Source organism: Mus caroli, chromosome 4 (assembly GCF_900094665.2).
Source record: "Mus caroli chromosome 4, CAROLI_EIJ_v1.1, whole genome shotgun sequence".
In the NCBI taxonomy this organism is placed as follows: Eukaryota; Metazoa; Chordata; class Mammalia; order Rodentia; family Muridae; genus Mus; species Mus caroli.
In genome coordinates, this window is record NC_034573.1 from 65,617,166 (window position 1) to 65,689,254 (window position 72,089).

Here is a 72,089-nt window from a genome sequence, read left to right on the forward strand (position 1 = left end):
GTGTTTGTTTGTTTGTTTGTTTGTGAGTATTTGAGTGTTTTGCCCAGGTTTTTCTGTATCCACAGAGGTCAGAGAAGGGATCTCCTGGAACACAATTTATAAATGACTGTGACGCAACATGGGTGCTAAAAATCCTACCAAGATCTTCTGGAAGAACAGCAAGTGCCCTAAACCATTCAGTCACTTACTCACCCAATCAGTCTACAGTTTATAATAAATCTCACTTGCCTTAAAGGACAATAAATATGAAAATACAGGGAATCCACCACTTTCTACACACAATGACTGATCAGTTCATCCAGTATTTCTAACTACCATCTGTATACTAAGGACTACATGAAATGAGACAGAGGATCAAAGCTGTTTTACTATAGCAGTACCAACCCCAAGGGACTGCTTTTCCATTCTGATTTCCTCCTTTTGCAGCCTCCACACTTGAGGAGAACTGGCAAGCTACAATTGGCACTTGAGAATGTGTTATAAAACACTGACAAGTATTAGAGAAATGTTGGTTAATGTAAACAGGCTGTCTCAAGGAATAATGCCTGTCTTAAGAAAAGTGCCTTCCAATTAGCAGTTCTAGGAAGACACTATCTTCAAATGTCAGGGAGTGTTTCAGTAAAAGTTATTTCCCTCTGTTGGATAAAAGGGGAGTGTCCTCTTATTTACATTTTGAATTCCTGAAAATTTTTAGAAATAAATTTGCTAAAAGTTAAAGACAAGTATAGTGATTCATGTGGGCCATCCCTGCAAAAGAAAGAAAGAAAAGAAAAGGAAAAGGAAAAAAAGAAAAATTCAGATTAAAAAAAAAAAACAAAGAAAAGGAAAGAAATTATGACAGGTATACCATGTGGTTCAACTATGAGATTGTTGTATTATTAATAGAAATTAGGAGGAGTCACGCCATAGTTGTCTCATGTTACCATGGAAATCAGGCTACCCATTTCAGAATCATAAAAGAATTTAAGAACAGAACAACGATGCTAGAGAAATGACTCGGAAATTAAGCACTTGCTAATATTCCAGAAGACACAGGTCAGTGCCCAATACTAACATAGCAGGCAGCTAACAATCAAATATAATTCCATTTCCAAGAAATTCTGGCTTCTGAGGGCAACTCATGAATCTTGTGCACAGACATACAGTTGTGACAGAAGAAACACTCGCTACACAAGTGCCTGTCTGAGGCAAAGAAGGAGGCACCTTTCATGAAGAATCCAGCAGTGATGAAGACCCAACTGTGAGATATGATTGTCCTGCTTGATATAGTGCACAACATGGTGGACATGTGTAACAGCAAGGCCTTCAACAAGATGGAAATCAAGCCAGAGGTAATGAACCACTACCTAGGCAAGTTCCCGATCACCTACAAGTCCATGATGAATGACCGGCTTGCTCAGTTCTCTCACTTCATTCTCCCTACCCCCAAGAAGCCATAGTTAAGAAAGACTCATGTCTAATCCTTGGGTTAATTGATTAATTAACTAACTGAAGACCCCAGGGCAAGCAATTTGTAAATCCTGGCAGCTGCTCAGAAGTTACTCTGATGGAGAAGTTCTTCTGATGGAAAAGAAGAGAATTCATGCCATTTGAGTTAGTCCAGAATGGGGGAGAGCCATATGGCAGAGGAAAACCCATATGATAGGAAAGCTTTAGAGAAGAGTGAAGCCCCAAATGTTAGAGAAAGTATGCTTAGAAGAGAGAAAAAGAAGAAAAGAGAAATTATAGCTTCTGACTAATTTAGAAAAGCAAGCAGACTTATATAGCGATATGACTGAAGCTCTGTAAGCAATTGCACTAGTCAGAGCAGGAAGTCTGGGAAGAAAAGATACACTATCGTATTAAAGGGATAATTATTCCTTAAATCTCTTAGCATAGCTTAGGGTAGACCTGCATTTCTGAGTGGTGGTCTCTTGACTGAGTGATTGATCTGCCCAACTAGAAAAACCCTTCTTTGAAAGTTCTTTCAGAATTTTATACAATATATTTTGATTATATTCACCCTCCTCCAACTCTTCTCAGGTTCATCATTTCCTGTTCCCCCTACCCATCCAATATAAGAAAACAAAGAAACAAAAAAACAAAAAAAAAAAACCCTCCAAAACCAATTTGTGCTGCTCAAATATTCGTGAATTAGATGTGTGATCTTTTACTGAAGCATGATTTCTTTACCAAGACTATATTCTTAGTGAAAACTGTCTCTTTCTTTCCTACCAGCTAACAACTGCCAGTAGCTCCATGGCTAGTGGTGAGACTGTATGCTCAACTCTCCTCCCCATGCTGGAATTAGGTCTAGGTTGTGCTTGCCCAGGTCTTATAGATACTGCCTCAATAGTGGCAAGTATATATGGGAAGCTTCCCTACCATGTCCACAATGTTTCTCACCATATCTGGCTCTTACACTCTTTCAACCCCCTCTTCCATATGATCCCCAAAACTTTGAATGTGGTGGAGTATACTGTTATATATGTTCTGTTATATAGAAAAGGCTGAACATTCTGCAGTCTCTTAACTTACCAGTATGGGTCTCTGTGTTAATCATCTACTACAAATAGAAACTTCTTTTTATATTTTTATTACTATTCTTTAAGAATTTTTTACAGCCCAGTAGTTATTCCCCTTCTGCTTTGCCCTCTGACTGTTCCTCATCCCATACCTCTTCCCCTGAGAATAGAAACTTCTTGTGATGGGAGTTGAGAGGTACATTAATCTATGCGTGTAATGCTGACTAGTCATTAGGAGTCGGATTAATACTACATCTACTTGGAAGAATAATAGTAGTAGGTTCTTTCAAGAGCCTGTGTCCTGACTAGCCATTGCTACATAATGGCTTCAGATAAGGGTTTATCTTGTGCAGTGGCCTTTAAAACTAATGAGAAAATGTTTGTTTGATCCCCTGATGTTTGTGCCACTATTGCACTACTATGTTTCTTAGAGGCAGCAAAAAGATGGATGCTATTTTTCTGATCCATCCTATTAATCATTTTATTGAGAAGTTAAGACCATGATTATTAAGAATTATTGAACAATGTATATTTCTGTCAGGTTGTTTTGTGGTATTTTTTCAGACCTCTTTTATTCATTTATATATTTATACTGACTGACTGGCTGGCTGACTTACTTACTGTTTAAGACATGGTCTCTCTATGTAATCCTAGCTGTCTGTACTCCTCCAACCCTGGAACTCACTGTGTAGACTTGGTTGGCCTTTACTATCAGAAATCTATATGTCACCACCTCCAGAGTGCTGTGATTAAAGATGTACAACATCATTTCTCCTTCAATTATGAATGATAGTTTTTCTGGGTATATAATAGTCTGGCATCTGTGATCTTACGTAACTTATAGAACATTAGTCTAAACTCTTCTGGTTCTCATGGTCTTCTTTGCTGCTGTTGTTCTCATGGGCCTCCCTTTATATGTGAGTTGATAGTTTTCTCTTGTGGCTTTCAATATCCTTTCTTTGTTGTATACATTTAGAGTTTTGACTATTATATGGTATGAGTTTCTTTACAAATCTTGGATTTTGATAAGCATCTCTTCCCTTGTATTAAAGAAGTTTACTTTTATGGTTTTGTTGAGAATATTTTCTGTATCTTTAACCTGGAACTCTATTCCTTCTTCAATATCTATTATTCATAAGTTTGATATTTTACAGTATCCCAAGTGTTCCTGTATATTCTATTCTTGTAATCTTTTGGATTTGAGATTTTCTTTGATTGAGTGATACAATTCTCCTACCTTGGTTTCAAGACCTAATATTCTCCCTACCACTTGTTTCATTCAATCTGTGAGTATAGCTTTCCTCTGAATTCCATTTTTTCTTTTTTCAAAGATTCTACCTCTTTATGAAATTCTGTTTTCATCATTTGAAATCCTTGTCTTTATCTAAATCATCCTTTTATGACATTTTATGTCATCCTTTTATTGGAGGACATTACTATGGGAGTACTAATTTTTGGTGGAGACTTCTTGTTTTGGCTATTCATGTTTGTATATTTGTGATGGAACCTCTAGGTACCTGGAGGTAGGTCATTGGAGTTGTTTCCTGTTAAGGAAATTTTGTCTCTGATTCCTTCAATGGCTGTTTGAAGTTCTGTTTCCTATTACTCTTACTTATCCAGTTGTTGCACAAAGATACAGAATTTAAGATTCAGTCTTTGGACAATTCAGTGCTCACTGGCCATGGCTAGTACAATAATTGTTCTCCTATTGACTTCCTCCATAGATCTACTGATAGAAAAATGTGGGTATACAATACATGAACAGGTACATGTATTCACATGGAATTTTGCCCACAAGCTTGGCAGAATTTCACTTGATATTTTCAAGGTGAAAGTGACACTTGAAAAATTTGAAAACAGAACCAGCAGATATCTTTGGGCTCTGAAGTTATGTCTGTCAATGGAAAAATATCTCCACCATGAGTTGCATGTTTTCTGACAGCACTCAGTTCCTATCTTAAGTGGTAGTTCAGTCAGTATTAGAAACCACATGGAGATGATGAATTCAAGAGACTTCAAGATAGAATATTAACAGCAGCAGCAACAACAAAACAGTGAAGCAACTATTCTGAGATTTACAACTTTATGAATACTTCAGTTAAAGGGAATGTAGACAAAATTGCCTGGGAACATAGAACACATTTAAAAATTATTACCATAAAATATGAAAAACTATATTAAACATTACTTTGAAGCTAGGTGTATAGCATACACTTTTAATCCCAACACTTAAGAGGCAGAAGTAGGTGGATATCTCGGAGTTCAAGGCCAGCCTGGTCTACACAGTAAGTCCCAGGACAGACAGCTACCTAGTGAGACCCAGTGTAAAAAAAATTGTAAGACTCATAACCATGACTACCTAAACACGAGCTTGAAAGGACAATATAGACATGATGACAAGGACAAGGGACATGCCCTGGAGCTTACAGTTTCCTAAATCTGCTTGTCCAGAAAAACAGTTGATGGGTCTGGTGAAGCCATTTTCCCTACTCTCCACAATAAAAACTGTTCTCAGACTCTGAGTAGCATGTTCTCCTGTATCTGTCAGTTGCTTTTCTGCCATGTCTCAGGAGATAATAACTCTTAGATCAATCAAAGTTAGGTCTCAACAACAGCTACAACAACATCAAAGTCCATGAGGTCTCAACTCTACAAAAACAATAACAGACAAACAAGGAATGCTGGGAGCACACCAGTTGTTCATCCAGTACCCAGGGAATTGTGCATGCTGTGCCCATAGTCTACCATTGAGTTCTACGTATCCCGCTTGGAATTATACTCTGTGTTGGACAATCCCAATACTTGAGTAGTTTTTGTCAACGTGGCACAAACGGAGACATTCCTGGGAATAAGAAATACAAATTAAGGAATGCCACCATCAGATTGACCTGATATAGGTATTCTCAGGGGCATTGTCTTAATAAATGACTGATGTGGGAGGGCTAAGTCCTCTGTAGGTGATGCCACTTCTGAGCAGATAGGCTTGGGATTAGAATAAGAAAAGTAGCTGAGCAAGCCTGGGGACTTTTATGGTCTCTGCTTCAATTCCCACCTAGACTTCTCTTCACAATGGACTAAATTGTAAAATGAGCTGTACTCTTCTCTCCCTAGATTTTTTTTTTTTTTTTTGGTAAGTGTTTTATCACATCATCAGGAAAGCGAATTGGACAGTAGACTAAGATAGACAAATCAAAAGTTCAAAGTCATTTTTACTTGTGTAATTGTGTGAATTCCTGAGGATACATGAAAAAACATCTCCAGTCAGATTAGACCACCGATGATAAACTAAAGAAATGAAATCAGGGGATAGCAAGATTGTTCGGTGGGTAAAGGCACTTGCCATCAAGCCTGATGGGTTTGTTTCCCATGGCCAACAAGGTAGGGTGACGACAGATCCAATTTCTGCATGTTGTTTTCTTATCTTCATATTCATGCTTACACATAGGCATATAGACATAGATAAATGTATTAAAATTTATAAATATGAGACTTTCTTCCTCTCTTACCCTCTAACTCTCATACCCTCTCTCTCCTTTCTCCCGCCATTCCCCTCCCCACCTCTGCCTTTCTCTATCTCTACTCCCTCCCCATCCCCTAAATAAACTCTATTTCATACTAAAACATATGTAAAGTTGAAAGTGCAAATTGAATTAAGAAATAATTCTATCCAAGTCTGGTTTAGTCAGAATACTGAGCATTCAATGGAGTATGGATAAGGGGTTACTTACTGGAACATAGATGACTTAAAGAGAACTGCAACAGTAACAACTCACTGTGGCATGAGTGCTGTTCCAAGGAGCTCCCTGCAGGACTTTCTGTCAAATCCCAACTGGTTTAATAGTTTCTCAGTTAGGGATGAGCATTCAGGAGCCCCTTAACAAAAATAATCCTAGTGCATTCAACCCTGGAACCTATGAGTTCCCCAGCCATGGATCCTTGACCAGACTTATAGTATCAAGGATGTATTTCCTCCTGTGGACTGGTTGTTAAGTTCAACCAGAAGGCAATTAGTTAACTTTATATACGTTTGTGCCACAATTGCATCTATGGGCATATCTTGATAAGTAATTATTCTAGCTCAAAGGATCTGCTCCTGAGTAAGCCCAAGCCCCAGCAGTCTGCCTAACACCTGAATGGCTGGTATGAATGATAGGTAGCTGGGAGAAAGCTTCCCAGTCAGTACTAATTTGACTTCTCAATGTCTTGTGGCTAGAGTGTGTTGTGCCTTTAGCAATAAGGTCTCACTATCTCATTCTGGTGAGCAACCAATAGCAGTGGCAATAGCATATATTGATACCTTTGACCATCAACTGAAGGAGAGCCTGCACACATCTGGTGCTGTATTTTTTACTTGGCAACATATAGAACTACCTTCTGTGTGGGTTATTTCCAGATAAACTCCTTTAAATAAATATATGTATATGAACATATACATTCATAGGTATATATAAAGCTTATGAAATAGTATACTTCCATTTTAATTTTTCAAACAACCTTTGTGTTGTTCCTCTTTGGAGCTCATTTTCCACAATACCTTCCCATCCTGCTCTCTGCTTAACCTCTCTCCTCATTATTCTCCCTTCCTTCTTCATAACAACTGTATTTTATTATGTCCCATCACCTAAAAACTTTCTTCCTCCTTCCCAACAATAGCTCCTTTCTAGTTACTGGAGTTTGAATGTACTTCCAAGTTAAACTCACAAGATTGAAGAGTCAACACTAAAACCCATGTATTAGTGAAAACATGTAACATTTTATTTCTGGGTCTGGGATGCCTCACTTGGTATGTTTGCCAGTTCTAGTCATTGGCCCAGGAATTTTATTTTTCTTTATCTATCTACAATGAGAATACATTTACATTGGGCATAGATGTCATAGTATATAAATCATTACCCAGTCATCAGCTAAAGTGCATCTAGAATGTTTCCATGCCCTCCATACTGTGAATGGAGTAGCTATAAACACGGATAAACCATGGATAAACATGGGTGAGCATGTGTCTCTGTAGCTGGAAACACAGTTCTTTGGATGTATGTTCAGGAAATATATAGCTGAAACATATGGTAGGTCTATTTCTAGTTTTTTAAGGAACCACTACACTGATTTCCATAGTGCCTGTACCAGTTTACATTCCTGCCAACTGTGTATGAGGGCTCCTATTCCCCTCACCCTCACCCACATTTGTTGTTTTCCTTTCTTAATCTTAGTCATTCTGACTGAGGTAACATAAAACTCAAAGTAGTTTTTAACTTACATTTCCCTGCTGGATAAGAATGGTGAACACTTGAAATACACTTCTCATTCATTTTTATTTCTTCTGTTGAGAACTCTCTATTCTGTTCACAGCTAGCTTTTTAATTGGGTTGCTTTCGTTGTCTTTACGATCGTTAGTTCTTTGTATATTAAATGCACCCATCCTCTATGAAGTGTATAGCTACTAAAGATTTTTTTCTTTCTCATTCTGCAGGTTGTCTATTCAGTTGAATGAGAGATTGCTTTGCAGTACATCATGAACTCCTACTACTCCTTTTTAAATTTTATTTACTTTACATCCCAATCACACCTTCCTTTCCCTCCTCTCCTCCCAATCCCTTCCTCTCCCTTTTCTTCCACTAACCCTGTGTCCCTTTTCCTCAGAAAAGGGAAGTCCTCCTATAGATATCAACCTACCCTGGTATATCAAGTTGTAGTAGAGCTAGATACTTCTCCTATCATGCCTAAGGGTTTAAAGGTAGGAAACAGAGCCAGAGACAGCCTGCGCTCCAGTTATTAGGGGTCCTATGCAAAAACAAAGCTGCACATCTGTTACATATATGAAGGGGATCTAGGTCTGTCCCATGCATGCTTTTTGGTTGGTGGTTCAGACTCTCTGAGCCACTATGGGCCCAGGTTAGTTGATTCTATAGGTTTTCTTGTGGTGTCTTTACCCCCATCCCCCATGGTTCTTGCAATCTTTTGTAAGTTTCCCTGGACTCTGTCATCTGTATCTGTTTCTATCAGCTGCTGGGTAAAGTCTCTCAGAGGACAGTTATGCAGAGGTGGGTTTTTCTCTCTCATTGGTTGGGTCTCAAGTTGGGTCAGTCATTGGTTCCTACATTGATTCCTACAATTTCTGCTCCATTTTCATTCTTGCACATTTGCAAGACAAATTGTGGGGTGAAGGTTTTGTGGCTAGATTGGTATGCCCATCTCTCTCCATTGGAAGTTTTCCATGGTTACTGGAGGTGGTAGGTTCAGGTTCCATATCCCATATTGCTAGTAGTTTTGGCTAGGGTCACCCTTATAGGGTTCTGGGAGTTTCCCTTTCCTTAGGTTTCTAGTTTGTCCCAAAGATGTTCCTCATACAAATCTCAGTTCTTTCTCCCAGTTTTCTCATCATTTGTCTTCCCTGCACTTGGTCCCTCCTGTTCCCCCACACACTCCCTATCCTACCCAGTTCCCTAAATACATCCAACCCCTATGTCTAGTTTATTTCTCCTTCTCAGTGAGATTCAAGCATCCTCCCTTAGATCCTCCTTGTTACTTAGCTTCTCTGGGTCTGTGCATTGTAACATAGTTATCCTGCACTTTATGACTAATATCCACTTACAAGTGTCTTTCTGGGTCTGGGTTACCTCACTCAGGATATTTTCTAGTTCTAGTCACTTGCCTGCAAATTTCATGATGTCCTTGTTTTTAATAGCTGCCCAATATTCCACTGTAAAACTGTAGCACATTTTCTGTTTCCATTCCTCAGGTGAAGTACATCTAGGATGTGTCTAGTTTCTGGCTATTGTAAATAAAGCTATTATAAACGTAGTTGAGCAAATGTCCTTGTGGTATGGTGGAACATCTTTGACTATATATCCAGAAGTGCTATAGCTAGGTGCTGAGGTAGCACTATTTCAAGTTTTCTTAGAAACTACCAAATTGATTTCCAAAGTAGTTGTACAAGTTTGCACTCCCACCAGAAACGGAGTAGTGTTCCCCTACCCAGTGCCAGCATGAGCTATCCATTGATATTTTTCCTTCATCTTAGCTATTCTGAGTGATGTAAGATAGAATCTCAGATTTGTTTTGATTTGCATTTCCCTGATGACTAAAGATGTCGAACATTTCTTTAAGTGCTTCTTGGCCATTAGAGATTCATCTGTTGAGAATTCTCTGTTATCTCTGTACTCCATTTTAAAATTTTGGTTATTTGGTTTCTTGGTGTATAATTTATTGAGTTTTTATATGTATTTTATATATCAGCCCCCTGTCAGTTATAGGGTTGGTGGAGATCTTTTCCTATTCTGTAGGTTGCTGGTTTGTCCTATTGATGGTGTCCTTTGCCTTATAGAAGCTTCCCTGTTTCATTGTATCACATTTATTAATTATTGATCATAGTGCTTGAGCTACTGGTGTTCTGTTTGTGAGTTGTCTTCTGTGCCAATGTGTTAAATGCTATTCCCCCACTTTCTCTTATATAAGATTTAGTATATCTGGTTTTATGTTAAGGTCTTTGGTCAACTTGTGTTTGAGTTTTTATGCATGGTGATAAGTATGGATCTATTTGAATTCTTTGACATGCAGACATTGAGTTACACCAGCACCGTTTGTTGAAGACTCATTCTTTTTCCTATTGTATTGTTTTTGCTTCTTCTTCAAAAATTAACTGCCTGTAGGTGTATGGGTTTACTTTTGGGTCTTTGATTCAATTCTGGGTCTTTGATCAACCTGTCTGTTCTATGACAATACCATATGGTTCTTTTTTTACTACAGCTACATAGTACAGCTTGAGAATAGGGATGGTAATACCTCCAGAAGTTCTTTTATTATACAGGATAGCTTTAGCTACCCTGTGGTGTTCATTATTATTATTTTTTGTGTTATTTTTGTTGTTGTTATTGTATTTCCACATAAAGTTAAGTATTGTTGTTTCAAGATCTGTAAAAATTTGTGTTGGAATATTAATGGGAATTGCATTGAAGCTGATTGCTTTTGGTAAAAAGGTCATTTTAACATGATAATCTTACCATTCATGAGCTTGAGAGATTTTTCTACCTTTTGATGTCTTCTTCAATTTCTTTCTTCAAAGACTTGAAATCCTTGTCATATAGGTCTTTTCCTTGCTTGGTTAGAGTTACAGAAAGATATTTTATATTACTAGTGGCTATTGTGAAGGGTGTTACTTTCCTTATTTCTTTCTCAGCCCATTTATCATTTGTATAAAGAATGATTATGGATTTCTTCGAGTCGATTTTTTATCTAGCCACTTTGCTTAAGGGATTTATCAGTTGTATGAGTTTTCCAGTAGAGTTTTTGGGGGTCTAGTATATATATTATCTTATCATCTTCAAAGAGTGATACTTTGACTTCTTTGTTTCCAACTTGAATCCCCATGATCTCCTTTAGTTGTTTTATCGCTTCAGTTAGAACTTTTTTCCATGACCATGGCCATTGAGTAGTGAGATGTTCATTTTCCATGAATTCGTAGGCTTCTTGTGGTTTCTGCTGTTGATGATGTCCATGTTGGTCTGATAAGCTATAAGAGATTATTTTAATTTCCAATTGTTGTGGCTTGCTTTGTTACTGAGTATATGGTAAGTTTTGGAGAAGGTTCCATGAGGAACTAAGAAGAAGGGATATTCTTTTGTGTTTGGGTGAAATGTTCTGTAGATATCATTTAGCTTCATTTGAGTCAAAACCTCTGTACATACATTTCATGTGGTATGCGAATTTTTTTTCTGGTCCAATCTATTTGGTGTTTTGTAAGCTTCCTGTACATTGATAGACATCTCTTTCTTTAAGTTGCAGAAAGTTTCTTCTATGATTTTGTTGAGAATATATTCTTGGCCTTGGATCTGGGAATTTTTTCCTTCTATTCCTATTATTCTAACGTTTGGTCTATCCATGGTGTCCCAGATTTCCTGGATGTTTTATGTTAAGAACTTTTTAGATTTAATATGTTCTTTGACCAACGTATTGATTCCTTCTACTGTATCTTCTATGTCTGAGATTCTCTCTTCCACCTCTGATAGTCTGTTGGTGTTGCTTGTGTCTGTAGTTCCTGTTCTCTTCCCTAGGTTTTCCATCTCCAGGATTCCCTCAGATTATGTTTCTTTATTGTTTCTATTTCCATCTTCAGGTCTTGAACAGTTTTATTCATTTTCTTCATCTGCTTGGTTGTATTTTCTTGTATTTCTTTAATTGATTTATTCATTTCTTATTTAAGACTTTATAAAATTGGATTTAAAGTCATTTTCTTGTGCTTCAGCCTCCTTAGGCTCTTCGGGGCTTTTTATAGTAGGATAGCTGGTTTTTCTGGTGGTGCTATATTGCTCTGGCCCTTGTTGATGGTGTTCTTAAGCTGGCCTTTAGCTATCTGGTTGTCTCTAGTACCCACAGGCCACTGGAATGGAGTCTGGGTTGTGGACCAGAAAATGGAGCACTAAGGAGGTGGGTGGAGTTTATTGCTGTTGGGTGTGCTTTAGGGGTACTTAGCAAGCAGAGCATTGGGGAGGAGGGGTTTTACTGGATGTGGAAGGCATCTGGAAATGCAGGCAGCTTTGTGGGCCAAAAATGAAGTGCCAGGGTATGCCTAAGGGGAACTGGCAGGCAAGGGATCTGGGACAGAGTTTTACCTGGTTGTCTCAGATGTTTACAAGCCTGGTTGTCCCTTGTGCAGGCAATGCTCCAGGAATGAAGTCAGAGCTGGATGTCCTTGCTGCCAGTGGACCTCTGGAAAAACAGGAAAAGTCATGGGCTGAACCTAACTCCTACTTCTTGATTGTTGATTCTATTTCCTGAATGCTGAAGTCCTAGTCAAAAATTCCTTATCTAAGCCTATATTCTTATGTGTACTACTGCCTATTCATTCTTCTACAAGTCTCAAACTTCCAAAATTGATATCTTTGATTTATTTGGAATTCATTATGTGCAGGGTAAGAGGGAAGGGTCAAGTTTCAGTCTTTGAACATTTATTAAAAATGGTGTACACATTTTCATTGTGTATTTGGACATCTTTATAAAAAATCAGGTGACTGTAGGTAGATAAATCTATATCTGTATACTTAATTCTATTCCATTGATTTAAGTGACATTTTGTATCTGTTACTATGCTGCTGCTACCACTATATAACACTATTCCTGTTGTAGTATAACAGGAAATCAGGAATGATGATACCTACAGAAGTCTTTCTCTCTCTTAAAAATATTTTGTACATTTATCTATGCATATGTTTTGCATGTAAGTGCCCAATGTGAATTCAGTGCCCACAAAGGACAACGGAGAACATCAAATTCCCTGGAACTGGAATTAAAAATGACTGTGGGTAGCTATGGTTTCTTAGGAACCAAACTCAGGGGCTCTATGAGAGTAGCAAATATTCAAACACTGAACCATCTCTCCAGCTCCTCAAGCAGTGATTGTATTGTTTAGGATTGCTTTGGGTAGCCCGGGATTTTGTGTATCCATGTGAAGGTTTTTTTCCTTTCCTTTTTTTCAGTTTCTGTGACAAATTATTTTCATTGGCCTTTTTCACAAAAATAAAACTACTAATTCATGTGCATGGGAGGTCTCTATCTTCTGGTATCTTCTTCAGGTTTTTTTTTTTTTTCATTAGTGCTTTAAAGCTTTTATGACCTAAGCCTTTTCACTTTTTTGGTAGTTTCTCCTGAGGGTATTATGTATTAGATTGTTTCCCTGATTCCTTTCTCACTTTACATCCTACTCACTGTTCATGCTTCCGTTTGAACCCCATTTTTCTTTTCTTTTTTTTTTTTTTTTTTTATTTTTCAAGACAGGGTTTCTCTGTGTATCCCTGGCTGTCCTGGAACTCACACTGTAGACCAGGCTGGCCTTGAACTCAGAAATCCGCCTGCCTCTGTCTCCCAAGTGCTGGGATTAAAGGCGTGAGCCACCACGCCCGGCTTTTTCTACAGTAGCAGTAAGCACTATAAATGAATGAACTATCCCACCAGTCCTTGTGTATTAGCTTGGGTTACTATGGTTATGATGATGCTATGGGACCAAGAGCAAATTGGGAAAGAAAAGGCTTATTTGGCTTATGCTAATTGAATGATGACTAGTTCAGTAGACAGACAGAAAGTCTGCCCTTGAGTAAGTGGTGGTTGGAGTGGTTTGGAGTTTGCCAATGAGTAAAATACTGATGCAACTATGGATCTACTCAGATTAGATGCTGATACAACATGGATAATAGGGTTAACTCAATTTTGCCAAATATTTTCAGGTACTTTCTAGATCCTACCCTAAAAACACAACAGATATATTTTTCAAAGATATTCTTAACATTCAATTTCTCTGCAGAGCAATATTAACAAAATCATTAATTACTAAGGCCTAGCTCGTTAATCTATCTGATATCTCCCTCCTTGCACCAATCCCTGAATCTGGCCTGGGTCCCACCTCCAGTGCCCAGGCTTAGACTTGATACCCTTCTCTGCACCAACCACAATCTCTAGGATTCTGCTAAGACCCTACATACATGCCAAGAGATGTACATCAAACTGCAGTTCATCCAATTTCATAAAAAGTATGCAACTAGAATTAAAGACACAGGTTAACTTCAGCCCATTACAAAAAACCAAACAGAGAAATATCAGAATTAAAAATTATCATATAACAAAACACTTTGCAGATATCTACAGAATATTTTACCAAACACCAAAGAATACATGATCTACTCAGCAGCACATGGAAGCATCACTAAAATAAGCCACAACCTGAGAAACAAAGCAAATCTTTACAAATTAAGGAAGACTGGATAACTCTATATATTCTATATGACAACAATACAATAAAACCTAAAGGGAACAGCAAATGAATCTGTAGTAAGTACATAAACTCATGGAGAGTAAACTACTCATTACTGAATGATAAATGGGTCAAATAAGAAACCAAGAAAAAATTTTTTTTTAAATTTCTAGAATGAAATTAAAATGAAAATACAACCAAACAAATCCTATGTAGTACATAGTAAGTAGCCTTATTGAGGGAAATTTATACACTAAGCCTCTACATTCAACAACCAGAAAGAGCATAAGTAAATAAATACCTTAATGACACACTCAAATATTTGGAAAAACAGGAACAATCTAAACCCAAACCTAATTTACATCAAGAAATACTAAAACTCAGAGCAGAAATCCATGAAATGAAACAAAGGGGAAAACTACCAAGAATCAATGAATCTCAGGGCTGCTTCTATGGGAAGATAAACAGGATTGACACATGAGGTTCAACTAACCAAAGAAAGAAAGGGAGGACCCAAATGAACAGAATCAGAAAGAAACACGGAAACATTAGAATAGACACCGAAGAAGTTTAGAATATTCAAAGGAATTACTTAAAAAACAAAACAAAACAAAACAGTATTCCATTAAGTCAAGAATAAACATGGAAACATTACAAAACACAAAAAGAAATTCATAATATTTAAAGAGCATACTTCAAAACAGTATTCCATTAAGTCAAGAATAAACATGGAAACATTACAAAACACAAAAAGAAATTCATAGTATTTAAAGAGCATACTTCAAAACAAAACAAAACAAAACAAAACAAAACAGTATACCATTTTTTTTTTCAGCCAAATCACCAACATTAAACCATGAAGAGATCAACAAGCCAAACAAATTCATAACAAATGAGAGTGAAACACTAGTAAACCTTCCAACTAACAATAGTCCAGGGCTGGAGAGATGGTCTAGTGGTTAAGAGCACTAAATGTTCTTCCAGAAATCCTGAGTTCAATTCCCAGCAACCACACGGTGGCTCACAATCATCTGTAATGGGATCCAATGCCCTCTTCTGGTGTGTCCGAAGACAGCTACAGTTTACTCATATACATTAAATAAATAAATAAATAAATAAATCTTAAAAACAAACAACCAAACAAACAAACAAAAAGCAATCGTTCAAGCCCAGATGGACTCACAGCAGAATTCTACCAGACTTCCCTAGAAGATCTACAGCCCAGGTATGGGGCTGGAGGTAACATTCTCAACCCCTTCTATATCATATTCAAAGCACTAGCTGGATAAATGAGACAAAAAGAGAAATCAAAGAGGAATAAATAGGAAAAGTACAAATCAAACTGTTCCCATTCTCAGATGGCATGATATTATACATGAGATCCCAAAATATCAACCAGAAACCAATATAACTGGTCAATAATTTTAGTAATTTTGCTAGAAACTCAACATGAAAAAAATCCATAGCTTTTCTATGTACTGACAAAAAACATTCAGAGAAAGAGATCATGGAAACACCCCCATTCACAATAACATGAAAGAAAAGCAAATATTTAGAAATAAACCTAACTGAAGAGATGAAAGACTTGTACATTGAAAACTTTACATTGCTGTAGAAAGAAATTAAGACACTAGAAATTTGAAAGGCATTGCATACTCATGAGTTGGTAGTATTAATATTTCTCAGTCACCATTTTACCAAAGGCCATTACTGAAAAGATTCAATGCAATCCTAATGAAAGTTCCCATCTCATCCTTCACAAAATTATAAAACAACAACAACAACAAGAACAACAACAAACTATCTTAAACTATCCTAACTGCATATGGAACCAGAAAAGACTGCATATCCAAAAGAATCCTGAGCAAAAAGAACAACATAGGAGGGATGCCATCCCAGATCTCAAGATATAGAGCCATATTAGTAAAAACAAAATGGTATTGGCACAAAACAGAAATATAGCCCAATGGAACAAAATCAAATACGAAAGTGTTAGTACAGGTAATTTTATCCATCTAGTATTTGAAAAAGATGCTTAAAAACATAAGCTAGAGAAGGGAAGGTTTCTTCAACAAATGGTGTTAGGAAACTAGATGTCCATATATAGAAGCATGAACGTAGATACCTATTTATCACCTTACATAAGAACGAACTACAAAAGGATCAGTGACACAAACATGGAAGCTTAAAGACTGACGGTTAAGAGAACTGACTGCTCTTCAGAAGGTCCTGAGTTCAAATCCCAGCAACCACGTGGTGGCTCACAAACATCTGTAATGGGATCTGATGCCCTCTTCTGGAGTGTCTGAAGACAGCTATGTGTACTTACATATAATAAATAAATCTTAAAAAAAAAAAAGACTGAAAGTGCTGGAAGAAAATAGCTAGTGCTGTATCTGAAAGGACTTTCTGAATAGAAATCCATTTGCTCAGGAATTGAGTCCTGAAAGTGACAAGTTGGACCTTATCAAACTAAAAAGCTTCTGCATAGCTGAAGAAACGATGAGTTCAGTGCTAAGGAAGTCTACAGAGGAGAGAATCTGTCAGTTATACATCTGAAAGAGGATTAATGCTCAGAAAATATAGAGAACTCAAAAACAAAGAATCAAAAAACCAATGACTGATCCAAAAAAGTAGACCTGGGACCTGAACAGAGGGTTTTCAAAAGAATAGGGAAACATGACTAAGAAATATTGCAAAAAAAAAAAAAATGTTCATTATCTTCAGGAATTAGGAAAATGCGAACCAAAAGAACTTTGAAATTTCATCTTTCCCCAATCAGCATGACCAAACCCAACAAAACAACTGACCATAAATGCTGGAGAAGATGTGAGAGAAGTGGAAGTCTTATTCACTCTTGATGAGATTACAAACTATTCTAGACACTTTGGAAAGCTGCGGAGATACCTCAAAAGGCTAAACATGCCCCAGTACAGGGGAACGCCAGGGCCAAAAAGTGGGAATGGGTGGGTAGGGAAGTGGGGGGGAGGATATGGGGGACTTTTGGGATAGCATTGGAAATGTAATTGAGGAAAATACGTAATAAAAAAATTCATAAACAAAACAAAACAAAACAAAAAAAGTACACCAATGGACCTAGCTCTTACCACTACTTCCTGAAGGACTCAACAACTTAGTCTACAGATACTTTCTCAGCCATGATGGCTGTTGCTCAATTCACAATAGCTAGGAAATGGAAACAACCTACATGTCCTTCAACTGATGAATAGATCATGAAAATGTGCTACATAAACACTTGGTAATACTGTTTAGCCACAAAGAAAATAAAAACATGGATTTTGCAAGTAAATGGGTGCAACTAGAAGTGATCATATTAAATGAAGTAATTCAGAAACAGAAATAAAAAAAATTGCCTGTTTTTCTTCTCATCTGAGGTTCTGAACTCCAAATTTTCAGATTTGAGTATGCAATCTGGAATAACTGCAGAAACGAGGAAAATAAACAGGGACTGTTGCTTGGGGGAGGAAAATGGGGATAGGAGAAATAAAGAGGGGAGAGCAGGGTACATGTGATCTTAAGAGGCAAGTAGGGAAAACAGGGGACTATAAATAGGAACAGAGAAATAATTACAGAATGAAGGAGGAGGGTAAAGTAACAATACGGATATCTGAAAAAAATCATGAGGAATCACATTATTATCTATCTACCTAAAATTACATATAGTACATGTAAGTTCATATATGTATGCGTATATATACATATATATGTGTGTGTGTGTGTGTGTATGACATACATGTATTCTAAAGAAGTATAATCTTGGGGCTGGAGAGATGGCTCAGTTGTTAAGAGCACTGACTGTTCTGTTCTTCTAGAGGTCCTGAGTTGGATTCTCAACAACCACATGGTGGCTCACAACCATCTGTAATGGGATCCAGTGCCCTCTTCTGGTGTGTCTGAAGACAGCTACGGTGTACTCATATAAATGAAATAAATGAATCTTAAAAAAAAAAAAAGAAGAAGAAGTATAATCTCCAAAGTATATGATGAACAAGTAAGAAATATTTGTTTAGACATGGCCAGATTTAACTTTGAGCCAATGTTTTTCTACCAAAATGTATATTGCTACATAGAGCTAGAGGAGATCGCCCCTGGCAGAAATATCTTTGGTATGAATTCTTTGAGCACTTTTACTTTTTCAAAGCCATTCTGCTCCATGGATCTTGATGTGTTTTTTACCTTTGGTGCTGAGAATCCCAACCCCTGGGCTTTGCATGTGCCTAGACATGCACTCCAGAACACCATAGTCTCTCTACACTCTTAAAACACTTGGCAGCAACTTTTGCTTATCTCTACTGCCATGAAGCTATGGAAGTGTTGAGTCAGTGAGTTTCCTCATTTTTAACTTTAGAATAAAATTGTTTCATCACTAGAAATGTGTTTAAACCACAGACAACTGTGTCAGCATATGACATCAATTCCAGCTCCAGCAGTGCTATTGTTGAAATAGTTCCAATCTATCAGCTTCATCTCAGTTGCTGGAAGTTCCTTGTAAAGATAGTATGAGAAAGTTACTGTTCACACAGGCCGGCCAGCAGTCTTAACTGTTGAGTTTACCATTTCTCCATAGCTTAATAACCACCAATTGCTGAATACCACTTTGAAAGTTAGGGCAACAAATCTTAGGATGCAAACACAATTAGAAACTTAAATTCACAGACTCATGGGCAGAAAGCAGACTGAAACCTGAGTACACATGCTTACAAGAGTGAATGGGCGAGAAAACAATGTATAGGATTGTACATCAGAGAGTTAAGCATAGGGTGTTTTTTGTAATGAACTGTGGGGGTTATTGTTATTATTATCTTTATCCCTATTATCATCAGACAGGGTCTAACTGTATAGTTCTGGCTGGCCTGGAATTTACAATGTAGATCAATCTGCCCTTGAGCTCAAACAGATTAGTTTACCTCTATCTCCTGAATTCTGGTCTTTAAAGGCAAGTGCCCATCATATTCTGATGGGAGTAGGGGTGGGTAGAATAAGAATAAAATTTTTTCAAAAATCTTTATACAGCCCAGTGGTGATGGTGACACATACCTTGAAACTCAGCACACAAGAGGTAGAGACAGGTGGATCTCTGTGAGTTTGAGGCCAGACTGGTCTAAAGATCAAGTAAATTCCAAGGCTAAACAGAGAAACTGTAACTTGAAAACAATATAATATAATAAAATAAAATATGTATACAAGTATCAGATTTCCTTGTGGCATTTTCATATATATTCAGTTTTTCTTGACTTCCCTTCCCATTTTATTGTACCCTGTCTCCACTGTAACCTTCCTCCCACAGAATTCCTCTTCCACTGACATACCATATCATTCTATTTCTCTTCCTTTATGGACTCTTTTTCTTCTCTCACAGGCCCATTGCTCATTTCCTGGCTTCTATGTGCACATAGTTTTTTCATATATATATATGTATATATATATATATGTTAGAATCTGCGTTCCACATATGAGAGAAAATATCACTAAAATTCGTCATAGCTAGAACTCTTTATCACAGCCTGCACTTGGTAGTCAGAGAAAAACTTGAAGGACTCAGTTTTTTCCTTCTCTCTGTGCATCATGGGAATTGAAATATATTTACGTTTAATTACAAATGCCTTTACTTGCTGAAACATCTCAGTGGCCTTTTTTTTTTTTTTTAAGTTTTCTTTTCTTGATAGTCATTCTGACTGAGGTAAGACAGGATCTCAAGGTCGTTTTAACTTGCATTTCCCTGATGGTGAAGGTGGTTGAACAGAAAAGTAGTTATCTAATGAGAGCTCACAGTTGGCTCAGGCAGCAGCTGACAGCCAGCCTTTCTGTATAGCACTCCAGATAGAAAGGCCCATTGTTTTCTGCATCTGAAGTTAACACTCTTCCCTTTATTCTTTCTTCCAGGCCTTTTAGTGTTTGCTTAATCAGAATATTTTAATCTCTAATGTGGTGACTAGATGTAATTTATCACATTAAGCCTCTCCTATTTTCTTCTGCTTACATGACTAACGTTATTGTGTTTTTATTGCGCTTATACAAACAAGCCTTTCCTTTGTTCCATTGTTTCAGCAATAGGTCAAAAATCAACAAATAAAGCTTTATCTTTCCAATCCTGGACTCACCCACTTGTCATTCAGTTTGTGTAGGCTGCATGAAGAGCAGGTTTCTTTGAAAACAACAAAAGGATTGATTTCTATGGCCTAAAACCAAACAGTTGCCTTTCTGGAAAAGGTCTTGGCTACGCCTTTGTTAGAGGTGACTGGCAAAGACTCATCTCAGAAAGGAAAAAAAACCAAAAAACAAAAAACCAGTATCTGCTTCCTTGTAGGCTGAATGCTGGACTGTGTGCTTGGTACCTAAATTATACTTCTTTCAAAGCACATGACATATTTTACATGCAGAGACTCTGAGTACTGGAAGGCCAGCTTCCAAATTCTGACCTCCTGCATGACCAAACTCAAGTCTCACCTAATTTACCTTATCCTGTCAGAAAAGTCCCTTTTTAAAAACACAACATAATATATGCTTTACTCTTCATCCTATTACCATTTCCTTTCCTTTCCCTTTTAGCCTTATTTATTTGTTTTATTTTATTTTATTTTCAGTGCTGGCACATACTAGGCAAGAACTGGACTACTGAACAGCTACTTTGGAAATTAATCTGCTCCCATCCTCAAGTGTTTCTTGTTTGTTCGTAGAGACACACCCTCACTTGGTGCCGAGGTTGGCCTCTAATACACCATCTTTCTTCCTCAGTTTCCTCAGTGGTGGCATTATAAGAATGAACCATCATATAAAACTATCAAGAACCATTAAATGAAAAATACCCTCCTATAAGGCAATATTACTCAAATATTGTTAATATGCATCAGATTCTCCTGGTAAGCTTAGTGAAATAGAAAAATGCTAGACTCTACTTTGAGAGTTTAAGTTCTTGATGTCAAGCTAAAAATAAGTGTTGGAGAACTTGAATCAGTTGAAAGTTCCCAGATGATGGAGATAGTAGACGAAGGAGAACCACTGTGAGAAATGCTGATGTAAAACCTTAGCACTAGCAACTTTAAAAGCTAGAAATATTAGGATTTTTAAGGGACAGAACTAACTTGTTAAATTAATTAACTCCATTTTGAGGTTCTTTTGCACCTTCTAGGGAGAAGGCTTGCCATATGGCAACTGACTTTGTGTTTTGGTGTTCTTCTGTCGAACAAAATTGGAGTTATTATTGTAAAATAAAGAAACATAGTAAGCTTGGAAGTGGAGCAGAGTAATCTTAAAGGCATTGGGAATCTGACCTGTCAGGTGTTTCAGGGAATGTTTAAATATCTTTTGCTATTTTCCCTGCTGCAACTTTTGCAGAAGAGACCTGTCAGCTCTAGGATGGAACATGGCTTGACTTTGCACAGTAATGTGTGTTTGAACTCAACACATCCATAATCTAGCAAATTTGTACAAGAGGCCTTATCAATTTGGAGGCTCTTTTGAGCAAATTTGCCGTGTTGCACAATTATGGAGCACTGACTATGTGTCAGGAACTGTTTAGGGGATTCTCTTATGCCTTTGGGCTCTATGGAACTATTTGGAATAGAGAAACAAGAGTGGAGTTACCTAGAGTTACCTAGAGTTAAAAAAAAAAAACCTTCCCTAGTAGACAGACAGATAGGGAGAAGGGGCCATGACTAGGTAATAAAAGGGGCAAACTTCCAAGAGTATTGACATCTTCCTCACTCTCCTGATCTAAGGCAAAAGCATGACATCTTAAAGCAAAGTCCACAAAGGACAACACAAACCAGAGTCTGCTCTGTGTTGACTGACTACTTTTTATTTTGTCATTTTTGTCTTTTTGTTGTTTGCTTTGCTTTTCATTTTGTTTGTTTACACACAAATGGAAAGACAGAGATGAAATTGGGTGGGAAAGGAGTTGGGTAGGATCTGGGAGAAGTTGGGGTGGGGAGAGAGAAAGAAAAAAGAACCCAGAGGCCTGGAGGGCCATTCTGCCTGCAGTAAGATGTCCTGCTGAAGATCTGACCTGAGAAGTTCAGTGTTCATAAGGACATGTTTGCAGAAGGGTTGTGGGCTAATCAGCCACTAACCTTAAATTAGGGTAGGAAGACTTTCAAAGACTTGAAAAACAAAGTCTGGAGAAACTCTGGAGGACAAATTGAATTTTCAGGCTCTAGAATCCCCACTTTGCTTTTTAGTGGTGTGTGTGTGTGTGTGTGTGTGCCTGTAAGCATGCATCTCTTATTTCTTTAAAGCCTTTCTTTGCCAGCTGATTCTATCTTCTGGGTTGAGAATTTCTCTGCTGCTACTTGTAGTGCTCCAGATTTTCCTGCCCTTTAATTCTCCACTGGCAGAGAAAATGAACCTGATCAAATCTTTAGATGGCAACATTAAGATCTGTTGTGCTTTATATAACTATGAAAATCTTTACTAGTCTGCTCCCCTATGGCAGTTGACCAGTCTTTTATACACTTAGGATGATTTGTAAGATTTGTAAGACAGTAATGGGACCAAAATCAAGCTCTGCTCCAGGAACTCCTGAAGAGAAAATACTGATCACTTCTGTTTTGTATTTATCTTTGAACTCATTGTGTAACAATAAACACGATTGGCGTGCATTTTAAAATGTTTGAGTGTTTGTGTATGAGGGTCTTCAGGTCTTCAGGGTCATTTTCGACTACATAAGAATAGTTGCTTCTGTGTTTGCTTTTCTAAAGATAAAATCCAAGGGTTCCGGAAATTTAACTTTAGTAATAAAAAAAACCCTAGTTCCCAGGTTTTACCGCCTTCTGGTTTATCCAAACATAATTACAATGTAAATTTTAAACATACCTCTTAAAATGATTTGAGTGTGATGCTTTCAAATGCTAATTATTAAGGAAATTCTGAGTTGAAGGAAAATCTGATTACAGAATTTAGTCCAGATAACCTAAAGATAGCTAGGCCCACCATTTTATTAAGTGCAAAAAAGCCAACCAGCCAAACAAACAAACAAACAAACAAAACAAAACAAAACAAAAAAACTGAACTGATTTAGATGACAAAATGTCAAATGATATTAGTTTTAGGATTTACCTGTATAAACAGATATTTTTGAGGTGTTTCACCTAACACATACATGTGTTGAGATTGTTGAGACAGGCTAGACTTTGTTTGAAGTAGTTAATAAGAGATATTATATTTTGGTAAGACATATATATTAGTATCAAATTAAAATATAAAATATTTCATTAATGTCTTTCCCCTTGTTCTTAGTCTCCTTGATGGGGGAATTTGAAACAGGTGTCAGAAGGACTCCTAAGGACCCATCTAATATGAAAAGGGGTATGTGTGTTGTGTAATCAAAACCAACCTGTTACTGGTGCCTGTAGGCTACTACAGGTAGCCTCTATTACAATAAAACAAATTGGAAGAGAATAATTGGTAGAGGAGATAATTTTATTTGAACCTCAGTGTGGAAAAGTGAAGCAGACGCCAGATGCATTTTCCAAGGGGGAAGTGATCTCAGGCATTTTTATTGGAAAAATAGATGGGAAAAATGATCCCATGAGCAGACACGATCTTTGTTCTCCGGTGAATGTTTTGTTGAAGGGTAGAGATTTCCTCTGACTTTTCTGCTTTTCTCCCCGTTTTCCCCAGAAGTAGCAAAGCCTTGCATTCCTATGAACACACTAAAGAAAGGATGTCTGAAAAAGTTAGAGCATCAGGTGAATAAATTTTAGATTTCAAGCCAACAGTGGACAGCGAAGGGTGAAGGAGTCAATGCGCCAGTCTGGCAGGGGCTTGTCTATTTAACATAGCAGTGCCTGACTAAGGAAAGATACTTGCTGCTGGCTAAGACGTCTTTATAAATTTTAGTCAGCTCTGTTCCAATTAAAAACAATACTATACAGGGGGCTAATGCTAGATTTAGAGTCTGTGATCACTGGATTACTGAAAGCTTGCTTTTTATTTCTTGCCTTTTTAATAAAAGACCACGAGATTTCTTCTCCTTTGCCTGAGCAGTGCATCAGGTTTTCTGATTTGCTCAAAGAGTACATTTTTATTTTTTGGACGATTGAGAGCTGTCTTTTGAAAAACTTGATAGTAGACTATGCTTAATGCTAAGTATTTTTTTGTGTTTGAAATTTTACTGCTATCTTCTTCCTTCTGCAGTGACTCTGTATGTGTTATGTTCCAAGCTACAAGTAAACTATTACTAACAAAAGTATAGTTAATTGTAATCATCATATAAAATGTGGCCCCATTACTTAAGGTTTCAGAAAGCTACATGTAAAAAAACAATAGAAATCAAAGACTCACAGGCAGGCACTCAGTGCTATTTTCTTTATTATGAGGAAGATAGGGAGGGAAGGAGAAGGGAGAAAGGGAGGGGGAAGAGTTCAAATCTGACAAAATGATAACTATGGAATCAGATATTACAAACTTTATATTAAAGTCTTATCATTCTGAGATACAAGGGCACACAGTACCTCATAATTTATCTCACATTGATGTAGCTAGAATAATGTTTTTTAAGTTAAAAAAGCTTTGCCATATATTCCAGTTTCTGTGAATACTTTCTCTGTGTCTCATACTATCTAGTTTTGATGACTCTTTTCTGAGACTAGCTAATATCTAAGTATTTTGAGCTGCTCATTAGTTTTAAACTGTGACCGTTCTGTGTTTTGCTCTCATCTCAGTGTGTGTCAATGGTTTAGGGGACCCACTTTTCAATCAATTTTGTAAGTTTTTATTTTCCAATCTGTCTAAACTCATTTAGCTATTCTTACTGAAAGGGCAGTTGCTTTAACTTCACTTCCTTACCTCTTAATGTATGGTGGATGGATCTGGGATGTTCTTTTAAAAGTAAGCTGTGTGCTTTGCCTCATATTTGTCTGTTGAGGACTATACATATGCATGTTCCATAAATGGCTGTCTGCCATCTTCCAAAAGAAACTGATTTGTTCTATGTGATAAACTTAAGAGAAGACTTTAATTTATTTTGTGTTTCATATATTCTGCTGTTTGTGTTTGAGCATTTGGTTACTTATGAAATTGTAAAAAGTCAAGGTTCATTTAAGGATCAGTTTGTCACAATCCCTAAATGGTAGCAACTATTTTGAATTGATGTTCCCTGTGATACCTTATGTACCTGATTAAAAATATGTAGAGCTGACTATTGAAACTTTACACATTATGCGAAATAACCAACAAGTGCTGTTGCTCAGTACAATGTCTTTGTAGCAGCTAGATGTGGCTGAAGGAGAGACAATTACAAGGCTGCGTTTAGCCAAAGCCAGCCTGAGCAACAAGCACAGCAGGCCAGAACAAGGCTTGATTCCCTTTGAATAACCTAAGATAACTCACTGGGTGAGCAAGACAATTTGTTGAGATTGTGGATTAAGGGGAAATAACAATAAAAATCTTCCCATTGGCAAAGCTGCTCTCTTGCAAATGATGGAGTCTATTTGTTTGACCTTGCTACTCTTTTTCTATAGCTACTGGCTCCTCCAACCAATGGGCACCGGCTTAAAATGGATAGTGAAGGGCCTTCAGAGACCCTCCTACCCTCTGTCAGAAGGTTTCACTACACATGAGGTATAAAGCAATCTCCTCATATCTTAAAGACTTTCAAAAGGCATTTAAAAAGTTATTATTCTGCTTTCTATACTACTAAACCAAAAATGTTTAATTTTGTCTTAAAAGTAACTTCTATGTAGTTCTGTGTCATTATTCTACTTGTTGCTAGCTTTATGTAGAGATAACTATGTAAGCCTTTATAAGATTGGCAAGTGTTAGTTATTTTAAAATCTCTATGTGATTACATAATTTTAAAATAGTTTTACTCTTTTTGGCTGTGTTTCTGGAAAACCTTGTAGCTAATCATTGTGTTCTACTTGACAGTGTGTTTTTGACAAATCTTATATCTAAACCGCTAGTATCATACAGACAAGCAGTTTTCTGACAATGAAAGATAAACAACAATATTAGATGCTAGGGCATTATCCACAGGACAAGCAGAATGGACTTCAGGTGTACCTACCTTGGATGATTGAATATGTTTAGTCCAGGCATTGGCACTTTTGGGAGGTATGGCCTTGTTGGAGTAGGTGTGGCCTTGTTGGAGGAACTGTGTCACTGTGGTGGTGGACTTTGAGACCCTCTGTCTAGCTGCCTGGAAGTCAGTCTTCTGTTTGCCTTTGGATCAAGATGTTGAACTCTCAGGTTCTCAGACCCATGCCTACCTGTATGCTGCTATGTCTGTCTGGATGCTTCCATGCTTCCCATCATGATGATAATCCACTGAATCTCAGAACCTGTAAGCCAGCCCCAATTAAATGTTGTCCTTTATAAGAGTTGCCTTAGTCATAGTGTCTCTTCACAGCAATGGAACCTCTAACTAATATACTACCTAATAGCTACATCTATGTACATCAGTTGATTAGGCCAGGCCTAAAGGGTTTATTTTGACTAATTCCTTCACATCTGTCATTTACTATCTACCCTCCATGTGCAATTAAATCACATCAACTAGGATGAATCTTTCCCTGGCATCATAGAACAATGGAGAATAAACTACTGGGTGGTCAACCAACATTCTCTTCAGGTAACATTGTTCAGTGACAAGGGGGCAGAAGACATTGTAATAAAGTTTTTCTGGATGAGATACTCCTTGCCTCTAACCCAGTGTTTGAGAAGCTGAAACAGGAGGATTATAAATTTGAGGCCAGGATAGGCTTCCCAGTGAGACCTAGTCTCAAACCAGTGAAATGGAGTTCCTTATGCAACCTTTCTAAAAATAACTAAAAGTCAAAAGGTTATGAAAAATGTTTCTTATACACAGCTGCATGGCACTGAATTCTAACCTTTATGACTTGTATTCTATATATTGTGTTGAAGAAGTATAGAAACTTGCTAATTCTATTACTTCACTCAATGTATCTTTTAGATTATGTGTATTATCTTCTTTTCCTTACAAACCAAAGTTCTTCCACCAAAACTGGCAGACTGAACTCCCTTCTTCTTAACTGTGGGCCAAAGATGTCTTTCCAGTGCTGCTAAAACAAGTCGTTGGCTTGTATTCTGAAACCCATTGGGTGTTTATCCATGTAGTTGCTTTGGTCTACATTTATGTACATTAAATTGTTTTATTATGTTATTTTTTACTGTGTGTATATGTGTGTGTGTGTGTGTGTGTGTGTGTATTTGGGTGCATGTGTTCTCTGGCATGTGTGTGGAGGTCAGAAGATAAGTTTTTGGAGTCAGTTCTCTCCTATCATGTAGGTCCTAGAGACTAAACTCAGCCTTGGCAGCAAGTATTCTTACCTGCTAATCACCTCCACAACTACCTATGTACATTTGCTTTCAACTGAGATATTTCTCTTAGCTTTTCTTTCCATACTAAAGAAATTGAAGAATAACAATTTTTATCTTTGTTATGGGGATTCATTTTAGGCTCATGCCAAAGTAAAAGGTTAGGAGGGATTGATGTGAGCCCTGGTTCCCCTTATTCAGTTGTGAATTTTCTAAAGGATTGTCTTTGTGTTTAAATAGTCTAGGTTTATAACATTCTCCATGTTGCCCCTGCTGGCTTGCAGCTCCCTACTCTTGAAATCCACCTGCCTCTGCCTCCTGAGTTCTGAGATTAAAGACACGTACCACATCTGGCTTTGAAAGGGGCTTTCACTTTGTTTTGTGAGCATGGTTGGGCACTAATATTTCTTCAGAAATGCTTCCTTTAATGGCTTATTTACAGGACTCCAAATGAATTTATTTCACCATTCTCAAAGTCTTCCACGCTTATTTGGTTCTATATGCTGTTTCCCACATGCAAATAATACAGAAGTGTCTTTTCTACGTACATCTGATAACTGCCTCAGAAGGGAAGTGTTGAAGTAGGATTCCTGGAAAAACTGAGTCCTTTTAGTAGCTCATATTATCTTTACTGTTAAGTCAGCTTTAAAGTGTTTCATGTTGATTTTTATAACAAAGAGTTCAGTAACTAGAGGTCATTATACCTTGTCTTTATGGTGGCTTGATAGCATTTACATGGGGGAAAATATAATGCGTTTGGATTATAATTAGGATCTGGAGATACTCCAAGGTGACAGTAGCAACAATATAATAACAATAGCTAACACTGAGTGAGTGATTGTTGTTTCAAGTGTTTAATAATTGTTAGTTCATTATTGTTATTCTCTCCATCTTGCAGAAAGGAAATTTGAGGTACAGAGAATTTAAATTACTTATCCAAAGTAAGTGTTAGAGGTATATTAGTCAAACTCAAGTTCTTTGGCTTCCAGCATCTACCTTTAACCAGAAAGAGCCTGTTTCTGCCTGGAAATCCCCTAATGAGTAAAAGTCCTCCTCCCCATACATAGCAGGTTCATTGCATGTTGATACTTAGGACGAGCAGAGATGGTACCTCTTCTCCTCAGTAGGTATTTCTGCCCTCATTTGCTACCTTTCTTTCTTCTTCACTAGTTGCTTACCTTCCATGGAAAGAATGGGACAGAACGTGAGATTCAAAACAACTGAATGATTCTGTGTGTGAAAGGAAAATATGAATCACTGAGTTCTCAGAAAGCTCTTTATTGAGAATGGGAGGGTGGACAGAAATGAATAGAAACAAATGTTTCAGAGCACTGGATTTTGTTTTTGACAATTCTTAGAACACTAGGTTTGTTTCATTAGAGTAGATCTCTCCCTTGCAGTTCCCACAGATTCTATTTCAAGAGGTTCTGTGCTCATCTGTTGGCACAATGCTAGAAAATGGATGTAAATAAGAGTTCCTAGACATGACTATGGCTGTGAATTCTGGAGATTGCAACTACATTCTGATGCTTTCCACTGTAGATTGCCTTGGTTACAAATAACCTTCTAACAACTGTTCAACTTGATGGTTAGAGAGGGTCCTCCTCATGTCCAATGTACCACAAGCAGCCTAAATTATGATATTATTTTGTTGTGCCTCCTTATATTAGCTTAATAGGTATTGGTGTAATAAGAGACTACACAGTGTATTTAGGTTTGCCTACCAGTGCCATTGCAAGACATACCACCAGTGTAATAGAGAAGCTGACACAGCAGCAAGCCCTTCCTCCTTCATCTTTTACCTGGCCAGATTCTGATAAGAACTTATGTAGAGGAGTTGCATTCATTCTCTCTTTGGCTCAAGATCAAAATCTGGAAAGGTCTCACTCCATAGGAAGGACCAGACCACAGGATTTGCCAGAGAATGTCACCATCAGCTAAAGGTGAGTACATCTGGTGGTTAGCTTCTGCTCTGGCATCTCTGGGACAGCCAAAAATAAGCATTAAGCATCTGCTTTTACTTTGCTTAGATTTAAGCTTTGTTCCTGAAGTGTCAAGATGGCAGTTAGCTTGCCACATTGAAATGGACCAGAAAGTGAAAGGCAGAAGCAGTGCGATACTCTTTTATTTTGAAATAGTCTAATAACAATAACAATAATGACATTAACTATATTTTTGCATTTATTTATTTTATTTTTACTTAGTGTGTTGCCTGCATGTATGCACATGCACCATGAATGTGCCTCAGGTTCATTGTGGCCAGAAAAAGGCATTAGATATGTTGGAAGTGGAGTTATAAGTGATTGTGAACTCCTATGTGGCTCCTGGTGGAAACTGGACCTAGGTCCTATGCAAGAGCAGCAGGTATTCTTGACCACTAAGTCATCTTTCCAGTCCCTGACTTCTTTTTTTTTAAGATTTATTTGCATTACTATGAATTTTGTATACAGACATTATCTCTGTGTTGGTGTGTGTAAATGAGTATGGTGCTCATGACAGCATCAGATTCCCTAGAGCTGTAGTTATCACTGTCTGATCAAAGGTGTGTAGGTGCTTAGGACCAAACATGGGTCCTACACAAGAGCAGTATGCACTTAACTACTGAGCCATTCTATCCTGGTCCCCTGCTCTGATTTCTTTCTTTCATTTTATTTATTTATTTATTTATTTATTTATTTATTTATTTATTTATGTGTGTGTGTGTGTGTGTATCTGTGGTTTTGTGTGAATACTTGTCAGATGTCTTGAGAGTACCTAATGAGGTAAGAGAAAGACAACAAATCTCCTTTAGTTGGAATTACAGGAGGCTTTGGACCATATGACATGGATGCTGGGAACTGAACTTGGGTCCTCTGAAATAGAAACTAGTGTATTTAACTACTGAGACATCTCTTGAGCGCTTATCTCAAAAGTTGTTGAGTATAAGCTTAATGAGCTTCTGTGATACCTTGGAATGTAATGCAAAGAACCATGCAGAAGATAGAGGCCTGGCTTGTAAAGTTCAAAAGGGATGTTTGAAAAATACTTAAAGACTTTATTAATGAAGCTCATGTGATATTTTAAATCAGTAATCTGTGGTGTCTGGAACTCTGGAACTAAAGAGTCAACTGCAGCACCCCTAAAGTGAAATCATTATTGGGACAATTGATGCTGGACAGCTGAATTTGAGAAATGAACAGTGACCAAGAGTCCAGAATCACTGAGATTAAAAACTTCTGGGGATGTTTCTTCAGGTTCAGAACACAGAAACTTGTCCTCAAGGAGCCAAGACTAAATTTTATGCTGGCTCCTGAACTCAGTAATGTGTAAGAGTCTCCAATGAGGTATTGGTTTTGAAGGCATAAAAGGGTCATGGACAACAGCTAAAGTTTGGCATAGTGAGAGGTGAAGAGACACTGTTCATAAAAGTACAGCCTTAATTGCAGTGGAGACCTCTGTATTGAAGGGGTCATGGGGGAAAGCTGAAGTTTGGCACCATGTGGAAATTCCCGAAAAAAGGCTAGGATGGCTTTGGTGAAGGTGCAGCCTGTAGAGATGCCAGTGTATTGGAGATTCTAGGACTGTTAGATGACAAGTAGTACAAAACAGGTATGTACTGGAGCTGGCCTAAACCTACCAGAGGAGTGCCTGTGCTATGGGTGACAGATATGGAGATTGGGAGCTGCCTAGGCCCTTTGAAGCCTAGAAGATCATAAGTCCTAGAGATCTGACTCTGAGCTTTATAGTATTGGACTTTGATTTAAATGTGACTGTATCCTGGCTCTTCTTTCTTCAAATAAAAAGTATGTAACTTATTTTTTAATAAGAATCCACAGTTAATAGACTTTGGATTTTTAAAGTCCATTTGGATTTTTAGAAAGAAGTTGGATATTTTAAAGAGACTGAACTCCTAAAGATTGTGGGACTTTTAAAGTTTTACTATGTTTTGATTGTGATATTGATATTATTATGAGATACAGAAGATAAAAATGAAAGTACAACTTATCATTGAATATTAATGTATTGATATTTCAAGTTGACAAGGCGTCAGTTGTCATGGTTGATTTTTCAACTTGATACAAACCAGGATTATCTTAGAAGAGGAGAATGAACTGAGAAAATGGCCTCCACCAGATGCAAGTCTATAGGGCACTTCCTGGATTAATGATTAAGGAAGGCCCAGCTAGCTGACTATGGTTTGTGCTACTCCTGCGCAGGCTATATAAGAAAGCAAACTGAGCGAGCCATGCACAACAAGTCAGAAAGCAGCTTTCCTCCATAGTCTCTGCTTCAGTTCCTACCTCAGGTTTCTACCTTTAGTTTCTATCCTAACTTTTTATCTAACTCCCCTTAGTGATGAACTGTGATTGGGACATCTCAGCCAAATAAACCCTTCCCCCCAAGTTGTGTTTGATTATAGTGGTTTTTGCACAGTACTACAAAGCAAAGTAGAACATGGATTATTCCCTGAGTCAGTAATGAAAAGTCTTATTCTTTCTGATTAGCTTTGCCTTGAAATCTGTTTGTTAGAACAGCCATCCTTATTAAACTAAGGGCATGTAATGTCAGGAGCTGTGTATTATGTGGGTCATATATGAGACTGTGAAGGTAAGAAGGAAGGAAGGAAGGAGAGAGGGAGACAAGAGGGAGGGACTGAGAAAAGGAGGGAGGGAAGGAAATATGTTAACAGAGCGAAGAGGTCCATGAGGAAGTCAGAGTAAAAGATGGCAAGGAAAAGAAGACATTGGAGTTGAGTAATGACTGCAATTCTGTTAGTTTCCTGACTTATGCCTGTTCAACCTGTTAGGATTTCCTCTGGTTCTTGGGCTCCATTGGCTACCCTTAAACCTTGGCAGTCTAACTTTTGTTTCCATTTTGATAATGTTAGTTTAATGATCTTCTCTTATTCTCTATATGCTATGTAACAAATCAACCAAAATTGAGTGGCTTAAAACAAGAATGGCAGTTACCAAAGTGCAGATCTGTAACCACCATGAACAACTGGTGTCTACTCGATTTGGTTTCTTATGCAACAGCTTGAAGATGGGGTATGGATTAAAGAAACCATCTGAAATCTTACTCACGAATGTCTGCTTCTTAGGTGTATTAGTTAGAGTTTCTATTACTGTGATAAAATAAGAATGACCAAAAGCAAACTGGGAAGAAAGAGGTTGATTTGGCTTTTACTTCCACACCACAGTCCATTATCCAAAGAATTCAAGGCAGAAAGTCAAGGCAGGAACTTGGAGTCAGAAACTGAAGATGAGACCATGAAGCAGTACTTTTTATTGACTTATTCCTTGTAGGTATCTCACTTTATTTCTTATATACAACAGGACCACCTGTCCAAAGGTGGCACTGCTTCCAGTGAGCTGGACCCTCTCACATCAATTATTAATCACAAAAATACTCTATTGAGTAGCCTGTAGGCCAATGGCCGCATTTTTCTCATTTAAGAATATCATCTCTCAGTTATGTCTAGATCTGTGTAAAGTTGAAAAGGCCAACCAATACACTACAACTCTAGGGGCTGGAATACAGGGGAATAGCTACATGAGAATTTCTTGAGCATTCTTTGTTCTCTGCTTTATGGTGGCTCCAGGGTAAAGGAACCATCAAAGAGAGTCAGAGAGCTCCAAAGGCTCAGGTCCCATGGAGATGGGTAAGGCAGAAGCCTTATTGCCCTTAGGGTACTAGTCTTGGGATGTGTCTAACTGTCATTTGCATTTTATCATATTAATGGAATTTTATGAATTATGGAATTGACCTAGGTTCAAGGAGACCCCATTTCTCTGTGAAAAGTGTCAACATCACATTATAAGGCTATGTGGCTAGAATAGATATTAGGTGATCATATTTAGAAGCTATAATTGCTCATACTTATTAACAAAAGAACCTTAATCACCATGTGATTATTTTTCCAGAAAATTATTAATGTCATACAAAATACATCACTGCTCTGATATTTATGTTATGGAGTATTCACTAGAGAAAACTGCTGATTAATGGCTTTAAGACAATAGAAAGTCTTTATTAGCTGGCCAGCCACTATACTGGACACTCAGGATCCCAACATAGTCCAGAGCCCTTCTTAGGGTTAGCTAAAAATCAACAAGGTTAGTACACTTAGAGATGTTCACAGAACCACATATTTTGATAGACTAGGTCCGTGTTTTTATTTTACCATGTTGTCTACATGCTGAGTTTTACAGGCTGATTAGTACTTCCATCATAGAGTAGTAGTGCTAAGGTCTGGGACCCTGCTACAATTTATTTTCTCTTCTTATTCCAAACAGAACAACAGACCACCACACTTATTTGTAATTAATCTCATTGAGTTCAAATTAACAAGCAGCCTATTTATTTATTTATTTATTTATTTATTTATTTATTTATTTATTTATTATATTTGTATTATATTTGTATGGGCATTTTGCCTTTATGTATGTCTATGTGCTGTATGCGTGCCTGCTACACTTTGAGGCTGGAAGTGATCATTGGTCCTCTGGAACTGGAGTGATAGACAGTTGTGAACCACTATGTAGGTGCTGAGGATCAAATCCTATTCCTCTGGAAGAGCAGTGATCTTAACTGCTTAGCCAGTTGCCCAGCAGCCTAGAAAGCAATATTTTTAAGATGACTGGTCACCTTGGCTGAGAAATAGTACTGTATTTATTTTACCCAACAATTTGGTGTGAACCAAATTCAATTCCATACTGTTACTACTAAAGCATTGTTCAAATGTCATGTGTAAGCACGTCCTTTCTTGCCTGGTAAATGAGATTTTACTTTCTTCTAGACTGTTCTCATCCCCTTAATAAATAATCTAGATTTTTTTCAGGGACTCAAATATTCCAAAGCTATGAAGCAGGCACAGCTGAGAGATTGATCAACTCCTTTAACCCCAAGGTGCTATTTAAACTGTTATTGCTTCAGAGTCAATAATAGAAGTCTAACCTTATTGATGACTATTCTCTTGGTTGTTTGGAGACAGTGGAAAGAAGGAGAGGAAGAGATGATGAGCTAGGACAGGCAGAAGGTGGAGCGACTATTTCTACAGACTTAAAAGAAAGGGCATTAGTCTTCTTTTTTCTTCAACTGGATAGTAACTTCTTAACTTACTACAATTAAACCTAGAAACCATTGTCAGTAGCTGCAGTAGCCTTTCTCTCATTGCTTCAAGCTAAATCTAAGTATGTGTTCCCAGAGCCTCTCCTAACATTCTTAAAATTTCTAGATTCTCTCTCTCTCTCTCTCTCTCTCTCTCTCTCTCTCTCTCTCTCTCCTGTCCTCCCTCCCTTTCTCTTCCCCTCTTCCACCCTCCTCTCCTTCTTTACCCTTCCCTTCCCTTCCCTTCCCTTCCCTTCCCTTCCCTTCCCTTCCCTTCCCTTCCCTTCCCTTCCCTTCCCTTCCCTTCCCTTCCCTTCCCTTCCCTTCCCTTCCCATTCCTTTCCTTTTTTTTTCTTTTTTAAAGCAGGTTAGATCATCATGGGAACTCATGAGGACACCTGACGGGAATGCAATGCTGTGCACTGACCCATCTGCTTCCCAGACAAGAGGGAATTATTATAGCACAATTAACACAATTTTCTATGAAGGTTGATAATATAGAGGCAATATTTTGTTGATGTTGTTTGATTTTTTTTTGTTTTTGAGACATTTCTCACTATGTAGTCCTTGCTAGTCTGGAAGTTAATCTGTAGATCAGGATGGTTTTGAACTCATAAACATCTACCTGCCTCTCGTGAATGCTAGGATCAAAAGCATGTGCACTATGCCTAGCAAGAAAATATAGATATTTCAAAAAATGTTAAAATAGCAATGAATGATGTTTAAGTCCTTAGCATATATGGCCTTATTCTTTTCCAAATTGTAAACTTATGGCATAATTTTATAAACACAAGAGACATAAGGATATAGATCAGTGGTAGAGCACCTTGCCTAGCATTTGAGAGGACCTAGGTTCATTTCCAATCACCACAAAATCCCAAAACAAAAAACCCAATCACAAACAAACAAAACCTCTTAAGCACTTAAAAATGGTGATTAAATTCTAGAGTAAATCAGCAGCTAAGTTAACATTATAACCTACAGTAATTACTGGAGCTATGGAATTCTTGTTAGTACTGACAGAAGACAGATTCTTTCTGTACTATACAGCAGCGTTTTTATGACTATTAATAGTAATGTGAATCTCACATCTGACTATTGAAATACATCCATTTTAATTATGTTGATAACTACAAGTTTCCATTTTGAAATTGTTTGAGACAGTCTCACTCTGTAGCTCAGGTTGGTTTTGAACTTGTGTAAATCTTTCTGACTCAAGTCTCCCGAGTGCTGAGACTATAGGTGTACAGTACCACACTTTGCCAAACTGTATTCTTCTTTATTGTTGAGACATGGTCTCACTTTTAGCAGACTGACCTAAAACTATGTATCCAGGCTGGTCCCACACTCAGAACGACCCTCTTTCTCAGTCTCCCACATGTTGAAATATGCTACCCTGTCTAGTTCAAATTCCCATTATTAAATGATTAATAATAGTTTTGCTCGTGACTCTAATTCTTGTGTTTAGTCTTTGCTCCTAAGTACAGGGTAAAACAATATCATACTCAGAGGAAGATTTTCAAATTTGCATGTAGTTTGTATAAGATGTACAAATTACTAGTAATAAGCCACAAAGATTTAGCAATGTATCAGGAATAACTTCTACCCTGCATTATCCTGCAAATGTACCTGCATTAGACAATGAAAACAAGGCATTCTTTGCCTTAGATTTTGTTTGCTTTCATAATATATGTTATCAAAAGCAAGTTAGAGGAGCAAGATCTTATTTTCACTAAGAATTCTGCATTGGCCCATTATTATGGGATTCAAATAGCAGCAACTCAAAGAAGCTAGTGATGTCCACAGTCAGAAGTAGGAAGAGTTAGTTTGGATTGCATGATCAATAAGGCATGTTATGTCCTTACCATAAACTTTTAGAAAGAATCCTTTATTTACCATATTATGCCCATGTATAATTGGTTGGCATATGAATGAAATCAAATACATTATGGGAAAGGTCATGTGCAGTAGAAATGAGGTTGTCAGGTTACAATCTGACAAGCAGAATATGGGTTAGGGCTAGATGGCTCAGGGGAGCAAGGGCAAGTCCAAAATCTTGAGTTAAACACCTGGAACCTACATGGAAGAAACCTCTTGACTCCTGAAAATTGTCCTCTGATGACCACAAACATGGTGGAGTATGGATGTATGCAACACACACACACACACACACACACACACACACACACACACACACACACACACACACAGACACACACATATAAGTAGGTAAATAAATAAATAAAAATTTTCCCCTATAGATCTAACAAAAATAAACCCCAGGCTATAACCTGGGGCCATTGAGCGCTGTCACTCTTAACAGTAAATCTGCCCTGTTCTATGGCTTTGCTTTAAATAAGGTCTTCTTGCTATTTTGTCTCCAGTATATATTTTTATTTCATTCTTGAGTAAGACACCAAGAAGCTGGATAGCAGCCCAGCCCAAGAACACCAGTAACAGAAATAGCTTTAAAATAGCACATATAGCTTGGATTGTGTTCAGTTAGTGGTATTGTGGTAAATGTTTAGCAGTTTGATCTCCAGTGGAAGAAAATCCCAATTTGCTGTAGCATAAATATTTCTACCATGGCCAACTTCAAATATGGTGTCAAAGAATGAAGAATTGGGAGATTTGTATAGCTGGCTTGTGGAATATGTGAATCAGTGCTGCACATCACTATTTAGAAATTTTAGAAAAGTTGGATGATACTTGTATAAATCTTTATATAATACTAGAGGAAGCAAGGCATTTCATTGCTAAGGCATAAATTCATGGTATCATGATGATACAAATCCACAATAGCATATCTGCTCTGCTGTGAACTCATAACAAGGGAATGGATGTCTGGAACTGCATACTAGGTATTAAATATTTCCAACTCTGTTTCACTCCATTGACTAAATGGAGATTAAAATGGAAATACAAGATGGTGGCACCTGTATCCATGCGGCTCCATAAACACCTATGTAGATACTAATACTGATTTATCTATACTGTAGGCATATCATGGTTCATGCAGCTTTTGTTAATAAACCATTTTAATCTATTTTCTGTTGCTAAAACAAAATATTAGAAGATGGGCACTTTGTATAGGAGATTGTAATTCTGAGGCTCAAGGCAAGATGTCAACATGTGCACAGTTCTGGTGAGGATCTCATGATAAATGGCAGGATATGGTTGATAACATGAAGAGGGGAACATATTCGTATGGGAGAGGCAATGCAGGGAGGTGCCAGGCACTTTGGTAACAGTCACCAGGAAACTAGCTGGAGATCTTTGTGAACTATATAAACCTCTTCTGAAGCAGCAATTCAAATTACTTAATTTCCTTGTTCAGCACCCCCAGCCTAAAGGGTAAGGGTCCTCTCTCTCAATATCACACCTCTGGGACCAAGACTCCAACATACAAGCCTTTGGGAAGATGTGCTCATATCACATCCAAGCCATAATACTGTTCAAAAAGAGAAGCTTAAAGCAATTCATTGTTATCTTCACGAATCCCTGATAGTCTGGGTTCTTCTGAAATGTTCGGCTGCTCTCAGGGTCTTCCACATTATTGTAATCAAACTATGCTTCTGCTTGTTGAACTGAGAAAGCTTGACTGAGATTGAACAAAACATGGCTTATTATTCATATCCAGTGTCTCTATAGAGGCTTTTCCACATGGAATTTCATTTTCTAGCCATCTTCATATGGCCTCTCTTTGCAGCAGGCTGGTCAAACCTTTTATACATACGTAGTTTACAATACAATATCAGAAATGATCAGAATTCTTTAAGTCTCAGACTGGGAAAAGCCACATTGTCACTTTGGCCATGATAGTGAAAATAAGCCACAGGGTTAATGCAGAGGCAGAGTTAAAAGTACTTATGTACCAGGAGGTCCATAGTGTTTTCTTTGGATTAAAGAGTTAATGTGTTCTCATGGAAAAGCCCTTAGTGTAATCTGACTGATCCAGAAATGTATTTAGTCATCTAGATAAACCACATATTTCTAAAGAAAAGAAACAAACAATGAATCAACAAAACCACATAGTCTCGTGAAGAGTCTGGTGGCTCTCCAGACATGCTACTTTCCAAAGAAGCCTCAAAGATCCAGGCTGCTTGTCATTGGAAAACCATCTTAGAATTGTGACTTCTTGCTTATAGGTGATGCCAAAGGAGAGAGAATAGAGAATTCATAGCTCTTAGCTGCATTTTATCCAGGGCTAATCATAGTCTCCAGTCATAGAACTAAGCAAAATGGAAAAGTTTGGGGACCATATGGCTTCCCAGTGATCAGTACATATTTCTCTAAAGTTATATGCGATTCTTGACTGCAACTATGATTTGTATCTGACATGTCTTTTCAGGATGTGTGTGTTAGAAGTTTGTTCCCCAGATATCAGTCTTGCTAATATGTGGTAGAGGATCTATAAAGTAGGGCCTACTGCCAGAAAATTATATCACCGAGGACATGCCCTTAAAGAAGATATTGGGATCCTACCCCTACCCTTGCCAGAGGCTGTGAGTTGAGCATCTTTGTACTTCCAAGAACTCTCATGCTACCTCACCACAGGCAAAAAATACAGAGATGAATGACCGTGAACTAACACATCTGAAATTGTGAGTCAAAATACATTGATTCTTCTTTTCAATTGGCTTTACCAGATATTTTCTCACAACAGTACAATGTTGACCCTCCTGGAGTCTCTATTGCACCATAACATTCACCTTCCTCTCTGCCCCCATGTCAAGAGCATCAGTTAGATCTCCTCCAATCTTTCACCCTACTCATTCTACCCATCTTCAGCAGGCATACTCAAAGAACCCATCAACCTAACAGAGAAGCAGGCAAGCAAGCTAAGAAGGTAGATGAGCCTCAGATCTTTATTCTCCCTCCTATCCTCCAATCTTTAGTTTCATACCCAGCTCCATAGAAGACTACCTACTGTGGCCTCTCTGTATTCTCTTTCCTCCTTCCCTGGAGACTAATCAGATCCTGGTGGAACGTCCTGCTTTTCTTCATTCTATGATTCCCCCTAAAACCCTGAGACCAGCCCAATTCTTAAGTCTCTGCTCCCAATACTTAGAAACACATTTAACATAGAAACCCCAGTGGCTATAACTAGCAGGATCCTAGAAAAATGTCCTACCAAGCAACACAGAGCAGCCATACTCTCCTAAGAACCAGAGAGGGCATCAGAAACCAAGGAAAAAAAAACACCCACCCAAAACAGGGAAGAATAGAGATCAGCACTGAGAATTAGAATAATCATGATCCCAGATGACTTGATACCAGCATAAAAATACAATCAATAATAGCTAAAACAATATGTCTCCACTAGAGTTCAGCAACCTTACAACAATAAACCCTGAATATTGGAAAATAGCTGAAGTATAAGTTATAGACCTTAAAATAGCCTTCAAGAACATTATAGAGGTCTTTAAAGAGGAAATGAATGAAATCACATTAAAAAAAATCAATGAAAACTCAAGAAGTGGATGTTTGTAAATTAATTAAACAGGAAATGAGTAAATCATGAAAGTGGAAATAGACTCAGTAGAGAACACACAAAGTGAAGTAAATCTGGAAAAAAAAAGGATCTCAGTCGAGAACCTCAGAGGTAAACCTCAACAACAAAATATAAGAGATGGAAGAAAGAACCTCAGATATTATAGAATAAATGAGTAACTTGGCCAAAGAAAATTCTATCTATATGTCTGTCTGTCTGTCTGTCTAATCTATCTATCTATCTATCTATCTATCTATCTATCTATCTATCTATCTATCTACCTATCTTCAGGGGCTAGAGGGACAGTGCTGAAGCAGAGAGTTGTGGCAGCTGACAGTGGTGTGCACATTGTTTGGGGCTGGTGTAGCAACAATCCACCAAGGGAACTTGGGAGCTCTGGCCCTGCTGAAGAGTTGGTGAGCAGAGAGTAGCCAGGCAGGACTGCACCACAGCAGAGTTACTGGCAGTAGCACAGGAAGTCTGCCTGTCCTTTTAAAATATTTCCCACAACAGACATATCAGAATAAATTATTTCTCAATAAGGGCTTGGACAGATGTTATACAATTCGGAAGACTATAGATGCCAGCCCAGACTACTATACTGAGCAAAATGTTGAATCATTGTAGATAAAAAAATGATATTCTATGATAAAATCAAATTTAAGTAACACCTGTCTAGGAATCTAGGCCTATAGAAGAAAGCTTCCATTTAAAGAGGTTAACCTACCCAAGAAAACAAAAGGAATAAATAATCTCAGACCAGAAAATAAAAACAAGGGACACACACACACCCAATACTACCATCAAAATAGTATACTAACAGTACCACAACAAAGTAGCATGAATCAAAATACTCTGCTCATTGATATCTCTCAACATCAATAGTCTTGATTCTCAAGTAAAAAGATGTAAACTAACAGAATATATGTGAAAACAGGATGCATTCTTTTGCTGCATATTTTGCTGAAACATGCTTTAACATCAAGGTAAAAGGATGAAAAGTATTCCAAGCAAATGGACCCAAGAAACAAGCTGCTCTAGTCACTTTAATATTTGTCAAAATCAACTTCAAACTAAAACTAACCAGAAGAATTATCTATATAGGGAATGAAACTATATACTCATCAAAAGAAAAATCTACTAAGAGGACATTTCCATTCTTCACATATATGCTCCAGGCAAAGGCACTGAAGATTACAAAAGAAATACTAGTACAGCTTGAATCACATATTGGCATTGATAGTGGGAGATGTCAGTACCCCATTCTTAACAATAGAGAGGTTATTAAGACAAAAACCAAACCGAGAAATGCTAAAGCTAACTGACATAATGCAAATGATGCCTTTACAGTAATTTATAGAGCATTTCATCCAAACACAGAATATAGTTTCTTCTTAGAACCTCATGAATCCTTCTTCAAAATTTTGAAGAAAGTATTGGTAACATACTCAGAGAAATGAAGATCAAGAGGCTACAAGTTTGAAAGGAAGCAGTCAGAATTTATTGGCAGATAATATGATTCTGTACATAAGTGTGACCGAAAAAACTCCATTGAGAACCTTATAGTTAATCAATATTTTCAGTAAAGTAGCAAGTTGTAAAATTAATATACAAAAATCTGTAACCTTCCTATATATAAATGACAAATCGATTGAGAAAGCAATCAGGGAAACAAGTCCTTTCATGATAGCCTCAAAAATATAAAATATCTTGGGGCAATTCTAACCAAGTGAGTGAAGTACTTGTATAATAAGACCTTTAGAACTTTGAGGAAATAAATTGAAGAAGATATCAGAAGATGGAAGGGTAGTACATATTCATGGATGGGTAGGATTAATATGCTAAAAATGGCCACCCTACCAGAAGCAATGTACAGATTCAATGTATTCCCCCATCAAAATTTCAAGATAGTGCTTTGTAGATCTTGAAAGTACAGTTTTCATCTTTATATGAACACACACACACACACACACACACACACACACACATACACACACACACCAGGATAGCTAAACTAACCCTGAATAATAAAAGAATTGCTGGAGGTCTCACCAATTCCAATTTCAAATTGTACTACAGAGCTGTAGTAATAAAAAAAAATGTGTGATATTGGCAGAAAGAGAGACATGTTGATCATTAGAATCAAATTGAACCCCCTGAACTACATCCACACACCTATAGACACCTGATATTTGATAAAGGTATTAGAAACACGTACTGGAAAAAAAACACATCTCTAATAAATGGTGCTTCCCAAAGTGGAAGGCTGCATGTAGAAGAATAAGGATCTGAATAGACTCATCCCGATCACCTTGCACAAAACTCAACTGCAAATAGATAAAAAGACCTCAACATAAAGCCAGATACATGAATCTAAGAGGAGCGAGAATGGTGAATAGCTTTAAATGTTCTGCCAGAAGATAGACTTTTGGAAGAGAAGACCATGAGCACAGGCACTCAGATCAACAAACGATAAATGGGACCTTCTAAAACGGAAAAGCTTCTTTATGGCAAAGGACACTGCCATTTGGACAAAACAACAGCCTAGAGAATGGGAAAAGATTTTTACTAACTACCTCTGATAGAGGGCTAATATCCAAAATAAATGAACTCAGGAAACTAGATGCCGATAAAAAAATCATCTCTTTACAGTTTGTACTAATTAGTTTATCATGTCATGTAATTTACTCCTTTTTATGGTAAACGGTGCATATTTATTCATTTTTTTAAAATGTGGGAATCACTTTTTGAAATTGATTTCTATGTTGTTTCAGGTAAAACAATAAGATTTTTCAAAGTTAATGTGCTTAAATATGTTACCACATTTCCTTAACTCCAACTGAAACTTAAAAACAAACCAAAAAAAAAACAAACAAAACCCAAAAAAATCCTGTTTTTAACAACCAATCACTGTTAATAATTCCCAACAACTACATATATAACAGTCAAACATACAGTGTTCAATGGCTTTGAAGTTCAACAATCAAAGCATTTATGTATGGGTTTGAATTTTCTCTATGCTAGTTGTATGACCTTAGACAAGTTTTTCCTTCCCCCACACCCTTCCATGTACCTTATTCTATGCTTTTTAAAATTCATGGCTCTTTTTAATTGTTAGTCTATCTGTGTATGTATATATGTATGTATGTATGTATCTATCTATCCATCTATGTATCTATGTATCTATGTATGTATGTATGTATCTATTTATCTATCTATCTATCTACAGATCTATATTTCTAAATTGTCTGTAAGATGTTATTTGTATGTTTTTCAGGATGGCCATTTGGTGAGAATTTGTCTGAAGAAGACTATTTCTCCTGCTCTCAGCTTTCCTCAGTTACTTGTCCACCTTGTTCTAGAATTGGGGCCTCTAGAGTTTGCTGCTTCAACATTAGCATGTCTATTGGTATTGTCTTTCTCTAGGTCATGTTTAGGAAGACATGTTGGTGAGGCTTTTGTAGAATGTTAGCTTCCCTTACATTCTAGGAGACACAATATCACAGCAAACTTTCTGTTTCTGTGGATCTTTCTGGTCTGTCTTCCACAATGATCCTTGAGCCCCAGGTGTGGGAACTGTGTTATAAACAGATATCTAGACTGGGATCCACAACTCTGAATTTTGATTATCTGTAATTTTTTTTTTGTAATGGAAGTGTTTTGTCTTTTTTCCCTTAAATTTAAGGGTGTGTGTGTGTGTGTGTGTGTGTGTGTTGCATTTACAAGTTGATCCATTTGTGTGTGAGCAGTGACTAGCATTTTATATCAGTTTTTTTCTTTTAATCTCTTTATACCTTACATTTTTGAGAACAGTCTCTTAGTGAACCTGAGGCTTGCCATTTTGGCTATACTAGCCATCTAGACAGCTACTGAGCAATCTTATTTCCATGACCTCCCTCCATTACCGGAATTACAGGCAAGTGCTGATATCATCTGTCTTTTTAAATGTTGACACTGGAGATCTAAACAAGGTTCTCACCTTTGCACAGTTAACATGTTACCTACTGAGATACCTCTTTGTCTTTTGTGTATGTGTGTAGAGATGCCTGGTGTATGAGCACTGTGCATTCTTGGTGGCAGAGAAAGGTATTGGGTGTCTTCTTCTATTACTTTCTATCTCATTTCTTTGAGGCATATTCTCTCTTGAATGTGCAGCTCATGTTTTTCTGGATATTCTGACAGTCAGAATGCTCCAGTGATTTTGCTTCTACTTGTCACAGAGCCAGGCTTGCAGATGTTTGGGAGACTACATCTAGTTTGTGCTAAAATGCAAATCCGGGTCCTTATGACACATAGCAAGTGATTTTAATTATGAACCATTTATCCAATCTTTGCATAGTTCCTTAGTCAACATGCTCCATATTAAACCTCTAGAACTTGTTATCTGTAATGGAAAGTTTCTTTGGTCAACAACTTTTGCAGTCAACAAAATTACAAAATGGAGTTCTCTGGTTAACTTTTGGGTAATTTGACATAAGTTAGACTGCTCTGGAAAGAGGTGCCTCAGTTGATAAATTCTTACATCAGTTGCTTCTAGGTAAGTCTGTTGGGGCATTCTTTGATGTGAGAGAGCCCAGCCCACTGGGAGATGGTACTAACTTTTGTCTCATGATCCTGAGAAGTATAAGAAAAGTAGTGGAACACAAGCCTAGATTGCAAGTCAGTAAATAGCATTCTTCCATGGCTTCTGGTTCAATTCCTGCCTCTAGGTTCCTGCCTGAGTTTTGCCCTGACTCCCCTTCTTGATGGACCACAAGCTCTAAGCTGTCATGAACCAATTCCTCACAAGGTTTCTTTTGCTCATGGTACTTATCAAAGCAATAGAGCCTACGATGAGGAGGAGTATCTTGGTTTTGGCCTATAAAAGGGTGGAAGCTAATCTTTAGAATAGAAAAGGATAGTTGAATGAAGCAAGAAAAAAAACCAGAGAAGTATTTCTGCAACTTAAGATACTGATCCACCTTTGAAGGAGAAATTGAGATGCAACATATTATAAATGTTATAGAGGCACGCTTGACACAAGTAGAGATAATGACGTAAGTGCCCAGCGTAAGAAAGAATGAGGAGAAAAAAGAAGATATCTTAAATCAGCCAAGTTCTTTCCTTGCATGACTAGAGAACTTTACATAACAAGGAATTAGAAAGAGCACTGTTTTCTCTAAACAGGTCACATATTCAAAGCATGCATAATTCATAGCTCTTTCAGCTGTATGGTATAACCTCTGAACACAGGTGTGGACAATAGCTGCAGCTTAGGGATCCATTATGGGGCTGACAATTTTGCAGCCACTGAAATTTTCTATTCTGCTTTACTTGTTCAATCATAAGCACATAAAGTTTCACTCCATTTAATATACTCTTAAATTTTCTGGGTTGTTTATAACATCTCAGAAAATAATATCTAAAATAAATACTAGAGAACATAGATATGTGGTATTTTATGGATAGATTTCATATCTCCAACATCTTTTTTCAAAATACCTCATGGTTACTTTTGCTTGTGTTGAAGGGCAGCTTAGATGACCTTGTTATGAGGTCACCTATTCAGTGAGATAGGAATCATAATAAAAATTAATTGAAACATAGAATTTATGATAAAATAAATAATACATATAGGATTGCATTAATACATATAAAAATTAAATGATGTGGAGAAGTTTGTTTCCTTACTGCCTTAGTCCCATGTTTTATGAAGAATTAAGTATTTTTAGTTTATTATTTTGTTATAAACAAGATTTCTGTCTTTCAAAAGTTATAAAAAAGTTATCTGCTTCCTATAATTGTACAATTTCAACTGGGCCTGGCAGCATAGAACTTTAACTATAGTTATTCAGAATGCTTATTCACTTAACAACAATAATTTTAAAAATTAAAATCACAATGTAAAATTCATTTGAGTCACTTCTAGGTTTAAATTAAACAACTTCATGATTCACAAGCCACTACTAATAATGGCAGGTGCGAGTAAAACCCTGCTATAACTCTCGAAGTGAATCTCCAAACTCAAATCCATAAAATGTAGATCTTACAGCACAAAGTTAATTAAATTACCATGGTGATCTTACTGTCCGAGGACAGAAGAAAGCCAGTTACCAAACTCTCAAAGCCAAGGCAGGCTCATGTGATTACCTACCAAAGTGGCATTTCCTGTAGCGGCATCAACTGAACCCAGAGTCTTGAGTATATGACACAAGTGCTTTCCCACTAAAAATATCCCCAGCCTCCTTTAGAGTTTATTTTAAGACAAATTCTTATTAAGTTGTCCAGGCTGACCTTAAACTTAACATTCTGAACAACAGTAACAAAACAAAACAACAACAACAAAAAACGATGATAGCTAGAACAATCTGGAATTAAACTCACTGGCTGAAGGTATCACCATTCCATATTTCTTTGGGGCCAGTAGACCTATGTCACCAGATAAAAACTGGGAAGGTTGAGTGGATTCAGAAACCCCAGTAATTCTTGTATCTGAGAATCCTAGGTGTTTCATCTACTCCCTACCTGGTCCCTGACCATGACACCTCACACGAGGATAATGACTACTAGTCATGTACAGAGCCCAAAGTTCTCCATGCTAACGAGGTATCTAGATGGGTTGGCTCTGAGGGTTTAGCAAATAAGCTTCCCTTCCCAGACATTTCTTCCTGTAAAGGGTATTTAACCTCTGGTCTACCCTGAGAAAGTTGTATGTATCTACTCTTTACTAAGAATAGACAATTTGGACAAGCAAGGACTTCTCTCTCATCAAGAATCCAAGAACTGCTGTGAGGGGAAGCCTTTGTCATAGAGTGCCTTGCTGCCTAAGTTTTCTACAGAAGACCCCTCTGCAGTCTGGACAAGACACACACTCCTGAGGTAAGAAGCCATATTCCCTCCCCCATGGCCCTGGGCTCTGGACCCCTCATTCTCAACTCCTCCCAGTTCCCAGTGGCCTCTGGGTGTCTAGGAATTTGGGACACCTCCTGCCCTGGGCTCATTGCCAGCCCATGGGCTCCCTCGTTCTGAACTCCTCCCAGTTCCCAGCAGGCTGGGGCCAACATCTTAGGCTACTTTCATAGCCTAGTGCTTATGTGTTTAGTCTGCCCAAGCGGTGTTCACATACCCCAGTGGCAAGGCAGAACGTGGAGCCACAGCTTTCAAGTTTTATTACAGAGCTATAGTAATAAAATCATCAGGATGCTAGCATAAAGCAGGCACATTGAACAATATAATTGAATTGAAGGCCTAGACACAAATATTATGGACACTTGATCTTTAACAAAGAAGCTAAAAATACATGCTGGAAAAAAGACAGCTTCTTCAACAAATGGCACTATTTAAACTACATGGCTGCATTTAGGAGAATTCAAATTTATCCATATGTTTCATTCTGCATGAAATTCAACTCATAATGGATCACAGACCTCAACATAAGAACACATACTCTGAATCTGATAAGCGAAAGTAGGGAATAAGCTTGAAGTTATTGGCACAGTAATGGAATCTCTGAATAGGACACCAAAAGCACAGGCACTAAGACCAACAATTAGTAAGTGGAGTCTCACAAGGCTGAAGATCTTCTATAGAGCAAAATCACTACCTTTCTTGCAAATCCACTGCCCACAGAAAGGTAAAAGGTGTTTACTATACATCTAATAAAGGGCTAGTCTCTAAAACAATCTGAACCACAAACCAAAAAGAATAAATGCAGACCATTGGAAGTTACTCTGCACACAAGCAGAAGAGAAAATTATTAACCCAATTACAACTCTGTCTGAAATTTATGTTGGTGAAATAGTGATACAAGCCCTGTAGAAGTAACCATTCTCTGTTAGGATTTAAGTTCCATTCCTTGAAATAGAACCCATAACTGACACTGTTCCATTGGCCATAGTCCTAAGACTAGATAGATCATGGTTCTAGGAGAAACTCAAATACTCTTGTAACTTCAATTTTTCTAACCTTATTTTTAATGATGTTTTTTAAACACTTTAACCTTCCTCTATCATACTGTCCACCAGAGGTAGCTGAAAAGAAAGGATACAGGGGAAGTGGACCTGTTTAGAAAGTTTCTTTGGAACAAGTTTCTCCTGTCTGTGTTGTCTGGAGATCAACAAACAGTCCAGTTCACAGGTTAGCAGTGGCAGTTCGATCTACTTCCAAACAGTTCAAAGATGCATCAGCAGTCCAGTTCAGTAGAGTCGGATAGCAAACAGGAATCAGTATCAGTGACACGACCAAGAAGAGACAGCCAGACCTTAGCCTTGGTACAAGTCAGCAGGAGGGGCCAGCTGGAACACCAGGAAAAGTTCTAAGTTGTGCCTCTTTCAGGTAAATGAAGATCAACAAAGACAGGAGACCTACAGTGTTGCACAGCTAGCTGTATGAGCAAGCTAAGCTCTCTCTCCATCACTCTGTGGAGTCCTATTTATACCCTCCAAATATCACATGTCTTTCAGGTGCCTTGCCTCATCATGGTTCTTGCCTCAGCACATATCCAATCAGCCCAAGTCCAAGGAAGTAGCAAGAAACTGCAGCACACCACCAGAACATTTTTGGTGTGTTTCTCTCTTTGGAGTCCCAGCGAATGCAGTTCAACTACGCAATGTAAGGCAGCCCAATACACATGTGTTGTTAGCAATGAATCCTTCATCGTGTGTCTTTTACATGCTTGCTTTAGCAGAATATCCTCTTTCTGTTGTCTGCTTCACCAAAACGTTCCTTTAGGAGTCTGCCTTAGTTTTTTACACTAGTGTCCACTTTAATGAAAAATTCCTTCACATGTTTGACCCAGCAAAACACCATTCAACAGACTTTCCAAGTAACCCTTAAGTTTCTATTTCATATTCATGTCCTACTAAATGACATACAGTAATAAAATGACTCCTAGAAACATTCTACTGTACTCATAGATCAATGTGTCACATCATCAGAGAAGCTTCCTCTTGCTACTAACCCAAAGACTCATAACTTGAAAATGTGCAGATTGTGAAAGACCTTGGGAAACTTCGTCCTAAATGAGATGTCTTCATCAAACCCCTACCCTCAGGGATTGGCAGTCTAAGTGAAAGAGGAGGCAGAAATATTGTAAATCCCAGAGGGGATGGATGACTCCAAAGTCACAGCATCTTTAAAATGTAACAGCATAGAAGCAGAGGAACTCATAGAGACTGCTGTTGCATACATATATGGCCTGCACATGTTCAAGTCAAATGGAATCCAAGCATGAGGAAGAGGAAGTAAATAAGACTTCTACCCCTTACCAAGAAATTATCTGCAACTGTCATCTGATGTGAAAGGAAGAACTAGTTTTCTCCAATAGAGTGTTGTTGAGTATATTAGCCTATTTCAGGGTAGGCCCCATGCCTAGGAGTAGTTGGCCATTAACAAACAAACTCAGCTAATTGTTTTTCTTGAATTACTAAAAAGTTAACAAGAGAAGAATATGCCCCCTCTTTCTTTCATATCTAAGAGAGAAACTTTTTTTTAAAAAGGACCACTTAAACTTTGTCACCTCTTCAATGTTTAATAGCAAAGGAAATCTTGTTTTAAAATTCATGACAGTGTCTGACATCTCTGCCATGTTGGGGAAACATTTCAGACTGTCTTTGTATCTTATATTGCCCAGTGATTCATTTTCTCATTCTTGTGACTGCAAGAGTATTGACATCAGCATTACTCTGACCATTAATGAAATATGATAGCAATAACCAAGACACACAGGTCTAGCCTCCTGGGGGCTTTATCTTCTCATTCAGTGTTTGCATTTGTAAGTCAGCACCTGTGTGAACTATATCCTAAATATGCTTTAGTCTCCTGTAATCATAATGGTTATGGCCATTTGAAGAGGCTGTTATAATACACACTCAATTCAAAAACTAAATAGAAGTAGGACTGTGTTCTTTCCAGTTCAATATAGTGCTTCATGGGCAAGTATTCCCTTTCATGTAAAAAATTATGCAATTACTTTCTACTTTCTTTCGTTATTCATATTTCATTGTCTGTATCTTTCCTTCTGTGTCCTGATTTAATAATCCAGAGTCCAAATTTATTCAATTTTTTTATATTTGACCCAATTATATTTCAGTAATTTTCCCAGAGCAGGGATCTGATTGTGGGTAATTGTATTGAGTGTGTCCACACTGGCATGTGCCATGGCAGGCAAGTACAGGTCAAAGGACAATTTTGTGGAGCTGCTTTTTTCTATCCTCCTTTATACTGTGAGGAAATCAAACTTAGGCAGCCAGGCTTGTGTGACAGGCTTTTTCCCCAATGAACCACACTGCTAGCCCTTTAGTTTCTTAATGTGTTTGTGATCTTATCAAACCGTGTAATCCCTGTCCAAACTTAGACTCAAAAAAACTCCTGCCCCAGTCTTGCAGTGATAGAAATAAGGCTATTCAATTGCAGATATGACTATGAAAATGAAAAATTTTACGTGAAAACTTTTCTGTTTATTTAATTGCGAGATAGGTTTTACTGTGTGATCTAAGCTGGCTTCCTAGGAGGTAGGATTACAGGCATGAGTCATCATGTGTTGTTTAAAGTAAAAGCTTTACATTGTTGCTAATCGGCTCAGTAGTTCATACTATATTCACTTTTATAGAGATGAGGAATAGTGGCTTCAGGAATAATCTTGTCTCTGCTTCAGTTCCCACAACTGTTGAGTGTTCTCTGCAAGATTATATTAGTGGCCATAGATAATCTCACGTACATTGCAGTTTAAAATATAGAATTAAGAAGAAAATAGCTAATTCTCATGGCTCTCCACTTTTCAACACTCTTCCCAACTCATTTCTGCCATTGGCTCCACATTTTGAAAGCTATGTCCAGAACATTTATTTATAAGACTTTTCAAAGTATGACATATTATGTCTCCCCAAATTTACTCCGCAAAATTATTGTTGTGGATGACCAAGTTGAGTTGTTTTTAGTTTCTTAATATTACAAGTAATAATGGAAATAATAAAGAGCAGTTCTGTCATTATGGGCTCTACCATAGGAGCCACAATCACAAGTAAGCTCTTTTCTTTATAAGTTGCTTTGGTCATGGTGTTTTATCACAGCAACAAAAAATAACAAATATAAAAGCTGTTATCATATAGTCACTGAAACTGTGAAGAACTGGACTGCACTATTTTTTGAGACATATTGAAAATGCAGGATTTCTTGGGGGAAAATGCTGTATGCTTAATGGATAGTTCTAATAGGAGCTTGGAAGAGAGTGGTGTTTAAACGAGGGCAAACAGTGGAGGACCCATTCATGAGACTTCAGAGGTAGTTCTCTATTAGTAGCTGGGGAAGAAGTCATTCATGTGATAGTTTGACAAATGATCTTGTTGCCTTCTGCCACTGTCCTAAGAACTTATATGTTGTAAAATTTAAATGCAATGGACTAATTTATTTGGTGGAAAAAATTTCAAACCAGCATAAAATTTTGTCTTTGCCATAGTTACCACTATTAAATCTTATGTAAGTTTACTGTGAAAAAGAAAAAAGAAGTCAGAAAAAAAATACAAACTGTCCAGGCAGTGGTGGAACACATCTTTAATCACAGCACTTGGGAGGCAGAGGCAGGTAGACTTTTGAGTTTGAGACTAGCCTGGTCTACAGAGTGAGTTCCAGGACAGACAGGGCTATACAGAGAAACTCTGTCTCAAAGAGAGAGAGAGAGAGAGAGAGAGAGAGAGAGAGAGAGAGAGAGAGAGAGAGAGATTGAGGTCACAGGCAGAAAACAGAAAACCTAGACTAGCAAAGAAGCAATCCAAGCACTTTGGTACTAAAGTCTCAGAAACTTAAGGATTTAGTCTTTTCCCTGTAGATACCACCCATGAGCATGGCATCCTAGGAGATACAAGAAAGCAGGATGAATAAGTCATAGCGAGCAAGCCAGTAGCCAGTGTTCCTCCATAGAATCCTGTTTCCATGTTCTTTCCCTCCTTGAGTTACTGCTTTTGTTTCCTTCAATAATGGACTGTGATCAGTATACTGGAACTAAGTAAACCCTTTCCTCCATATGTTGCTTTTGAACATGTTGGTTTAGCACAACAATAGAAAGCAAACTATGACAGTGAGTCTACATAGGTTTTTGCCAAGTTGAAAAAAAAAAAGGCTAGAAACTTGAGATATGATCTCTCTGCTTCTTGGTAATGCCAGGTCCGTAAATCCAGACTCTTCTGTAAGTGGTCTTAGTCATGGTATTTTATCAAAGCAAAAAAAAAAAAAATAAGTGAACACTGTGTATACATGTGCATGTGTGCATATTTGTATGTTGTATCTATTCATATGTGAACATCTTCTGTGGGGCATATGAATTCCAATGAAATCTTACAGTTGTTAGTTCTCTCCTTTCCCCACTGGCTTCATGGGGATTGAACTTAGGTGATCAGGCTTGGTGGCAAGATGCTTTGCCCACTAAACTATCTCACTAACCCCTTGTATTTCTTTGTTTGTTTTGATATTTTCATTGCAGAATCTTCCTGTTTTTATCTAGTTCTTTCCATATACTGATTTTTAATTTTTTTTTATTTTATTTTTTCTTGTTTTTTACCAAGGCATTAAGTAAGGTGCCTCTTTATGTTCTTTGTTTATGAGACTTTTCTATTATTATTATTTTTCTTTTTTTATTCGATATTCTCTTATTTACATTTCAAATGTTATCCTCTTTCCTGGTCTCCCCCTGAGACTCCCCTCCCTTTCTCTCCTCCCCACTCCCCCTGCTCACCAACCCATCCACTCTCACTTCCTGACCCTGGCAATCCCCTATACTGGGGCACAGAGCCTTCACAGGACCAAGGGCCTCTCCTCCCATTGATGACCGACTAGGCCATCCTTTGCTGCATATGTAACTAGAGCCATGAGTCCCACCATGTGTATTCTTTGGTTGGTGGTTTAATCCCTGGGAGCTCTGGAGGTACTGGTTAGTTCATATTGTTGTTCCTCTTACAGGGCGGCAAACCCATTCAGCTCTTGGGTCCTTTCTCTAGTTCCTTCATTGGGGACCCTGTGCTTTGTCCAATGGATGGCTGTGAGCATCCCTTCTGTATTTGTCAGGAACTGGCAGAGCCTCTCAGGGGACAGCTATATCAGGCTTCTGCCAGCAAGCACTTGTTAGCATCCACAATAGTTTCTGGGTTTGGTGACTGTATATGGGATGGATCCCCAGGTGGGGCAGTCTCTGGATGTTCATTCCTTCAGTCTCTGCTTCACACTTTGTCTCTGTAACTCTTTCCATGGGTATTTTGTTCCCACTTCTAGAAATGATCGAAGTATCCACACTTTGGTCTTCCTTCTTCTTGTGTTTCATGTGGTTTGTGAATTGTGTCTTGGGTATTCTGAGCTTCTGGGATAATATCCACTTATCAGTGAGTGCATATCATGTGCGTTCTTTTGTGATTGAGTTACCTTATTCAGGTTGATATCCTCCAGATCCATCCATTTGCCTAAGAATTTCATAAATTCATTGTTTTTAATAGCTGAGTAGTAAGCACTCCATTGTGTAAATGTACCACATTTTCTGTATCCATTCCTCTGTTGAAGGACATCTGGGTTCTTTCCAGCTTTTGACTATTATAAATAAGGCTGCTATGAACATAGTGGAGCATGTGTCCTTATTATCTGTTGGAGCATCTTCTAGGTATATGCTCAGGAGTGGTATTGCTGGGTCCTCGGGTAATACTGTAGACTATATACTTTCCTCTTAAGACTGATTTCATTGTATTCCCTAAGTAGTGGTATGTTTTTCTTTCATTTTCATTTTATTGTAAGTTAATTTTTAAAAAGTCCCTTTGCTTCATCAAAAATTTGTTCATCATTTAATAGAGTTTTGTTTACTCAATGAGTTTGTCTGTGTTGTGTAGTTTTTTTTTGTTGTTGTTGATTTCTAATTTCACTCCATTTTGTCAGAGTTTGAAAAAAAATCATTTCAATTATTCTATACTTGTTAACACTTGCTTTGATGATCTATTTAAGTCATATAATCTATTTAAAGAAAGTTCAATGAGTTGCTGAGGAGAATGTATATTCTGGAATTTTTGGATGAAATAATTTATACATATATGTTAAGTCCATTTATGGTGTGGTATTTTAACTGCAATATTTCTCTATTTGTACTTGTTGTCATTGCTATAAAGTGTTGAGATGACCTGTCTGCCAATGAGTGGGATAGAACAGTAACTAAATCAAACACTAAATGTACATACAGGACAAAGACCATATACAGAATGAAACGTACAATAAAGAAATGCCAAGTTCCTTATAAAGGCAATTGTTAGAATAACAGCAAATTTCTAAATGGAAAATTAGAAACTGAGGAGGACTTGGAATGAACTATTGAAAGATAATACTTGCAAATCCAGGTGACTATATTTATACTGGGATCAGTCTCATTTTACATCTGTTGCCATTAGTAATATGAAATTGGGTGCCCTTTTACAGTTAGTGCATACATGTTTAGTATTGGAATGCCCTCTTGATGTGATTTTTCCCTTTACTTAGGACTTTAGTTCACAACTTTAATGGTTCTGGATAACTTGGGTTTAAAATATACTTTGTCAGATGTCAAAATAGTAACACTAGTTAGTTTTTAGTTAATTCAGTTTGGTCTGCCTTTATATGTTATTTGACCTTTTTCCCTTACTGCTTTTAATATTCTTTGTTTAGTGCATTTGGTGTTTTGATTGTTATGTGACAGGGGCAAATTTCTTTTCTGATCCAGTCTGTTTGGAGTTCTGTAGCTTCTTGTATGTTCATGGGCATCTCTTTCTTTAGGTTAGGGAAGTTTCTTCTATAATTTTTTTGAAGATATTTACTGGCCTTTTAAGTTGGGAATCTTCACTCTCTTCTATACCTATTATCGTTAGTTTTGGTTCTTTCATTGTGTCCTGGATTTTCTGGATGTTTTGAGTTAAGATCTTTTTGCATTTTGCATTTTCTTTGTCTGTTGTGCCAATGTTTTCAATGGAATCTTCTGCACCAGAAATTCTCTCTTCCATCTTGTATTCTTTCGATGATGCTTGCGTCTATGGATCTTGATTTCTTTTCTAGGATTTCGATCTCCAGAGTTGTCTCCCTTTGTGATTTCTTTATAGTTTTACTTCCCTTTTTAGATCCTGGATAGTTTTGTTCAATTCCTTCACCTGTTTGGTTGTGTTTTCCTGTAATCTTTAAGGGATTTTTGTGTTTCCGCTTTAAGGGCTTCTACATATTTACCTGTGTTCTTCTGTATTTCTTTAAGGGAGTTATAAATGCCCTTCTTAATGTCCTCTATCATCATCATGAGAGGTGATTTTTAGATCTGAATCTTGCTTTTCCGGTGTGATGGTATATCCAGGACTTGCTATTGTAAGAGAATTGGGTTCTGATGATGCCAATAACCTTGGTTTCTGTTGATTATATTCTTAAGCTTGTCTTTCATCATCTGGTTATCTTTATCGCTACCTGCTCTTGCTACATCATACTGGAGCCTGTCCTTCCTTTGATCCTGGTTGTGTCAGAACTCCTCAGAGTCCAGCTGTTTCTGTGATCCTGTGATTCTGGGATCCTGTGATTCTGAGATCCTGGGTGTGACAGAGCTCTTTGAAGTCAAGATGTGTCTGGGACCCTAAGATCCTGTTGTGACCTAGCTCCTGGAATCCTCTGATCCTTTGATCCTGGGAGTGTCAGAGCACCTGGAAATGAAGCTTCCTTTGGGTCTTGTGGGACTGGTTGCAGAGTTTGCGCCCAAGGTCTGCTCAGAGCACCAGCCCTGACCTGAAGGCCTGATAGGCTTTTCTTTTTCTCTATTTGTGACAATGTGTTTATTTTGTTTTCCATTGTCTTCCTTTCTTCTTTCTCTTCCTTCATCTTTTTTCTCTTCTAAATATAGTTGTCTGGATTTGCAGGCATTATCTTTCTGAATTTTAAATACTTCATTCCAAGTCTTCCTCAGTTTCAAATTTTCTTGTAGTCATTCATATATATATATATATATGGTAGATAACAGATAGACTGATAAATCGATTGATGGATATACTATGTAGTATAATATGTAGTCTAAGAGTTAATGTCAGACGTTATAAGTTTGCCTTAACTTGTTATTACAAAAATCTGGAACACTTGAAAAATTACTGCCAATAAAATTGCTGTATTTTTTAAATCTACTATTATTGAACAAATTAATTCCGACAAAGATACGAAGGTGTACATCTATGTTTCTGACAAAGCATGCTCATGACACAGTCATGGGGAATATTTAAAGAAGAAAATTTAAGGGTATGAGAGAATTTAAGGGTATAGTAGAAAGAGCATAAAATTAGGTCAGGCTAAATTTGTCAATGTATGTATCATTGTCAATATGTAAATTTGTCAATATGTATCCATTGAACAGAGCTTCTGGACTTAATGTTTCAGCTCACACAATTTAAAAGTGTGATAACAGTTTATTCAATTTGTTGGCTGAATATAGGTCAAAAGATAGTTCTCCTGTGAAGAAGCTGGAAATGTGCAGTAGCCTTTGATTGATACTGATGAAAGGACTATCAGGAAAACTACAGGGCTGAAATCAATCTTCCATGCAAAATCTATTCTTCCACTATGGGAAAGTCCAGAAGAAACAGACTTGTGAGAGGAGCAGGCACAACACACCTGAAGAGTTCTGGTTTTTGTTTTCTTCATCCACTAGACTTTAACAAGGGAGCTACAGTTCATTATTTGAATAACTGAAATTCACCAGGTCTAATCATATTGAGCCATGAGTTGTGAGACCAAGTGACTTTATTGAATCACCACAAGCAAGGCGAGTGCATTTGCTAGAATGGCGTGCAAAAACAAAGAAGCGATCCTAATAGACTGATGTGTAGACCTGTGGTGCTGGCTAATTAAACATGGTATATCCAGAAATTAATGAGATATAAATTCTACTAAACTCATGGTCATTCTGAATAAGCAAAATAGTTTTTGAGCAAATGGCAAGAATATTACCTTGGATTATAGCAACAGAGGATCGTGACCCCCTCAATCCTTTTCTTGACTTAAAAGAGGTATAGCCTCAGATCTTTTGAATAAAAGAGAGCCAGGTCCCCTTTAGGAAGGATCTTGAAACACTACTGAAAAGTTTCACTGTGAATTTTTCTCTCTCATCCCCCAGAAGATGCATGCCCTTTGCCCAGGTTAACATTAAAGGCAAAGAAATAACCTGACCTTTTAGGACTTACTATATCCTAGCTCTGAACTGATATTGATATTAGATCATTAAACTGGCTTGGTTTATACTGGTCAAGTGATGGAGATTTATCCAAAATCTAACTCATAATGGGTATTTTTGTCCCCAAGCTTAATCTATGGCTGTTTGTGGAGTTATAGAATGCATAATTAGAACATTATACTGCAAAGTTGACAGAATCCCTATACTGCTGCCCTGATCTAACGAGCAAGGTGTATTATACTTAGAAATGTGAATGGAAGCTATTGGGTCTGTCTCCACCTGGGAAAATAGTGAACCCAAAACAGTACTGCATCATTGGAACTTAAGTTTTAGCTCTTTTAACCTTTCTTCTAACATACTTTAACCTAGTTTTCTCTTTATCTACTTATTTCCATTTTCAATTGCCCTTGATCTAGGGAAAAAAAACATGCTAAGCCAGAAGATACAGGTTTAAGTTTTTATATATATTAGAGAATGACTATAAGGAATGAAAAAACACCATAGCAGAATTCCAGAATCCTGTCTTAGCTATATATCTATTGCTATGATAAAAACACTATGACCAAGGCATTGTGAGGAAATATAAAACCGGAAAATATATATCTTTCAGTTTAAGGGTTCTGTTTTCAGTGAAAAAAGTTAAGAATAAGTTCCTGTTTGTCCTATGTCTGTTTGAGTCTTCTGCCCCTGATGTGCTTGATCATATATGGGTGAGAAATATGTCAGCAGAAAATATGTCCTGATGTACACATTTCCTTAATTAGTAGGAGGTGGGAAGTACATAGACAGAAAACACATCATGATGTATGCTTGTCCCTGATTGGACCTGATGGGGAAAAAGGTGAATTATGAGCTTTGTCTTTTTAAGCCCCTGAAATGTGACTAGTAGCTATTTTCTTGGAACTCAGAGATGGACCTGGCCAGAGCCCTTCTACCTGGCCAATGTTTAATTAAAGCTTGCTTCTAATTTGGCTTTAAATTGTGGTACTTGTCTTATTCTTGATCAAAACCACTAAGATTAATAGTATCTTACAAAAGAAAGTGCTTAACTAGGTTTCTGGTTTCAGAACAGAAGAGTCCATGACTATGGAGTAAAGGAACAACTGGGGGCTCACATCTGAATCCACAACCACAAGTCAGAGAGAGAAAGGACAGAGAATGGTGCCAAAATCCTATTAGGTAGGCCCATTAGACTCTCCTAGGGTACTCAGGTGCTATAATAGGCTAAAGTTCCAAAGTCTTCTACTTTCCACAAAAAAACAACAAACAACAAAACAAACAAACAAACAAACAAACAAACAAACAAACCATGATTAAGTCTGTCACATCCATAATCTACTCCCTGGTGCCAACATTTGTCCTAGCTACTTCTCCATTTCTGTGATAAACATTATTGTCAAGGAATCTAACAAAAGAAAATATTTTATTGGGCTTATGATTTTAGCAGGCTAGTGTAGAGCAAAAGAATAGCTGAGAGCTTATATCTTGATCCACAACTATGAGGTACCAAGCACTAGGATTGGCATGAGTCTTTTGAAACCTTAAAGCCCATCCCCAGTGACACTCCTTAAACATTTCTTATTCCTTCACAAACAGTTTCACTAACTAGGAACTAAGTACTCAACTATATGAGCCTACAGGAGGCATTCTCATTTGTACCACCACACAGCCTAACTAAGAGGCAGACTAAGAAGCTGATAGAGATTGAGATGAATCTTCCTAGAAGTCAGATTTACTAATCCTGTTGAGGAGTATTAGAAACATTGGTGTGACAATTCAGGTTATAAGCTGAAGGATGAGAGTCAAGAATTGAGTTCAAGCCATAGAAATGAGGCACATGACCATGGACGCTGTTGTATTAAAGCACAGGGCCAGGTCTATATATAGATGGGTAGACCACAATTTGAGTAGCTACATCAATAGTGGGATATGAGTCAAGCTTAATCTCATGAGGCCAATGGAAATTCTCTAACCATTGATCATTTATGCACACACTTTTTAGTTTAATGACAGATTGGTAGATTCTATTCCCACCATATTGTTAGGCACCCTCCTCCTCAGGTAGTCCAGTTGATGGCTTTGCATTCTTTCTGCAGTGCCCAATAAGTTCTTGATCTTAGTTTTTCCTGGTCGGACTTTAACATGTCCAGGTATTCATAGGGTCCTATTTCCTTTAATAAATTTATAGAAGACACTTTTCCACTTTTAGGAATGTTACTGATCAGTTTGTATCTCGGGGTGGTGCTGAACAGTGTTGTTTATGTGTCCTTCAACATTCAGAGTCATCCTCCATTTGTACTCAAACTAGTGACAAAGGATGCTTATAAGATGGAATCTCCTAGGATAAAGGACAGACTGAAAGAACATTGTTTTACATAATATGAAGTAACTAAGCACGGGGTACAGAGTGATCTCAATATGCTCTTTGTATAAAGTAGAAAATCCCTCATAGGCTACACTGTAGTTTTTTCATTACTTAATTTATTTATTCACTTTACATATCTGCAGCAGACTGTTACGTTCTCTTTCTCTGAGAAGAAGGGGAAGCTTCCCTCGAGTACACACTGGCCCAGAGAAATCAAGTAAAAGCAGGACTAAGCACATCCTCTCCCATTGAGGCCTGACAAGGCAATCCAGCTAGGAGAAGGGGATCTAATGTCAGGCAACAGAGTCAGAGATAGCCCAAGTTCAATTGTTAGGGGACACACATGAAGACCAAACTGCACATCTGCTACAAATATGTATGCAGCCTAAGTCCAGCCCCTGTACATTCTTTGGCTGGTGGTCCAGTCTCTGTGAGCTCCCATGATCTCAGGTTAGTTTGCTCTGTAGGTCTTCTTGTGGTGTGCTTGACTGACCATACTGTGTAGTTTTTGTATTTGGGGCTTAGTGAGACTTTGAGTCTCATTATAGGTCTAGAGAAAAAAAATACTTGGGTCCTCATAGGCATCAGCATTGTCTTGTGTGGTACCTCTTTTATGAAATGCCATGCATTTCACCACAGATGATATAGAATTAGTTTCTTCAGGTGAGAGGTGGAAGAACATATCAGGAACAGCACTGGTGTTACACCTACCACAAAAACTAGCATTACTGAATGGTTCTTTTGTGTGTTTTTAGCCTCAATAATAAAAGAGTTTAAAAATAATTATAAAGACTTAATGATTAAAGTAGAGCTGGCCTCCAGGTTCTCCTAGCACACCTTGGTCCCTACCTATTACCTTACTCTCTACCCCAAACTTTCCAACCCAGGGGCTGGGCTACTCTTCCCCTACAGACTCTTTCCTATATAATCCAGACATTTTGGTTACCCATCTCTCTTCTCTTTTGTTCCTTTTGTACCTTTGACCTCTTGGCTGCTGTACTTGTGTCCCTCTCTTCCTTTCCCTCCTCCTATCCCCAATTGGATCAGGGTCACAACTATACTGGACTCTCCCAGTTGTGTTGGCCTGTAGCTATGCTCTCCCACATTTCTATAATAAACTTTCTTCTTCACCATACCTAGGAGCAGCCATGTTAAATTCCTTTCCTTTCTATTTTCTTTCTTCTTGTCATTCAATGACCAACTTATTAGAGTTTGATAAAACAAACACGCAAACAAACAAACAAACAAACAAAAAACCAATAGGGTAGGATAGCTGTGAATCTCATCATCTGCTAGGGGGAGAAAGGTGGAAAAGAGGAAGAGAGGAAAACTATTTTTTTGAGTTAAAAAGAAAAAAAAGAAAGCAGGCAGACTCAGTAATAGAGGTTTCTAAATGCTTGATGGAGCAGGAAGTCTTCAGACGGTAAGAAGGCCTAACAGAACCAGAGCAAGCTTGCTTAGGATTTTGACCAATATAAAAAAAATGAGATAGAAATGGGGAAGGAACAAAGTATGTCTTTAAAAACAAGCACTCATAAATGAGTACACACTTTGTAGTGAAGATCTATAAATGGCTGCATCGAAAGGGGCTCTTGGGTAATGTAAGTAAATTATCCCATTAAGGGTATAATTATTCCTCCAATTTCCCTCTGTTTTGTCAGTGTTTCCAAAACAGTGGTTTCCTGGTAAGGTGATTGATAGGCCCGGTGGGATTCTTTTAAGAGAAGGGACACATGATGTTTTTAAGTAGTTTAGAATGTTAGGTCTCCACCTAAGGTCACAGGTAGAATTCAAATTCCTTTCTTTTGTCCAGAAGAAAGCTTTCCCTTGCTGGGCTTCAATGAAGTTCTGATACCTCCACTCTCCTCTTCCTCACACAGTATTCTAAATCTTAAAAAGAGGAAATTATTATGGTTTCTTTTCTAAATTTGATGTTTTTCCAGAGAAATTTGAATCGGACTCCAATATGCATCATGAGGGAAAGGGTCCCTCTTAAATAGCCTCCAAGTCTGCCACATATTTGTATCTAGACTTAACTACCAATAGGGAAGGGTGCTTCATCAGAGAGAACAAGTCCAATGGAACCTTGAGAGTTCACAATTATCGGTCTTGTCAGGCTCTTTTCACATACCTATATATTGAATTCCAGAGTTCCACTATTCTCCAGTCCGTGCCCTCCCTTTAAATGCAGACACTTCATATCTGGAACATCGACTTATGTTATACACATGATGGCAGCTTGTACTTGGTTTTCGGCAACTTCAGTCTTACGGCTGTAGGAGAAAATATTATCTCCCAGGGCACACTTAGACTTTAGTGTGATTACACACATGTGGATCTGGAAACCTGCATCTCTGAGACATCCATTTTCTTCACTATTTTATCCAGGAACACTAGAAGCAGCCAGTCAGAATCGTATTCTTCAGTTTTATGGAAATGTTCACAAACATTATATGCAATGAGTACTTTCCCTGATAACACACGAGTCCTCAGCAAGGGCAGATTTAGTTAAGTTAGCTCAGCTCTACACATTACCAAGCTCATTAAAGCAATTCTTTCAGCTGATCAAATCTTCACTTGTCCTGAAATTCTAGAATGACTCTTGATACCAAAATATATATTAGTTATTGTTAGCATTTCTCCTAGGCTTCCCCTAAAAGTTACCTGTTAACAGCCAGGTGTGAGCCTGGCTTGCTAAAAAAGGGCTGTTTGCTTACAAACATACTCTCTCTGACCTTTCTTTCTCTGGCCTTTCTCTCTCTCTGGCCTCTTTCTCCCTTTCTGTTCTCTCCCTCCTATCTGTCTCAGTCTTTCCACATGTTCCCAGCCTGCCTCTTCTCTTCTTTCTCCCCCACCTCTTTGTGCTTCTCTGTCCCTCTCTTTCTCTTGCCTCTACTCCATTCTCAAACCCCCTATTCATGCCCCAAATTAAACTTCATTTTATACTAGAGCCATTATATGACTGGTACATCCAGGGGGGTGGGATCTCAGCATGGGTGCACTAAAGTACCTCCACCCGCCACATCATACTTCGTTTTACAAAACCTGTTATGCCTCTATAGAGAATTTTGTATACATCTTAAAGGGTTGAATTAGATGATTAGGGTTGGACAGTCCAACAGAAGCTATCTGTACCAAGGAGCTGCTCAGCCCACAAAGCTGCTTCATCCCAACCTATAGGTTCACTAGAGAGACGGTGGTATAGTTTTATTTGTTTTTTGGTCAGAGGTGACTAGCCCACCAAAGACCAACATTCCACAAGTCTCCCCATCCCTGTCAATCTTTTCTATTTTATTTTACTTTTTTAGTTTTGTTAGAGACACTTCTTGGATAAATCTTTCTCCCTTCATCAATCTCCTCTGGAAATATCCTTCTAGAACATTAGAGTTGTTTCCTAGATGATACCAAATCCTGTCACACTGACATTCAAAATTAAGTCCTTTCTTCTTCTCCATTGGGTCTTTTCTCTTCCTTTTCATTCTTGAGATAGACTCTTACTCTGTAGTCTAGGCTGGACTTAAACTGTATTTTTGTTAAAGATTAGTTAAAAATATTTTTATTTGTAGTTACATGTGTGTGTACATACATATCTATATGCAAAGAGATCTTAGGAAGTGATCAGGTGTTCTGCTCCGTAACTGTCTGCTCGATTCCCTTAAAATAGGATCTCTCACCTGACCTTAGAGCTATGCTATCTGCCAGTTAGCTTCAGCAATTTTTCTGTCTCCACATCCCTCAACACAGGAGTTACATAGGTGACTACGACACACATGGCTTTTTTTAAAATATGAATTTGGGGTATTTGGGCTCACATCTTCATGCTTGTATTGCACATACAGTTCCCCACAGATTCATTTCCCCAGCCCCTGACCTTGAACTTTTGATTTGCCTGCTTTAGCTTTGCCCAAAACTAGGATTACAAGTGTGTGTGAGAACATGCTTGAATTAAGGAAGTCTCTTGTTTCTGTTGCAAGAGCTCCTGAATATAATCTGATTTTACTACTCACACTAAGTGACCAGATATTGTTGTCTCTAATAGAAATTGCTGTTAACATATATGAAAGCCCATTTGCAAAACAAGTCCATAAAATCCTGCACACAAGTGCTGTGAGGCTGCTCAATAAAGGGGAGAAAAGGCAAGTAACAGACAGTATAACTGCACAGAGCTCTAGAAATAAAATCCTTTCACAGGATTTCTTACTCAACAAAAGCAAGTAAATATACCTATAAAAATCCTCTCTTGACTAACTCAATAATATAATGAAAAGTAACCTAGCATATGTGACCTTAAATAAAGGTTCTCTCTTTTGTAATCCTTCTGCCCAAAGCATGGAAGGTCAAACATACATATGGAAGGACACATTTCTGGTCCTTTCCTTCTGCTACTGTCAATGAATACTAGTTAAAGACCACAGAGTTTCAAGAGGTAAAATCAAATCTACAGATTACATCTCGCTAACAACATGTTCATCTTCCTAGGAGTGCTGATAGGGAATGATGATTTAATTGTCATGATTTTATACTTTGTCCATAATGAATCACTGAGAAATCTACATGGAGAAGCTATAAGTATGTAAATTTTTGAAGATTTAAGACTTTCTTTAGAAAAAGGAGATTTATTTGTATTTGTACTTATGCATAGAAGTATGCATATGGGTATCTTTGTCTGAGGAGAAACGGGTGCTTTCAGAGACCAGAAGAGGGCATCGCATCTTATGGAGCGGGTGACTGTAGGCCTTTCAGGACTTTGTAAGGCCAGTATGTGCTCTTAACCACAGAGCCTCCAGAGTTTCTCCTTTAATTATTTTCTGCACATAAAATAGAACAAGTGGTAGCGGTTGTGCCCTTCCAAAGCCAACTAGCTCTATACAACCCAGATCTATGCTGTGTTGTTTAGAAAGAGGGTCCAGACAGGGTGTTGCTCAGCTGATCAAGTCTTTATTTATTAGGCTGCTGTTCCCTCATTTTTCCATCACTAACATGGCAGGAAATGTCATTTTTTTTTTCTTCAAGAAAAAATATCAACATTCAATCAACTAACAAACCCTTTGTATTTCCTAACTTTGTCACCCTTAAAGAGATTCCAGGAAATTCTGTCTGACAGGTAGGTGTTGATGTTTCTGTTGCCATGTAGAGGAAGGCTCAGCTGGGGGAGGGGGGCAGACTGAAACAGAGACCACATAAGCAACAGGGTCTTGGGTCACCATCTCTTCTTGCCACAGTGCTTTCAGTCATCCCAGTTTCTAGTTAGCTAGTCCCATAATGTCCCTGCACAGCAAAGGAAAGAAAAGCCCTCTTGTAAAAATAACTCCTTTGATTTCTTGAAGCCTTGGGCTGTTTCGTTAGGGGCAGTCACCAGGAGTGAGTCATCTCCGTGGAGTGGGGAAGAGACCACCCGTGGTCTTCCCAGCTGCATTGCCTGTGGAGCAAAAAAGTTCAGAAGCTAAGGGTTGACAAAGACAGAATAAAACAGGAATAAAAGAAAGAAGGTGCCTTTGAAAATCCTCACTCTTTCTTTTTAACTATCTCCTGCAGCAATTCCTTTCATCACTGTAAAATCCCAACAATGTGGATATCAAGAAATATTTTTTTCTGCTTTGATACCAGACTAGTGCTTAAATCTAAACTCGGGTAAGCCACTAATCATCGTTAGTGAAAATCGATTTAATTGGGAATTACCACCTCACATCAGTTTTGTACTTCATTTTCATGATATTCTTTGAGAAATGAGACAATAGCCATTCTAGTACTTCATTATTTAGGATCATTACGTTTCACAAATTCCACATATTTTCAAATAAAAGGAGAATTTTAAAGGAGGATATTAGGATATTTTAGCTGGCATAAGGTTGAAAGTCAGCCTGTGGGGAATTTGAATAGCCAGAAATTTATCTATTTAAGCATCCACATTACCACTGAATTACCCTTACCAGCCACACCCAGAAATTTAATAATGAAATGAAATAAAACCAGAACCAGACTACATTCATTCCCCAGGGACTCTACTGGCCCTTGGTGTTCAGCTTGTCTACTTCCCATGTATCCTCTCAGGGTTCCTTTCTAACACATCTCCATTCTTTTGTGTCAGCAGCCTGAGACACTTCAAATGTGGGACCACAGAAGCCGCACCAAGCTTGGATTTAGTCACTTTCAGGTATGTGAGTTACATTACGCTCCTGGCTCTCCATTAGAATCTCTCCATTCTCACCCTTAGCCTGTAGTAACCTGTTTGTAGATGCATCTTCCCACTTCCATTCACTGGAAGCTCACCTTCTTCATGCAGCTTCAGACTTCCCCTAACCCTTTATCCCTGTCTTTCCAGACATATTGTCTGTCTTACTTCAACATAGGAGGTGTTTCTACCACAACATCCCCAAGTCTCTGTGGATCCAGCCTTTTGATGTGGATAAATCTCTCTCAGTACTTCCTGGAAGTTCCTCTCAGCATTTTTTCTCAACCTGTCTATATTCTTCTGTGCCACTCATGGATGGAACTGTAAGAGCACTCTCTACAAGGGAATCGTCAGTCACGACACTTTCTAACATCTAGTAGGGCAGCAAAAAATACAAAGAATGGAATACCCAACCATATAAACAATACCAAATATCAACACCTAGAATCACAACAATCACTGTAACTCCAGATGCCTAGACACCAGGGCAAAAACACAGCTATTAATAGTGAAGACAATATGCCTCCACCAGAACCCAGTAATGCTACTGTAGTAGGTCTTGAGAAATGTAATTTAGTTGAAGTACAAGACAAGGACTTCGAAATATCAATTATGATTATGTTCAAGGACCTTAATGATGATATGAATAAATCACTTTATGTAGTCTATAAGAGCACAAACACACAATGTAAAAACAAATAATGAAAATTGTTCAAGACCTGAAGGTAGAAATAGAATCACTAAAGAAAACTCAAACTAAGGTAAAACTGGAAATAAAAAAATTAAGATGTCCAGCAAAAAAACCTCATCAATAAAGTACAAGACATGAAAGAGAAACTTGTACACATTGAAGACAAAGTAGAAGAAATGGACACATAAATCAAAGGAAATATTTAGTCTAAAACACTCCAGGCAAAAACATCCAAGGAATTTGAAACATTATGAGAAGACCAAATATATAAATAACAGCAATGGATGAAGGGGAAATAAAATCATGTAAAAGTCACAGAAAATATTTTCAACAATATTATAGAGGAAAATTTCCTTAACCTAAAGAAATATTTTCCTATCAAGAAGTATACAGAGAGGTGTGGGAGCAATCTTGGGTCCCGGGTCCTTCAGAGACTAGGTGAGAGTGCAGACTACAGAAGAGACACAGCACACACACACACAGTTTATTTATTTATTTTTCTGATCTGATTTTAGCCATCTTGGCAAGCACTACGTTGATAAAAATATAAACAGACAAATCCAGACTCTCCATATGGCAACAATGATAAGGTTTATAAATTTACAAATTGGAACTCCAAAGAGGACAAACACTGACCATACTCCAAATCAAATAAAAAACATAGTAGTTAATATTCATGTCTTTATAAACTACTATACTATATACGTTAGGGAGACTTGTGTTATGTTCAGTACTAGTTGCTCCTCTGTAAGGGAATGGAGACCACTGGAAAGTGGTATACTGAGGACTTTTTTGGATTGTTTGCATAGCGTTGACTGCATCTTCCTCCTTCTTTCTTCCTACTCCTTCCCTTCCGTTCTTCCTCCTCCTTCTTCTCCCTCCATCTCCTGCCCTCCCTCCAGATAGATGTGAGCAGAGATGGCTACTTCCTCCCCTCCAAGTATCGCCTCTGCTGATTTGCTGGGACAGCTGTGCTCCTTTTGGCCTTTATCCTCAGGGACAGGCCATTCCCATCCTGCCTTGCACATTAGATGATGGAGTGTTAGTGTGTGGAGTGTTCAAAATCCTCTAGGCACAAGGAACTTGCTGGGGACCAAAACAACACTGTTCATTCACTCGGTACAGTGGCATTGTCTTATGTAAGAGCTCCTGACTCTAGCTGTTTGGGCAGAAGCCTAGTTATTGCTGTTAATGCATGGCTAAAAATTTGTGGCTTGTAGTTGGTGGAGCCAAGTGCTTAAGTATAGACTATGAGACTAGAAGTGAGAAGTGAAAATTACAAAATGGCTGGGTAGGAAAAAAAATTACAGGACACAGAGGCCAGCCTTTTTATATTTCCCCCAAAGTTATCTTTATAACCATTTCATGGACAAATTAAGACTAGCCTTGATAGCAAACCAAGAGCAATTAGTGACATTACATGTTCCTTTTTTGTTTTATTTTCTGAATCTCTATGTATCCCAAGTTGGCCTTTTGATCTTCCTGAATACAGAAACTTTTCCTAGAATATACATGGTTCTCCCTAGTCTATTTCTAGATTTCTCAGCTGCACTATTTTCAATTGGCTTGTTCTGGCTTAGGTTTGTCTGGGTTAGACACTCAGCTTTCTCTATTTGTAATGCATATTTGAGGTTCTAAAATTTTGCATTTCAAATTAGGTGACTGGTGGCAGTAGAGATACTTTCATTCATACATGACCACAATCAGGAAATGAGGCTATATTCAAACAACCCCTAACTTAGTCTGCTTATACATTTCTTGTTTATACAAATGAGGGCATAGTCTGGCCTTGTTTTAAAAATAGAGCAATTATATATTTTAAATTCAGAAGTGCACAGTAGTTTTTTCTCAAGTTGTATTAAAGTACACCTTGGTGGTTTGTGCTTGCCCGTGCTTGCCTGTCTGTTCCTGCAGCCTGTAGTAGAATCCTGCATTCTGTACTCGGTGTGGTGTCAGGAGGCAACTTCTCTCCTCATTTTCAGTATGCTCAGCAAAGTTTTCCAGCTTGCTGTAAGGATACTCTCACAGGCAAAAGCCCTGTGATTTTAGCTACTCTCACTAGTAGGGTTTTGAGATAAACATTGTTGGATCACTTACAATAAATATTATAACTCTCTTTCTCTCCCTCTTCCTCTCCTGCCTCTTCCCTCTCCCTCTCCTTCTGCCTCCTCACTCTACCTCTGCCTCTGCCTCTGCCTCTGCCTCTGCCTCTGCCTCTGCCTCTGCCTCTGCCTCTGCCTCTGCCTCTGCCTCTGCCNTGGACTTTGGCCCATCCTGGTCAACTTTGGTCAGTCTGTCTGTCCGACTATCCCTCCCTTTTCCCCTCCCCCTCTGTGCTTGTTTTCCTGTTGCTGCCTCTGCCTCTGCCTCTGCCTCTGCCTCTGCCTCTGCCTCTGCCTCTGCCTCTGCCTCTGCCTCTGCCTCTGCCTCTCCCTCTCCCTCTCCCTCTCCCTCTCTCTCTCCCTCCCTCCTCTCTGCTACCCCTCCTCACTCCCTGCCTCCTCTCTGCTCCCTCTTCACTCCTTGCCTCTTTTCTTTCTCTCTTTGAGACAGGATCACATACATCCCAGGCTGTTCTCCAGCTTCCCATGAAACTCAGGATGACTTTGAACTTCTGATCCTCATGTCTTCCCCTTCTGAATGCTGGATTTACAGGAGTGTGTCACCTGCCCCACTTTAAGGGCTTGGAGTTTTACTTGGCTTTTATTCTTTTTCTGCTTTAAATCAGCAACCGGTTTTCTCTTCATTCATATTTTCTTAATTAGAGTCTAAAGATACTTGAAAATTGGCAGATATTCTTGAGGGCTTTGAATTCTCTTGAAGAATTTAATTACATGTTTTTATTTTATCATAATAATTAATAGCAACATGTTTTGGTTCAATAGATAGTCACAGCAACAGAGAGCTGTTGTAACCTTTCAGCGTTTGTATATTTGTCACTGTTTAAGATTTTTCTTGGAGCCATGGACAGAGAGTAAGAGAGACATAAAGACAGAGGGAGTAGAAAGGGATGCATGCAAACACAGTCAGGGGAGACAGGTGGATGGAGGGAAGGAGGGGGGAAGAAGAGGACAAGAAAGAGGAAGAGGAGAAGAAAGAAGAAGAAAGATGAAGGTGAAGAGGAAGAAAAAGAAGAGGAGGAGGAGGAAGAGGGAGGAGGAGGAGAAGGAAGAAGGAGGAGGAGGAGGAGGGGGAGGAGGAGGAGGAGGAGAAAACACATTGTAGGAGGTCAGTTTCTGTGCCATGACTGATATGTGAGAGACAATTTAAAAATAGCATAGGAGAGCACACAGGCAACAAACATACAAAGTTCAGATGCCTTTTGTAGGGTGTAGGTTCCAATTAATTACTTGGGACAAAAGATGATGAAAGAGGTTCAGGAAATGTTGGTGAGCTTCTGAATGATGGAAAGAAAGATGTGTTTTCATTGACAAGCTTTTTCAGCCAAATGTATGGATTGTAAGGACCTGTGAGATCGCTGTTCTCTCTCTGCTTAAATATTTCTTACTCTTCCCATTCATTTGACTGACACCTATTCCTGAGGAAATCTCACAAACCATTCAGATGTGTAGGATTTTTCTTGAAGTTTGTGATTCAGGGGATGGCTTGTTAACAAACAAGTGTAGAGACAACTTTCCTTGTCCAGAAAGCAGTGATTACAAGTCAGCCCCAGCAGCAACCTTCAACTACTGGAAAAGATGCTAAAACTAACTAGAAAAGATGCTTAGGGAAGCAGAAACTGGTTGTGGGGTCAGTAGACATTAGCATAGATCATTGGGGAACAATTGGCATTCTTCTCGGGGGTCAATGGTGGTCAGAAATGTTTTAGACTTTAAGCACACTTTTTTAAAAAACAAATTAATTGCAAAGGAGACCTTTACATCTCAGCAGATTAGTTGGGGCTTTCAGGTTAATCTAAAGAAAGAAGATAATTGCAGGACTTTTGTGGAAGTAAGTGCAAATGAGGTCTTGAGTATGAACTTCATTGTTCTTTCTAGGTTTTTTGGTTTTGTTTGTTTGTTTGTTTGTTTGTTTGTTTTTGTTGTTGTTGTTTCATACCATACATCCTGGGACAGTTTCAACTCCCTCTACTTTCCCCAGTTTCAACTGCCTCCAACTTTGCCCAACTTCCCTTTTCCTCCAGATATGCAGGCTAAAATAAGATACAATAAGGCAAGGTGAAAGCTGTCATATCAAGTTAACATAAGGCAACACTATGAGGAGAAAAGAGTTCAAAGAGTGGGCAAAAATAATCAGAAACACACCCAATCCCAATAGTAGGAGTCCCGCAAAACTACCAGGCTAACAGCCATAACATATATGCAGTAGGGCTGGTACAGACTCATGCAGTGTTTGACACTTCAGTCTCTATAAGCCCATAGGAGCCATGCTTCCTTGATTCAGTGGGCCATGTTCCCCTGGTGTCCCCTATTCTCTCTGACTTCTAAATTCTTTCCTACCTCTTCTGTGTGTGTGTGTGTGTGTCCCCATTCTTCAAAAGGAGAGACCCAATTAAGACCTCCAACTTAAACCCTCTCTCCACATAATGTCTGGTTGTGGGTCTCTCCACCTGCTCCCATCTGCTGCAAGAGGTAGCCTCTCTGACGGTGACTGGACTAGGTACACATCTGCTAGTGCAAAATAGACTAGAACGTGAAGTAAAGGCTCTATGCAGGCACCACCTACTCTTCTCTCCATTCAGTGAGCATTGTCCTTGGCAATGGGGCACCACTGCTGGTTTTCAGAGATAACCTTATATCCTAGCTTCAGCCTGGGTTGTTTAGGGATCTTCACAAGACACTATTGGCCAATAACTCAGCAGAATGCAGCTCAATCTCACCACTGGAAACTTTACCTGGCTACAGAGGTGGCTGGTTCAGACACCACATCCTCCATTACTAGAAGTTCTCACTAGGGTCACCCTCATATATTCCTGGCAGCTTCTATAGCAAGGTTGCCACACACTCCTCCAATTCCAGTTGTCTTTTTCCTCACTCTCTACCTTCATTATTTCATGGCCCCCTCCCTTCCCAACTCTTCTCAGTCCACTTAAAAGATTTATTCTATTTTCCCTTCTCAGGGAGGTCCATGAGTACCCCATAGACTCCTTCTTTTTACGTAACTTCTCTGGGCCTATGGATTGTAGGTTGGTTATCATTTACTTAGCATTCACTTATAAGTGACTATATATCATATTTGTCTTTCTGGGTTTTGTTACCTCTGTTAGGATTTTTTTTCTTCTAGTTGTATTCATCTCTCTGCAGATTTTATATCTTTTCTAAAACAGTTGAATAACACTCCTTTGTGTAAATGTACCACAAGTTTTTATCCTTTCTTCAGTTGAGGGACATGGAGATTGTTTCTAGTATCTGCCTATTATGAATGAAATCACAACCTACATAGATGAACAAATGTCCTTGTGGCTGGATGAAAATCCTTGTGTACATGCTCAAGAGTTGTATAGCTGAATCTTGAGATAGATTGATTTCCAGTTTTCTGAGGAAGCACCATATGCTTTCCAGAGTGGTTGTACAAGTTTATATAGCCACCAGCAATGGAGGAGTGGTCCCCTTGCTT